Source organism: Python bivittatus, unplaced genomic scaffold (assembly GCF_059951505.1).
Source record: "Python bivittatus isolate LINGU-HERP-01145 unplaced genomic scaffold, Pbiv_v1 ctg000220_np1212, whole genome shotgun sequence".
Lineage (NCBI taxonomy): Eukaryota > Metazoa > Chordata > Lepidosauria > Squamata > Pythonidae > Python > Python bivittatus.
Window position 1 is genome coordinate 18,861,016 of NW_028277048.1, and position 72,089 is coordinate 18,933,104.

The 72,089-nt window shown below is 42.4% G+C and overlaps 1 protein-coding gene across 4 annotated transcripts; it reads left to right on the forward strand.

Annotated features, from left to right (window-relative positions):
• The first annotated feature begins 4,635 nt into the window (after window positions 1-4,635).
• On the forward strand, window positions 4,636-56,960 carry CALCOCO1 (calcium binding and coiled-coil domain 1). 4 transcript variants are annotated; one of them, XM_007425839.4, is made up of 16 exons: window positions 4,668-4,777; window positions 8,103-8,145; window positions 15,379-15,533; window positions 16,206-16,308; window positions 17,091-17,290; window positions 18,448-18,606; window positions 19,122-19,270; window positions 20,080-20,170; window positions 20,268-20,423; window positions 21,504-21,758; window positions 23,423-23,548; window positions 24,623-24,718; window positions 24,865-24,976; window positions 26,656-26,870; window positions 27,850-27,956; window positions 29,099-33,214. In XM_007425839.4, exons 3-16 carry the CDS (start codon window positions 15,393-15,395, stop codon window positions 29,292-29,294), a joined length of 2,106 nt encoding a protein of 701 aa, XP_007425901.1. In that variant the 5' UTR covers window positions 4,668-4,777; window positions 8,103-8,145; window positions 15,379-15,392; the 3' UTR covers window positions 29,295-33,214. The 4 variants fall into 4 exon arrangements, with proteins under 4 accessions (XP_007425902.1, XP_007425901.1, XP_025020961.2 ...); XM_007425840.3 differs by lacking the exon at window positions 8,103-8,145 and having other exon boundaries at window positions 4,636-4,777; XM_025165193.2 differs by lacking the exons at window positions 4,668-4,777; window positions 8,103-8,145; window positions 29,099-33,214 and adding exons at window positions 8,806-8,827; window positions 56,706-56,960.
• The last annotated feature ends 15,129 nt before the right edge of the window (window positions 56,961-72,089 follow it).

Here is a 72,089-nt window from a genome sequence, read left to right on the forward strand (position 1 = left end):
TTGCAGAGGTGACTAATTTGGGGACAGTACTGGCAGAGGCTTTTCTTGGTCTTCAAACCAATGTCCCACAGTCAGGGAAGAAAATGAAGCTAAAAGAGCTTGGATATTTAAGCAAAACAACAATCTGAAACATTATCTCTAAACTGACTATGCTATATTGACAGGAAAGAGATAAAGGTTTTGGAATGGCATTCATAGTGCCATTCACATCTTTAAACGGTAAAGTGCCTCTTAAGTGGTTAAGTGCCATTCTCTCTAGCAACTCCAAGACTACTAAGGAAAGCTGTAGAGAGGTCTCAGTCTACCATATTCTCTAGAAGGAACAGTAGACCAGGACTATTGAACTATAAGCTGTGACGGTTTGATAGATGGCTCAGTCCACAGGAACCCCTCTGCTGATTTCTGGAGGACCTCAGTGTGTCCATCCTCTACTAAGTCTGAACCACTTCCATCTTCATTTGTTTCTCTCATTTCTTCTCATGTTGGTATGTAAAAAGTAGGAAAGGGTTCTTAGCTGCTTCAGCCCTGTCCACCAAAATATACAGAAAAGACATTTCCGAGTTTGCCCAGATGGAAGAAAAAAAAAAAGGCTCCCCAGTTTAAAAGCAAATTAAAAATTAAAAGAAAAAAAGGGGCATAGGAGAACCAAAATCAGCCCACTGAGCATCTATAAGATGACAGGATATGGCAGGAATTAAAGATACAACACATCAGGAAACCAGCAGGCCGGGAAAGGTATGATCTTGCCAAAAATTGGCAAAACAGTAGCATGCTACATCTTTAAATTAGCAAAACGGTATTTTGAGCATACCCCTAATGAAACATGCTGCAAGATTCCAAGTTCCAATGATTAAATTTTCATCCAGCAAAATGGGCACTGAAAGCCCATAGAGAGACTTCAGTCGCATTTTGGACTTGGCTATTTATGTGCACTGAAATATTAGTTCACTGGAACTATGTAACAGCAACTAAGGAAGTGCACAATAAAATATATATGTGAGAATTTCAAATAAAATCACTACAACCAGTGTTGGTGATATAGCTTCTCGTCCTGTCTTTCTCTGACCTCTCTCTGCAGTGAGAGCAATGCATAAACATGTGGACAGAAGGACCAGAGACTCTGTGCCTTGGAGTAATGGATGGCTTAAGATAGAGGCACAAAAGACCGGTTGACCCGTACCATGCCAATCCAAGTTCTTCCCATCCTTCCCTTCAACATAATTTTAAAATTCTAACACTTTGCATAATTGATATTTTATACCATATTTAAAGAAAGATTTTTGGCAGAAAGAGACATATTCTGTCCTTCACTTTGAGCTGTACACTTTGTAGTCCAGTCAGATTTGCAGCAATCTCTCACACTGACCACTAGTGAACTTCTGTACCCCTTCTCCATTTTGGTGCTATAGCATTATTGCTGTTGTAGTTGTTAAGATTTAGAGGCTGCCCAACTCCAGAATGACTCTGGGTGGCCTAAGCTTAAAAATAGAATGCAGTCAAAAGAACCTACATGTCTGGACAAACCACACACCATATAACACAGCGAACAATCAGCTGGGGCTCCACTAACACCCTACCCCAAGACCTAGGAGAACAACCAAGTTTTAAAGACTTCTGGAACATAATCAGGATGGGAGCTACATACATCTCCAGGGCAATATCATTCCAGAGTGCAAGTACCACAACAGAGAAGGCACACTTCCTGAGTCCTGATAGACGGCATTGTTTAACTGACTTACATACAATACTGGCACAACTATAAAGGGTTAGCTCTCACCATTGGGCACTCCTGCTCTGCCCCCAGCCACATGATGCTGACTGCAAGGGCCATATAGGCTTCCAGGTGAGAATGGCAACCGAACGGTCAGTGAAGCACACCAAATTGTTTCCAGGGCAAAGCATCAAATACTTTGCAATGTGGTATGTCCCACAATGGCTTGCTAACCCACTCACATCCCCAAAGCTTATTTACTTATTCTTAGATCTCCAGGAGGCATGAAAAAAGAATTATACTAATCATTGTTGAAGTACAGAAACTGAGGGACCGCACAATTGTATGAACAATCAGGGTATTTCCCTCATACAGGCTTTTGCCATGGATGAAGATGGCGCATAGGGTTACAGGTAACCGTCAGGACTGGTAAGGAAATAAACCTTGGAAGAGACAGAAGGCTAATATACAGTATTGGCACAACTATAGCAAGTTAGCTATCACCCCTTTCCTGCTCTACCTCCAGCCATGTAATGCTGATTGGAAGACCTGTATAGGCATCCATGTGTGAACAGCAACCAAATGGTCAGCAAAGCATGCCAAATTGTTTGCAGGGCAATAATTGTGTTAAGATAAGGGGGACAACACTACACAAAAAAACCAGAACAGCTAACAATGACTCAAATCTGCATCAGGCATGGCTAGGGTTGAGATGAAAGCAATGTTATCAGGCCATGACAGTTACCAGGGCATGTCCATAAAAAATTACAAAATGTAGTGGTGTACCCCTCCTCAAGAGCCATCACTCAATTAATCTTGAATAAATATTGCCCCATCTCCAACCTCTCCTGTTGGGAAAGGTTGTCAAGAAGATGATACACAGTAATTATGGAGAGTTCTAGATGGAGTGGATAATCTTGGTCCTTCTGGTCTAGGTTTAGGCCTTGGCACTGGATGGAAACTACATTGATTGTCCTTGTGGATGACCTGTAGTGGGACTAGAATGGGGGGCTGTATTCCTCCTTCTCCTGCCACATCTCATACATTAAGATAACCTTTTGGACCACTGCAAGGATTGGAGATTGGGGGCATTTTTTCAGTGGTTCTGCTCCTTCATGAGTGGGTGGTTCCAATCAGTACTGTTGGGGAGGATAGATTGAGCCATTGGGCACTTCCATGTGGGTTCTCCAAGCTTTTGTCCTCCTGTTTCTGAGAGAAATCATCATGGTGATGTATCATCAGTATGCTGAGGACAGTCAGCTGAACATTTCTACCCCGGGCCAAGCAGGAGATGCAGTGCAAGTGTTGATCTGGTTCTTGGAGCCTGGGAGGGTTAGGATGGGATGGAACAGGCTCAGAATGAATCCCAGCAAAATGGAGCTACTTTGGGGCAGAGGGCCTCTAGTACTAGGCTAACTCCATCTTTAGCTCAGAGTGACCCTCTCATTGAAGGACCATGCATGCAGTCTGGAGGTCCTGGCCAGCTCCAGCTGGTTCACCATTTGTAACCCTTCCTGGACCAAAAAGTGTTGGCTACAGAGACTTATGCCCTTGTACTCTCCTGGTTAGATTACTGCAATTTACTTTACAGTACATGATCTATAGAAACTACAGGTGGTAAAGAGCATAGCCTTTTCCACCACTTGCTGAGTGATGGAACCCAGTACAGCAAAGCTACACTGATACTGTTGTGACTGTACTGGTTGCTGAAGGGCTTCTGGGACCAATTCAAAGTACTAGTTCTTTCCTTTATGATTCTAGTCCTCACTACCTTTAGGACCATTTGCTCCAAACAGAACCTGCCTGTCCAATATGTGCAGGCTAAGAGGACATGTGCCAGGTTCCTACCCCCAGGAGGGAAGGGGAGGACCTGGCCTTCTCTGACGCAGCCCCCTCACTCTGGAACAGCTTGCTCTCAAGGTCAGGATGGCCCCTGTGTTGTTTTTCCTGAAAGCAGTGACCACAGAGTATAGTACTTGGGGAGGAAAGCGATCCATAACAATGACAGCACCTTATTCAGAGGGTGGCTGCTGGGATGGTCTATTTGATGCTGTTTAATTATTGTCTGTTCTGTGGCCTTATGAATGATTTATTGTTTTACTGGTATTAGGAGTAGACAACATATAAATATTTGTATAACTGAAATATTTAAATATTCACAACATGGCTAGGGACAAGTAGAGTCCTGTGTTGTACATAAAAATCAATGTTGCCTGTTCTCTTAAGACTTAAACTTGCAGTTTGACTTTTATAACAATGATGTAACAGAAAACAGAGATTTCCTTGGTGCATTTGTTCTCTTATTCATGTAAATGCATTTGAGATTGTTTTCCTGACTTTGTATATGGATGTTACTCACTGGAGCATCTTCTCAACCTATTCATTAGCATGATGCCCATGAATAACTCCCTATTTTTATCCTTGGATCATTGTATGCAATGTCCCTACTTGTTCATTGCCCCATGTGTACATATTCAAATGTCCCTGTACATTTTTATAGCCCTATTATACTGTATATTGCAGCTTAGGTCTACGTTATTTTATCATCTTCCTGTCTGCTTGCACTTCAGTTCCAGTGCTGTACTTTTTCATGTTGGAGTCATCTCTGAATTTTTATACAGTACAGTTTTGGTCAGATCCCAGAGGATTTGGTGGGGAAAACTGTTCATAATACTTAGGAAAATAACCTCGACCCACTCTCAGAATATGAGATCTACCACTGTGGCAACCTGAGCCCCTTCTAAATAATTTATTTTCCTTCCCCGTGGACTGCTTCCCATCTCCCTCAGCCCAAGGTGCTCCCTGGAACTTGGAGTCCCATAAGCACTATTTCCCCTTGAGTCGCTGGGCCTTGGAACTACCGAACCCAGAATCCCAGGCGTTCTCCCGGGCCTCCGTGGGAGCTCGAATCTTACCTCTTCGCTCGTCTTTAATTTACGAGCAGGGAAAGAGAACTACAACTCCCGGCAGCACTTGGAGCTTCGCCTGCCTCCGCCTCTCTCAGCTGGCTTGAAGGCTGTTATTGTTGTTGCTAAAAGATTAGTGGACCAGCTGGTTGCTCTCTGGGTAAGAGACGTCTTCTGTACCGGGGAAGGGGCATTTCTGTTTTCTCTCCTCCTGCTTTGTCTTTGTTACTGCTCGGAAGGATCAGATTTGGGGTGTATTTGGGGAGGGGGACACCCCTCCTTCCATTCCTCTCTGTGAGTTCAGGAGTTTTTAATCAACTACACTTCCTGTCAGTACAGAAATCAAAATAAAAAAGGGGGCAGTGATTGCAAAGGTCTTCACTCCTCCCTACCTGAAAGGGGGAGAGAAAGTGTGCGAAAGGCTTCAGTAGGCCTTTAACTCTGAACTTGCAGCACAAAAGGCAGGAAATTGGGAAGAGCAGTCGTTGAAAAAGGGAATTTCTGAACGAATCTAACCAATGATTAGTTTGAAAGAACTTTGATCTCTATTCCACATCGATACCCCTACTGTTTCCTTTATACATACATGAACTTTTCGGTTTTGGGGCACCCCAAATCTTCTCTTCCTGCTTAACGGCTGGGGATATTCGTTGCCTGTGATCTTTCGCTCCTGTCTACTAATCTAATTTGGGTATCCATTTTGACTCCAGAAGTCTGCCCCCCCCCCAACAAAAATTCCCCCAAAGCGTAATAACTGCGAAGAAGCTGCGAGGTTTGCGCGATCTGGTGTTTGTTTGGGAGAAGGCAGGACATGATGGGGCTTGTGGCTTCTTGCAAAGCCAATTTCCTTTGTTTGCCTTGGAGCTGCCCAGTCTAAGCCGAGGCGCCAAGAGGACGGCGCTGCTGCAGCAGAAGAGTTACAGCTTTCTCCCCAAACAAGGAGGGGGACGAAGAGCCGCCTCCGTTCCCTAAAAGTCCACGCGAGCTGACTCTCCCGTCAGAAACCGGGAGGAGGGCGCCTTGCGCAAGCAGCGCCCCAGGCCAGCGAGGTGCTCCGTCTTCCCACGCCTCCGTCTCTTCCATAGGCAGCTCCCCCCGCTGGGTTGTTTTGCTGGGCTGCTTCCCGGCCTCTGATTGGCGCTCCTCTCGAAGAAGCCCCGCCCCGGGTCCCTAGCTGCTCCCGGGGAAAGGAATGTGGCCACAGTGCCGGGAACTGCCAGGCTGGGCTTCGCGGGCCACGTGGCTCGCCCGGGTCACGCGGGCAGAGGCGGGGTCCCTTGGCGCGCGGCGGGGAGGAGACGCGCGCTCGTGCGGGCAGGCCCGGCTCCACCTGGTTTCATAACAGGCCTCCTTTGTGAGGGAGGGTTGCCACGTCCGTGCCTTCCCCCCGTAGCTCACGCGAGTAAGATGGAGGGCCCGGGAGGTCCACAAAAGCACGCCCTTATTTATCTGAAAGAACAAAAAAACCTTACATTTAAGATTCTGCCGCCCCACGAAGGTTAGAGAGAAAATTCTCTTCCCCCTCTACTGTATTCTCAGCCCACGTAAGAGCAGCCCCTACTGTAAATATAATAGATATAAATTATTTGCAAGGACAGGAGGGTTGGTCTTTTCAGCGGAATGCCGCAGCTGGCGAGGAGAAAGTAAACGATTCTTTTTCCTTTTCAAATAATGCAAGAAGCTGAACAGCAGATGGAGGAAAAGAAAAAGGAACCGCTACCGCAGTACTTCCATGTTTAAAGAAAGGGGCGGATTTGTTGTCACAAGATGTCACGACACCTAGCAGTTTGAAAAGGCAGTTAGACAAATTCAGGGAAAGCAGTTGTACTGGCAATTAGGAAAAACATCTTCAGGCCGAGTTTAATGTTAGTATGGAAGAAAGGCAGCATGACGTTGAGTAAAACTCTGAGCCGCCCAGAGTCACGTATGTGAGATGGGCGGTTATACAAACTGAACCAATAAAGTAAATAAAACAAAAAAATGGAATAATAGAACCTATACAATAAAATGACTGGTGGCTGCAAGCCATTGTAGTATCATAACATGTCAAAAATGCCAAGGTGAATAAAATGTAAACTCAAAATGATTTTTTTAGAAATAAAAAAAAAGTCTTCAGCATGCATCTTGACTTTAATAACGGGGACACCCTCTAAGGGGAGGCTGTTCCTCAGGATGGAAGTCTCGATAAAAAAGCTGTTCTTCCTTTGTGATACCCAACAAAAGTCCACAGGATGCAACAGATCCAAGAGGGCGTTTTGTGATGATTGCGTCAGGCAGAATTCTGTGGGAGAAAACATTCAGCTATCCTGATCTCCGGTTGTTAAGGGCATAACAGACAAATAAACTTCATACTATTCCTTTTCAAAGTAAGCGGTGTTTTGCAAAATCCAGAAAAGGGATAAGAAGTAGCAAACCAAAGACATTAAAAACATGAGATAAGGAAAGGAAAGATAACAAATACCTCTATCTCTATCAAAGCACCTTTGTTTCCACCGTATCCATACAGAGCTTGCTTCATACTCTGTGTGTGTGTGTTTGTGTGTGTGTGTGTTTTCTTTAAATCTCTCACCTCTCTCTTACCAGTTCTATCCAGATATGGCTTTCTTGATCTTCCCCTTCCTCTCAACCCATTCATTCTTCCTTCCTATATTGGTTTTTAATTTGTTCCACATTCATTCTTTCTATATGACCAAGCTACTACAATGTACTTCTTTCATACCAGTCACTATTTTTGTATTTAGTCCACACTCATTCATCATCCATTTATCTTGACCCCCATCTTTTCCTTTACCTTTGCCATACTGTACATGGTTCTTGAGTAACCCATTGCTACAACGTTCAACTTTTATGTTTCTCCTAACGTGCCCAACCATGTTATAAAAACACTCCTACGCTTGGCCGTTTTAGTTTCTTTTGACATACGGTATATTCATGTCAGTAGGCCACATGCTATCCATTACCTTTCTGCCAACATTTGCATGTCTTAAAATGTCTCCATCCAGTTTCTAATCTTTAAACATTCAAAGTCATCTACTTGCTCCAGGTTTGTTTTTGTTTTTTGCTATGTATATATAACTTTCAATTATTCACTCTATTTTCCTGTCAAACATAATTAATTTGGACTTTGATGCATTCCCACATCCATTGCATCATGCAGTCTATCTGCAATTTTCTGCAAATCATTTGGGCCTAGTCAGCAATATGGCATCATCTACATACAAATCTATACACACATCCACATCCCCAATCAACATACCTCTGATGTCGTCACATGCATTCTTTATACATTTCTCCACAAATGCAACCAAAAAAACACATCTTTGTCTTAGTCCATGCTCAGTGTTGAATCATTAATTATTTCATATATTCTCCTATATTATTATTAGATGTTTGTTTTACTTTATTATATAATTGAAGCCTATTCACTATATTGTCCACTTTCTCTAAATCAGCCATAGACTTTCTCACATTCTGTTTTGTTTCAGATTTAGCCCACATATGCCTGGTTGATTTACAAGGAGTTTACTGGTGAGTAGTACTGCAGTAAATTACAAAGGCAGGGAGATGGCCATGTGAGTGCATGCAGTGCTCCAGAAAATATAGGGAAGCGTGACCTTGCCAGCTGCTGACAGCTGCTCTTAAATAGGCCAGATGCAGATGCCAGTGCATCCTGGGACTGGGTTTTATTCCAGTGTTTTGACCTTCGTCACCTGACTTCTTCTGTACCTCCTGCTGATCTTTATGCTGATTCAGCCTTAGGTGGCTGATTGTCTGCTGACTTCTGAGGCTGGCACCCTGATGGATCATACCTATCAGTCCAAAACACATTCACACAATTCTCAATGAACTACCAAAGAGCAAAAATTTGACCTATATATCTCTTGCAATTCATAAAGCTACACTGCACTTCCAAATTTTGCTCATTGACACGTCTCATACCTTTTCAGTTAGAATTCTGCTGAACACCTTCACAGGCACACTTAACAACTAATCCCCCTTTACTCTTGCAGCCTTTCCCTTTATGTAGGAAAAAAATAATGGCATTCTTCCTATCATTAGGCACAGATGCAGTCTTCACACATCTGTTAAATAGACTACCTTTCCATAATCAAGCCACAATAATATTTTAACATTTTTTATGAGATTTATTTACTACCCACAATCTAATTTGAATTATAGATGGGTGATGACTGCACACGTATCAGTTTCGGTAAGTTTTCTGGATGAGCAAGCCTCTGGAAAAGCATGAGATGTCTCCAGTTACACCATCTACACCTGCAGCCTTATCATTTTTCAACATTTTCTCAATCTTATGACTTCTTTTTCCCCAATTTTTAAACACTATAGCATCTGTATCGATTCAGTTCATCAACATATTGTCATTTTCACTTAAGTCTCTAAAATATCCCTTCCAGCATTTCCTCACTTCAATTTCTTCCCAAATTAATTCATCACTTTTATTCTTCATCTCATTCACTTTGCCGTAGGGTCCTTGTTTAGCACTTTTTACCCATTTTCAAAAGACTATTTTTTCTATCAAAATTATTCTGCATTTTCTCTGTCTCTTTTAATCTTAACCATGTCTTGTTCCTTACATTCCAAGTTGCACTCTTCCATTTGCCATGGCCATCACCAGATGAACCTATAGATATGAACCACCATGGCTTTGGACAACCAAGGCTTTCACATATTTTTAGTAATTTTCACCTAAGATATTAGCTTTAGTCATACTTGTGCTACATGCAGCATTCTTTGCTAATAGTAATGACAGTACAGTACCAGTTAGTTTTGACACATTTTGATTGTATGCCACAAGCACAACCAATGCCTTTTTACCCCAAGCATGCTTAGACTATTCAGTAGAAGCTAGGATCTCTAGTCCAGAGACTACCTTGCAAATCAACATTCCACCACCTAAGTGGTACATGCAGTGTACTGATCTACAAGCAGGATGCATTTGTAAATGCCTTATTCATTAATATTATTGTATATGGAAGATTTCCCCAACTTTTTGGCCTCTTGATTTGCTAAAACTACAACTCCTACCATTTGTAGCCAGCCTGACTTAGGGTATTCTGAAACGTATAGGTCCAAAACATCTGGAGGCTGACAGAACAGCACTATATGCTATCCACAGATGGAAACACCTAATATCTACTCTGAATGCTAGTTACCAGGAACTACAGCTAGTTTGCCATTACATGTTCTACTTCTGGATTCCCTGGGAACATTTCCTGCTTCAAGTGGGAGTAGATAAGTGGCTAGTTTCATCCAGCATGGTTCCTCTTAATGCTCCTAAGTAGTACAGGAGAAACTAATTAAACAGAGTCAGGTCCACATAGTTGTGGGTGCATAGACAGGAGAATTACATTCTGTTCTCCCATCCCTAGGCAATAAATTCATTCTTCTGACAACAGCATATTGTTCAGGTAAACAATCCCTAATCTACCTTCTTAAGGATGACCTCACTGAAGGAGGCCATGGTTGTTATTCATTTTTCTGCTTTCAGCCATGTTAATCAGATACCTCCGGAGTCCTAAAGTAGGGAACAAAGGGCTTCCTCATCTCTCTGTTATTGAATCTGGTACTCGAAGGTTCACTGTTTCTGCACATGGATGTTCCAGTTTTTTTAAGGGTTTGACCTTGTGATTTACCTACACTCCAAGAAAAGGTTTGCTCCAGTCAGAAATTGCTGGCTAAGATGATGATGATGATGATGATGATGATGATAGTTTACGTGCCAGGTAGGGGAAGCTAGTTTCATCCTTTTCTTCTTAAAGTAGTAGCTATTACCTTATCTAGTGAAATTAATTTCACAGGTGGGTCTTGTTGGAGACTACAGTTTGGGGTTATGGGTAGATTAGCCATGAAATCTGCAGCTCGGTTTGGATTTCCTGGAGCTCCAATTACCCAGATGTCGGCCAGGTGCTCAATCCATCCACATGTTCTAGCTCTATATTTCCTGCCTCAGGCAGAGAGTTGACTTGATGGCCTAAAATGAGGGTGAACAGAAGGTAGATTTGGCTCTCCTGGTAGACCTCAGGGTAACTTGAAGTAGAATACCAAAAATCTCCAACTCCCGATTGTTTAACAATGCAACAGCAACAATAGAAAGATCTGCTATCATAAAACCAGACTGCTGAAACAAAGCTGGATGGAAGTGGATTTTGTATAGGGAAAATTACTTCTAATGCAGTAATGTTCTGGACCTAGCATGGTGCTGAGAAGTGTATTTTGTATATTTCAAGCCCATTTCCCCACACAACCCCGCCATCATTTTGCACCTCACTCTAGTCAGTGGATTTGGGGATCTAGTAAAAAAAGAATATATGTGATATGTCTGAAATCTTATTTTCCTGCCATCCCTTTTGCCCCTACTGATTTACAAAGCTAGTTATATATTTTCAGATGTAAATGTCTAATGTCACATTTGGGTTTCACAAAAACACGTGTGTGTATTTAAACTTTCTTTCATTTTCATGATGGAGCTAAGCTTTTTCCTTAAAAAAAAAAAAAAAGTGACAGTAAAATCACACCCAAGTGCTCTGCTGTACTGCAGAGCGGCAAATTGTCACATTAGGGCTGTTTGCTCCTAGGTCTCCCGGGTTGAAGGAGGAGAAGGATTGTCAGACACAGCTATATCATTGAGAGACCACGCTGGTTGCTTTTACAGTTTCATGGCCAAACTTGTTAATACTTGCTGTGATCCTTTGCTTCTCCTGTAAATGCCAGAAACAAGCAGCTATTATCTAGGCTGCATCCCATTGTGAGGGACTGGTCCCTTGCCTTGTTGACAGCGAATCTTTCTCATCCTGTCCTTGTAATGTTATGGTGCTAAAAAGCCAGGGCCTCAGCTTGATTGCCTTGAAACAGACCTGCCCTTCAGCGTGAGGTTCCAGCAAAAAGTTTCATTTCCAATAAACACTATATTAAAAAACAACAACAACTTGAAATTACATTGCAAGTGTCTAATGAAAGGCATAAAAGAAGAGTCTTTCTAAAGTACGTTGTAAGGTTCTGAACTGCTTGGGAAAAAGAACAAAACCCTCTCTTGCCAAATGTTAGTCTGTAAGAAAAGTTTCCACAGGTTCAAGATGTACCACAACCAAGATAGGTCTGCCTCTGGATGCCTTCCAGATAATTTTTGATCCCGGGTGAGAAACCTGAAGGAAGATCTTTGACGCAGGTTTATATGATCAGAACAAGCTGTGTTCCGGTCTAACCCAAGCTTACATTTATTGCCTAATGTCAACACAGAAGCCTTCATTTATTTACTTTCTAGGTTAGTTCAGTGTTTTTCACTCACATCTTCTGCGGGGCCCTATTTGCCTGTTGATTTGCCTACAAAGGAAAGCTTGCTGGTTTGCCATAATTTCCCTTAAAAGTTAGACAGACACGTGCTCTGGTTTCCTGCCTAGATTGTGGTAGGTGCTGGTGGGCCATTGGGCCTGACTGTCCCTCCTTCTGAAACAGACTGTGTGCAATCAGCTGACTGTAACTTGAGCAGGTCAGTTGCAGCAGTAAACAGCCTTTTGAGATGTGTCCTTTTTCTTGAAGAGCCCCAATGAACTTCTGAAGGAAGTCAAGATTGTTCCCCCTGCCCCCCCCAAAAAAACAGATTGAAAAGTGCTGGATTCTTAGAGTAACAAAGTTTTGAATTTTTAAAAAACTTTTTCATGTATAAGCTGAGCCTGTAAGACAAAGGTAAAGAACTATTGTGCCCTTTGGATGTTAACAGACTGCTGTCTTTTTATCATCCCTGGGCTTTGGCCATGCTGGCTGTGCTTGATGAGAGTTGCAGTCCTACACACCCGGAAGGCCCCAAGTTATATGGACTATTCTAATCTGATTTGTCTTTTTTTCCCTCCTCCTCTGCAATGGTCCCATAGCACAGTCTTCCCCAACCTAGGTGCTCCTCAAACTGGGGGACTTCAGTTCCCCAAATTCATCCATGATGGCTGTTGCTGAGGATTCCTGGGACAAATCCACACATTGGTTGTGTGTCCAGGCTGGGGGAGCCTGTCATAACAGCATCATTGCCCTCTAGGTCCAAGCTTAGTAAGTGAAAAATGGGCAGCCATATGTAAAACTTGGAGGAGGGAGCCAGTTACAGAATATAAATAGCCTTACATTTCACCTATATTTGTTACTGGCACCATTTAAGCAAACTGCAAGAGAACACAAGCTCCACTGCATGAGGTTTTTCCTACCAGTCCCATACTTGGTACAGGTAGTCTTTGTTTAGTGACTGCCTCGTACAGCGACTGTTTGCAGTTGCGATGATGATGAAAAAGTAACTTTACAACCAACCCCTGCAGGTCTGTAAAGCAAAGGAAAGCTGAAGTAAGATCGTAAACACAGTTGCAGTTTTACTTAACGACCAAGTTGCTGGTCCCAGTTGTGGTCACTAAACAAGGACTACCTGAAGTGAACTGCAGCAAATTGGTAAGAATTAGAAAGGCATCTGGGAGACCTTGGTCATTCTAGTCCTTGATTGTTCAGCCATGAAATGCCGTTGCAGGGGCAGACAATGAGGCTTTTTGAGTAAGAATCTTGTAGAATAGAGATGCTTGAGAAATAATGATATTAGTAATATGCCGATGAAGGGTTAATAAGGCTGCCAGGTGTGGCTTCCTTCCCCTCCCCTCTTTCCACACGCAAGTATCTTGTAGAGAAAAACTGTCATCAGTTTTGAGCTCCTTGTTTTTCTTTAGCCCGTCTGTAAACAGGATTCATCTACTTGCATAAATTCTGTGGCTGGTTCACAGGCAGGATTCATGTTGCTCCAGGACCAGCTCTGTGGCCCTGTGATCCCACAGTGTCGCTCCTCTTTAGCAACTCAGCAGTTTCTGGTTCAAATGTGATGCAACTCAAAACTTGGGAGCCCTGTTTTTCCCACTGAAATGCAGAGCATGGGCTGGGGGGTGGGGGCAGGGGAGGTTGTTTTCTCATTGTTGGGACCTCCTGATGCTTGTGCTCTCGCCAAATACCATTTCACTGTTCCCGGACCAGTGAAATGGTGAGCAGAAGAGCGCTGCTAGGGTGGCTGTTCTGTTTTATCAATTGCTGCGATGTTTTTCTAAGGCACCAAATCAGTGAATTTGGGGGAGGGGTGCTGCCATTTTTTATGCTGTCCTCTGGGAGGGAGGGAGGGAGGGAGGGCTGGTTGCTTGCGGGGTTTCTCGGCATCTTGTGGCTGGTTGCAATAAGAATAATCACAACTCAGTATGAAAGTGTTCCTGAGGGCTTGGGGAGCAAAAATGATGGCAGGATAAAACAGATCTATGTTCAGACTTCTTATGCAAATAAGACAAAATGGGTTCTGGAGCATTTCCCTTTCAATATTATTCTCTTTCCATCCCTTCAACATCCATCCTCTGAACCGTTTGCTCTCCTGCCACCCTTCCCTGAACTCAGCAGCCCTTCCTTTGCTGAAATTAAGCCATTGTTATTATAGCACTGAACTGTATTGGCTTCCATTTTTTAAAAAAACTTTTTTCTCCCACTCCTCCTGTCCATCATTAACTAGACCGTAAGTGCCTTGGGGAGGGGGGCAGAGATTTTTTATATATACATACATACTGTGCATACACACTGCAATGTACCATGTAAACTGACAGTGTGGTATAAATAAACCATTGTAACAATTAATAATTAACCTAGGTATCCCAGTGATGGAAATACAATCTGCAAAGATTAAGAAGGGCATCCTGGGTATCATGCATGACTCTGTCCCTTCCTCCTGGCTTCCATCCATGTTCCATTGTACATACACCGCCACTCCTATTGCTTATTCATATTTCCCTTCCTGTCAAAAAAACAATAGTTTGCCAAAAGCTTCTTGCTGTTGCAGAAAAAGCATACACTTTCAGATCAGAGTATGCGGATCAAACTCATTCATGTGCAGTAAGCAGTTTAATTCATTTACATAATTTAATTTGAGTCTCCATCTGTAAGCAATACAAAAAAACCCGCTTGCAAATATGAGGACAATGTTAGGAAAAATGTTAAGATGCATGATGAATGGGTAGAAGTAGCAGGTTCTTCCATACTTAGTTTTAGAGCATGTGCACTCTCACATGCCCATCTACTCCTTGCCTGTGCTAGCAGAAATGGAATAAATTCTGCAGGAATGATCAGAAATATATGGATTTCAGCTTTGTCCCAATATGTTTTTTCACACACACACACACACACACACACACACTGTTCTCATCCCTGATGGGCAGGTGGTAATGTCCTGTCTTCAGATTCCTTTTTCCTTTATCCTGTACTTCCGCTCTAATTAGCAGTGGCTCTCCAGGGTCTTCAGCAAAAAGGAAGGCTTTTCTCAGTTCTGCTACTGAAGATGGTGGGGATTGAGCTGCAGCCTTTCTCAACACTTAATTGGCATGTAAAGCTAGCCTTGTTCACATCTCAGGCCATGTCCTGAGATGTGTTTGCAGGGATGCCAGTAGAGCAAGACTCTGGGGCAGAAACCTAGGGTCTCCATCTTCAAAGAAAGAGCAGAACTAACTATCTAACCAAAGCAGGGTTGCCTTATGACATCTTGAAGTAACAGGCATCCCCATGCAAAAGAGACATCCTTTCCCCCTTCTAAGGCCAGAATCTAAAACAATCCACCTGGACAACAGGATGTTTGCCGATCAGGTGCCCATCTGGCTGACTCAGCACCAAATCCTGTGCCAGCAGAGCTGTAATCTCCAGGAGATCATCTCAGCTGTTTCTTTGCTCTATCAACCCCTTTCATTTGCTTCACAGCCCGAGCTACTGAGATGGAAGAGGCGCAGGCCCACCCCAGTGTAGTTTTCCTGAATGTGGCCTCAAGTTATGTACCCCATGCCAAGGTGGAGTGCCACTACAATCTGCCACCTGGCATGAAGCCATCCACCAGAGACTGGATTGGGATCTTTAAGGTACTGCAATTGGGGAGAAGTGGGATGATTGTGTTTAGGTGCTCAGGAGTTTTGGAGAATTTGTAATCTACTGTATATGAACACCACACATTTTTGTTACCTGTTATTTTTACCACTTGCAGTTCTGACAGTACTCAATAACTATACAGTAAAAAGCTAAAGTCAAGAGCTGTTCAAACCCAGCTCCACTCCTTGTAGCATCATGGACATGGACATGTCATTTTTCTTACCAACAGCATGGAAGTAGGAAAAGCCTACAGATAAGATTTTCTGGTGGTCTCTCATCCAAGTACTAAGCAAAATCTAAACCTGTGTAGCTTTCCAAAACCAGCCAAGGCTGGCTTGGTGCTACCATCTAGCTGGGTCATTCATATTTACCAGGGGAATACATCATCCCTCAATTAAGAAGACACATGTTCTTCTGCACAGAATCAAAATACCCTGCAAGTAGAAAGACAGCACAGCACAGCTAGAACCTTACATTCTCAATGTTCTGACTGCTGTTTTGTTTTTTTTTAATTCATAAGGAATTTTCTGTAAAGAGCAGCATTAAATATACCCCTCACACTCAAAGGTGGTGGCATCCAATAGTGTTGGGTTTGCAAGGGGCCTCCAGGGAGAGTTACACAAATGCAACATCTTCTAATATGCCCTTCCCATTCCTTGCCTCAGGTGGATGCTTCTTCAGTACGTGACTATTATACCTTTGTGTGGGGTATAATGCCAGATGGCGGAGCTTCTGAAGGAACCCTTCATTGCAGTGTCCAGTTCCAAGGTGGGTATGTTCCAAGTAGTCCAGAGCAGATTCATCAGAGTATACACGGCTAAATGTTTTGAGAAGCACTTGAAGAATGACTTCCTGTCCAAGGCAGAATGCTGACATAAGATAAAGAAGATAAGTGGGACAACTGCCTTATTGAACTTGGTTTCAGCAATCTGTCTGTCCTGGCCTTTGTTTACAGAATATGTATGCAAGCATTAATACTGATTATACCGCCATCCTGTGCTACATGGAAAATCTGATTTTTAACCAATCTGTAGCTGTTGTAAATATACAGCCATTTGCTTAACTTCTTTGATGTCACAGAATCTTCATTGTGGCATTTTTTTACCACCAAGAGAGTGCTATATTAAGATGATGGCAAATGCTGTGTTTCTTTGTAAGATACATTCAAAACAGCTTAGTAGAAGTTCACAGAATACAATAAAATGGTCCAGAGTGCTCAAATCAATTCCATGCAGTAAAACTGGGAGCAAAATAAAATGGCAGTGTATACTAAAAACTCAGCAAAGTAAAAAGATCTTAACAGTTCATCAGAAATTAAGAAGAGAGGACATGAACCAAAATTAAGACCCTAATTTCCTACCTCTGCTTTTCCTTGTATGCTTTAATGTAAAAATTTTTTGTTTTATTGTAATCATTATATGATTTTATTATTCTGTATGTTTTTATCTGTGAGTCACTGGAAATGTGTAAACATTTAATAACTAAATAACTAAAGCCTCATATTCAGAAGTCAGTAAGGTAATACAGCAAATACATTTGTCCTTTCACAGCCAGCTACTTACCTAAACCAGGTCCCCAGCAATATCAGTTCCGTTATGTGGATCGCCATGGTGAGGTGCGTGGTGAAAGTTCCCCTTTCCAGTTCAGCGAACCCCGTCCCATGGATGAGCTCGTCACTCTAGAGGAGGCCAGCGATGATGGAGGGGGAACTGACATGCTGTTGGTGGTTCCCAAGGCCACTTTACTTGAGGTAGGGTATTCTAAGCAACCCCTTGGGTCTCACTTTAAGCCAACATCCTTGACCCCAGACCCTTTGAGATATTCCCTTCCTTGACTATAATTTTTCATGCCTTGTTGCTTGCTGCCTGACTATAGCATTCAACTCAGTTCAGGAAATCCTAAATTCAGATTTTCACTCAGCTATAAAGCTCTCTAGATTTTAGGCCTGTTTACAGTTTCTCAACCCAACCTATTTTGTAAGGTTATTGTAGACATTCTTAGCACTCCTTAGAGAAGGGAAGTGATAGAAATAAACTTAAGCAAGCTCATGTTTCCTGATTTTAATTCTGTTTCCATCTCATCACTAATACAAAGGGAATGCTCATTATTTCTATATTACACAGGCTGGTATAGTCTGATGTAATTAAAGGTTAAACAGTAACAACAGTTGAGGGAAAGGCCCTAACTTTCCCTGGTAATTATGCTTAGTGGGGAAATGTAGTGGTTGCTTCCTTTGAGTCAACTTCTTCACTTCCCACATTCAAACATGGGGGTACATCATGGCCTGAATTCAAGCCTTTACCTATGACCTGAGGTTTTCCTCAGCACGGGTGTCAGAGGCTGGCCTTTTTAATGCCCTTGGATTCCATCTCCCATCAACCCCAGCTAACATGGCTAGTGGTCTAGAATGTAATCCAACAACATCTGTAGGTGCTCAGTCCATTCTCTTAAGACAGAAAGGAATGAGATGGGGGAAGAGTTTTAAGATGCCCCTGGATTATCCATTCCTGGTACAAGTATTAAAAGGCTGACCTTCTGCTTTCATCAAGGCAAGACCACAGAGCTTTTCATCCTTCTGGAACTGTAGCAGGACCATTAAGCTGCAGGTGGGACATTTCTTATTTGGATTTGCCCTATGAAAACTTTATTCCAGTATCTGAAGGCTGGGATAAACTCTTTTCCCTGGCCTGCTGAGCTTTCCTTGTGCAGGTTGTTGTGAAAAAAACAATGGAGCATACAAATAGATTTGAAATATTGCAGCCTGGAAGGATTATATCATGATTTAATTTTTAATCAGCTCTTAATCTTAGGATAGCAACACAAAGACAGCAAAATTCAACCTACTGAATGAATGCGCCCCCTGACCGGTGTCTTTGTGCTTCAGTATCTCTCTCCACTGCCTCACAGACTCAGCTGGAAGAGAGTCGTCAGGAGCAAGCAGCCCTGTTGCGTGAGTCCTGCCGCCTGAAGGAAGAGGTTCAAGAACTGAGAAGCCGCGTGGCAGAGCTAGAGGCAGTGCTCAGCACTTTGCGTGATGAGCACACCAAGCTGGCTGCACAATACAAGGCAAGGCAGAAAACTGGGATCTACAGTAGGTCCACCAGGTTCCACCTCTTCCTGAGCTTCAGGAATGGGGTCGTGTCCCATTATCTCACTATGCAAAAGCTCAGGTGGCCACAAAACTTTGTACAACGTCTGACTCCAAACCTAAAGCAAGATCTGGGTGTCCCTTTTATAAAAATGAGGGATGCCCCTGTGCCTTAATGCTTGCATCAGATTAACTCATTTGTTTATAAAAATGCATGCAATGATTATTAAAATGTCTGCAAAGCATGCTCCCATGTACCAGTTTCAGAAAAACATTAGTAGGAAAGGAGTATGTTTCCATCTCCTGCTTTGCAGCATGCAGAGGTGTCTGGATGGCCATCGTGAGAAATACAAAATGGGCCTTAGCCTGATTCAGCAAGGTTATTCATATGTTGTTATGTTCATTTTGTCAGCAAAATTAGGTGCTGGATTTTCAGATTTCATTCAAGTGTTACGGACGTCATTCACTCTTCTTCCTCTCTACACCCAACCAGGAACTGTCAAGTTCTTATGCAGAAATCTCCAAGCAGAGAGACACTCTAAGCATTCAAGAAACTGAGCACTTGGCCCGAATCCAGGAACTGGAGGGCGATATCCAGGCGATGGGGGAGAAGATGCTTCAGAGGGAGACGGAATTAGACAGGTCAAGGCCATGCTTGGGGAGCACCACAAGTGCAATTGAAAGGGAGGGAGGGAAGAAGGGGTGGGGGAGAGAGAGATAGAGAGAGAGAGATAGGCACTATCCTGTATGCCAGGAATAGGCAATCAGAGTCCCATTCAGATTAGAACTCCTATAAACTCAGACTGTGAGAGGTTTATAGGAGCAACACACCTGGAGGACATCAGGTTGGGATACGCTCAGTTACGTCTTCTCATATGCTAAAACCAGAATCATCATGGAATCAATACTCTGTGCCATTCTAACTCAACCTCAAGGAACTGATCCAGGATTTAATGTATTGTATCATAGTTTCTATTGCCCTGAATCTTTTTTAAGCCTGCAGAGATTCCTTCTTGTCATTGATGCAAGTTGTTCTAAAATAGAACAGTTATCAGAGGATGTTAACTACCACTCAGGTCATGAATTAAATATAGATGAAGGAGGTACAAGAATGAAGAAAGTTTAGGGATCAATATTGATTTTTACATTGATTATAACAGCCCACTGCCAGTGAATTAGATTCTGTTGAGGAATGTTTTCATACAGAGAAGTTGATCCATCTAGCAGCCTAGTGATGCCTTGAAATCAATGGGCTTTGGCCAAAGCATCATCCTAGAACCAGGCTGCTGGACTAATGGACGCTCACTCTGTGTTAAAGAAGATGCAAAAATGGAACTAAAGGGCTCCTCAAAGCCCTTTTCTAGAAGTACCCCTGGGTAGAAAGGGCACAGCCTATGTTCCTCACACGTGTGTACTCTTTCTATCCTAACTTTGGGCCCTTTCTGCTGCAGGGTGAAAGATACAGTCAAGTCTCTGTTGAGGGAGCAGGAGCACATCCATCATCAGCTCAAAGAGGAGAATGCTGAGAAAGAGCAGTACCAGGTAAACATGGAATAACAGGTTTGAAAAGAGGGACACAGAAGGAAACAGGAAACCAGAGCTGGCATGGTTAGCCAAACACATCCTCCCTCCTCTCCAGGTCAAGCTGCAGGCTTCCAAGGAGGAGAGCCGTAACCTGGCCTCTGATCTGCAAGAAGCCAAGTCTCGTCACGGTGAGAAAGTCTCCCAGGCTCTCATGCTGCAGGAGGATATTCAGAAGTTGCAGCAGAAGCTGGCAGCCGCTAACCGACGCACTGTAAGTACATGAAGACTGGAATCTTCTAGGAATATGAAAAATAAGGTTCATCAAGTCCAGCATGCTGTCTCTGATGGGGTGATGTCGGTGTTCTCCCAGAACTTCTCAAATAGGAGAAGGCAGACAGACAGCCAATCCTGACAACCCATCTTCAGCACTGAGTAATTGCTGCCTTTACCCAGGACCCCCTTTTTGCCCATCCTAAATGCAAGTAACAGTCTCATTTCCTTGAGTATAGAGCCTTAGGTAGCCCTTCAGTGGATATCTCCAAACCAATGGTCTATGCTGTTTCTGTAATCAGAGGAAATGTGACACTATGGTTGTAGTTTGCAACAAAAAGGGATCTGGGAATCCAGGATTTCAGAATGATATTTCCGACTCTGATAAAATACAAGGTTGGACAAGCAAAGCACAGATCACGTGTCATAGGCAAAAATTCTAGGGTGACATTGCCCAACCCTTTTTCTCCAAATGTATATTTTGTGGAAGAAGATTCATGTACAAAATGAATCTACTAGACACTTCATGAATTAGTTTTTAAAAACGCTTTAGGAGAAATAAGGAATTTAATTGTGCAGGAAGTCCCTTAAAGCCATAGACTTTGTTTTGTAAATTGTCTTGGAACACACTTACAAGAAACAGAGCTGGTTTCATGTTTAGAGAACAAAAACCGACTAACAAAAATCAGCCAGCCCAGATCTAGGCAAAATCACTTGCTCTGTCAGGGCTTGCAGAGCAGAGGAGTGGGTTGGTGGGTCGGTGGGAACCAGGAAAAGAAGCTAGATCAACATCTCTTTCTCTTTGGGAGAGTCAGAAACGTTTTTGGTACAAGAAGAATTAGGTCAGAGCTTGAAAACCTGAAATGCATCAAATATTAGATGACACTCCATCATCCTTATCCAGTGGTTGTACTTGCTGGGACAGGTTCCCCACTTCAGGATTAGAAAGTATGCTGAATCCTAATGGTTAGTATTATAGACCACTTATTCTCTTCCTGAAACTCTCATAATGCCATGAAGGTAAGGCATGGCCTCCCCACCTTCTCTTGGGCCTCTTCACCTCAGTCCTCCTTCCTCCCAGGCACAGATGGAGTCCTTGTGTGAACAGCTACGTGCCACACAGGACATCCTTGCTGCCAGCCAGCAGAAAGTGGCACTCTTAGGGGAAGAGCTAGCCAGTGTGGCCTCCATCCGAGACCGCACCATCTCTGACCTCCACAAGAGCCGCCTTGAGGCAGCCGAGGTCAACATCAAGCTTGCTGACATGACCCTCAAGTGGAAAGAAGGCAAAGGCCAATGGTGGAAGGAGAAAGCCATGCTGTTGCAGAACGTGGAGGTATGTGGGACACTTGTGCATGTGATCCCCTAAGCTAGTTGAGCAAACTTCGTTTTTCTTTTCTTTCATCATTTATGTTCCATCTCTCTTCTGGGAGGTTGAAGCCATGCATGTGGGGGCCTCATCTCATTTATCTTCACAACAGTCCTGTGAGATAGGTTAGGCTGATGGCCTAGAATTATGTTCCATGAGATCTACTGTATAATCAAGTGGAGTTTTGAAACCAGATCTCCTTCATCCTAGGCCAGTATTTTCAGCACTATACCATACTACCCCCTTTCCCAATGCACATACACATTGCCTATTCTCTTTGTAGAGGGGAGGGAATAAAGCAAAGGGATCCTGACATGCATTGGTGCAATCATTGATCTTTTGTTTTGGATTGAAATTAAACTCTGGGGAAGTTTTTAAATCAGTTTTGCATGCAGAAAGAACAAATTCCCCAAGCAGTTGAATGCCAAGATTTAATGTTTGGAGTTTCAAAAGAAAAAGAAAAATACGGCTTTGGAAGTAAATTATTCTGTATTTTAAAGCACCCAAATGCTTCCCCAGATACCCTTTCTAGGGAATGTTTCAAGCATGGAATGAACTTTTCCTACTATGCCTCACTAGATTATCTTCTATAAGGTAACTAAAGCTAAATCTTATTCAGAGGGAAGAGATAAAAGCAGGGCACAGAATTTTATCATTTCAGATTTTATGTGCAGGAATTTGGAACATTTGAGTTTGAAAGTGGGTATTTTGACATTACGAGGATTGTCCCAGTGTTCTTCCAACCATTCTGGAAGTGTTCTCAGCTTAAAACAACCTTGTAGAATTGCTGTTCTGGGCTTGAAATAAGTGTTCTGAGCTTAAAGTGGGGCTAGTTTGAACTTCAAACACTTCAGGTAAGGTCAAAACAGTCTTGAAACATATCCAGTGAAGTCTGAGTAGCTGTTCCAAACTCCAGTTGGGATGATTTGCACTTGAAAGGTTTCAAATTTATTTTACTTACTATTAGTAGGAATCTCATTTCATGTTTGAATTTTGTACATTTGTTAAATGTTTTCAGTATGAGCACAAATTCAAATTCTCAACACCCTAATTAGCTCTGTGGGCTCCCTTTTATTTTGTCAGGAGTGGGGATCTTGTGGAGAACTATTGCTGTTGACTATGTTCAGTCCTCTCTGGGTTTTTTTTTTTTTTTTGCACTTCCCGCACTCTGTTAGGGCAAGGACAAAATTGCTTGGCTAGCTAAATCTATAAACAAGTCTATAGATGACTCCTTCCTAACCTAGCTGCCCTTTAGAGTTGTAGATGTCACTGAACTAAAATTCCCACCAGCAGTGTCAGCATGGTCATTGCTGAGGAGTGGGTGGGTATTTATTCATTTTTATTTATTTATTTATTGAATTTATATAGCCACCCATCTCACTTGCATGTGACTCTGGGCGACATACACAGTTAAAACAAAAGTAAACAGTTTACATAATATATCCATTAAAAACAATTAAAAACAATTTAAAAACTGTAATAACAACAGTTATTAACATTTGAAGACCTTGGGTTCTCCAGCCCTGCATATTTCATGGAGAATCTGACCTTGCCCAGTTTCATGGAGCAGAGTGAGGGAAAACCATCTCATCCTGCACTGACTATTCCTTTCAAATTTATCATTTTGGTAGGCAGAGAAGGATAAGATCCTGAAGCTGAGTGCTGAGGTTCTGCGTCTTGAAAACAGCTTGCAAGAAGAGCGGGCACAGCGCCAGGTGTTGCGTATGGAGCTGGCACAGGAACGGGATGCCAGTCTGGTAAACTATGGCTCCTGGAAAGAGTATTCCATCACTCAAGGCAGGAGGGAAAATAGTGACTTTGGACAATGATTTCAGTCCTCTCACAAGTAGAAACTGTTTACAGGTTAAGATTGCCAAGCTTCCAGGAAGGTATTACGTTTAACTTCCTTGCCTGCTCTGTAGATGGGTTGCAAGACAGCCTTGTCAACTGATTTCCTTGCCTTGCAAGGATCACCAGCATAGAAAGTTTTGAAGAGACCTCTTTCCGGTGCCCTCCCACCCTTGCAGGGCACATGGGTCTTTCTGTGTCTTTTTGAAGTATCGACTCAACACCAGCAGCCCATCACTCTGTTCCGTTTGCCGGTCACTATCCTGTTGTCACTGACCATCCTCAGTCCTCATAGAGAAATTTTTATGCAGACCCTTGCAGTCCTGTTAGGGCAGAAACCCAGTTGTCTGGCTAGATGCATCTACAAAATAGTTCTTCCTAACCTTTGTGCTCTTTAGTGTTATTGGGGCTGCAACTCCTCTAGTTCCATCTTGAACATGCTGGCTGGGAGGTCAAAGAACTGTTGTCTCACCATATCAGGCGAGCACCAAGTTAGGGAAGGCTTCAAGGGATCCAGCATGCCAGTTCTCTTATTCTGGATAATGCTTTCCTGGCACAGACTCTAAGACAGGCCTGGACAACATATGGTCCAGGGGCAGCACAAGGCCCACCAAGCAACCCTGTGTGGCCTGCTGCTGTTTTTTAAAACCCATAATTATTTTTAATTCATCAATGTGCCCTTTCCCCTCTACAAATTGTGCACACTTGCTCTCAGAGGTGAGTGTGATGTGACAACAAATCTGCAAAAGAAGCAGCCCAAGGGACCTTTAGTGAATGGAGATGGCCAGTGATGGCTCTGCCCCGTAGGTGAAATAGAGGCCCTAGGAAATGGAAAAAGCTTTCCAACAAATGAAAGGAGCTTTCTTAAATTTCTGCCACTGGATATGAGCATTGAATATTTAGTTCCACAGTGGGCTTCATAACTCTCCATACACATTATTCTAATATTCTACTTTGGCAAATGTCACTGTTGCCCTCATCAGGTTCAGGTCTCTGAGAGCCGCCGGGAGCTACGGGAGCTACGAGCTGCCCTACAGGTTGCCCAGAAGGAGAAGGAGCAGCTGCAATCTGAAAAGCAGGTTGGTGTGGCATCCAAATGGAGGGAAGAAATGCTGTCTGTGACCATAGCCCGAATTTAGCATGAGAAGATGATATCGAGTGGCAGGAGGAATGTGCCACAGTTCAGGGGCTTAATGCTGACCTGTTGCCCATTCCCTGCCTTCAGGAGTTGCTGGTGTACATACGCCACCTTGAAGAACGTCTGGAGAAAGTAGCAGATGAGAAATGGAGTGAATCAGTTCTGGTTGATGAAGAAGAGACAGCTCTGGATGCTCCTGGTCAGTCCCACCACCATCACCTTGCAGCCCTGCCAATTATATTTAGTGATCCCAGGCCATGCTATCAGTGAAACAGAAAAAAAAATTAGGGATCATTTTCTCACCATGAAGACTTTGTTGAGTTCTGAAACTAGCCTTGTAAATCTAAATTTTCAGTCATCTTTTAACTTATCCAAAATACTGGGGACAGGGGTCTTGATGGAGTTTACTTTGAGACTTGAAGCTGCTTCCCCAGAATTTTGTTTCAGCTAAATCTTTTCTTCCCATCTCTAACCTGGGGTGGGCAATGTATTGCCCTCTAGGGTTGATGGACTTTAATTCCCATGAGTCCATGGGACTGATGGTGAGAAATGATGGGAACTGCAGTGCAGCAACAACTGGATACTAAATGTTTACTACCTTGGGTAGGGCCACAACTGAAAAAAAAACTCTCTAGACTGTTAGTGCACTTTGTAGTTCTTCCATTATTTTCCCACTCTGAGTATTCCATGATGGAACTGTAAAGCCAGACTTTAGGTTTTGTGACATATATCTGTTGGGTGGATGGAACATCCTTTCCTAGGAACTTTCAACAGGAAAGCCTTTTGCTTCCCTCCCTCAAAATCCACACCAAGCATATTAGGAAACATCCTTCCTTCCTTCCTTCCTTCCTTCCTTCCTTCCTTCCTTCCTTCCTTCCTTCCTTCCTTCCTTCCTTCCTTCCTTCCTTCCTTCCTTCCTTCCTTCCTTCCGCCTTCGTTAGGGTTGACTCCTGGGGACTGCCTGGCCAAGTCCCTGCAGTTTTCTTAACACGGTTTTTCAGAAGTGCTTCCCTGCTTCTCAGGGCCTCACCGAGTCAGAACAGGAATCCTCAGGTGGCTGTTTGATCTGACTGGCAATAGGGGCAGGCTGGCTGATCACCACTGTGTGAGATAGCCCATGGCTGAGAGAGAGGGACTGGCCCAAGGTCCCCCCTTTGATTTACTTTTTGAGCCAGAATCAATTCACCATTAGAATTCTGAAAGCAGAATTTCTTGTTTCATACACCAGCATCCATCTAAAAAGGTCCCCCAGCTGGCTTTGTGCCTAAGGCAGGACTGGAACTCATGGTCTCCCAGTTTCTAGCTTGATGTCTTAACCACTAAACCAAGGCAACCAAAGCAGGGGAATGTCAGATAAATTCCTGGGATCAAGACATATCTGGGTGTGAAGAGGTAGAGGAAAGGGAGAGCAGAGACAAAGCAAGAAAGGGCCAGAGCTGACACTGCTGTGACACGGGTCAGCAACAATAGCACGAAAGGCCATTGTTTTTCAGCATGACAAAAGCTTTTAGAGGGCTCCAGCTTTCTTGTAGGACTGTTCCTAGAGACTTTTGGAGCACCCTGCCTTGAAGTTCCCTTTTTGGGGCAAGAACTTGGAAGTATCTCTCCCGGCAATCCTGAAATGACCATTTAGTAAAATAAGCACGTGTTTAGGGCACCAATGGAAGGGAGGCAGATTTACCTCCTGGGCAGATATCCAGTTTCAGGTTCAAACCCCACTACTGGGCTAACTGGAGCAAACAGAGCAATGTTTTTCTCTGCAAGGTCAGTCTCTGCTGGGAACATTATTGCTTCCTGGGGGAGATTTGTTTCCCCCCACACCTAACTGCTCACTGTACTCTTTTCCTTCCTTTCATCTGCTTCATTTTTATCTTCCAGGCTCCCTGGACTCCCCACTGTCTGGCTCTGAGGACGAAAGCCCTGAGGACATGCGCCTGCCTGCACAGCTCAGTTCTTACAGCCTGTGTGACACCCGGGCAGTGACCACCACGCCACCCTGTGCCCATGGTCCATCTCACACAGTGGTGATTAGCCAGCCTGCCCCTATTGCCAGTCAGATCAAACAGCCACCCGAGGATTCCAGTTCTGACTCGGTGAGGCCCTGAGAAGCAGGGAAGGACGGATTCCAGCCCATGAGTAGATGTCCAAGGCGAAGGGTGAAAGAGTTGCTTTGGGGATCCAGACAAAGAGACCATCTAGCCCAGGGACAGGGCAGCTGGTTTGGGGTTTTGAAAGCATACTGTGAGTGCCTTCATGCAATGGACTCCTTGGAGGAGGCTTTGCACTTTTACAAAATGTTTGCTGTTGTGGGCACAGCCACTCAGAAGACAACCTGATGAAAATGCTTCCCGTCAACCCACTAGCCTCTCCTAAAGAATGCTTCCTATCATGCTTGCTTAGTTTTTATCTTCTTTTGAACAGGAAGACATAGGGCTGCAGCTACGCATCATTTTTATTTTCTCAGTGTCTGTCTGATCCAGGGGCATTCCTGGAAATAAGGTTTGCATGCGCACACACACACACTAAAGGCTGGTGTGCTTGCATTCCATGATACCAGCTTCCCATTTTGTTAATTCAGAGAAATAATAATAACAGATAATCATATCAGGAAGGGACAAGAAATACAATTGGCACCAAGACAAGTGCCTACTGACTTGGGTCCCTACCATCTTCTGATACTGTTTATCCTGATTAGCTACAGCTCTCAAGAGTTTTAGGCAAGAACTCTTTCCTTCATCTGACTCCCATGATTCTTTTAGTTGGAGGGACTGAACCTAGATCTTTTCTGTGCAAAACAGGTGTCCTGAAAGGAAGATTCACTCACTCTTGAGTGAGATGGGTGGTGACTAAATATGAGAGATATATTAAATAAATTTAGTCACCACCCATCTCACTCAAGAGTGAGTGAATCTTCCTTTCAGGACATATAAGATTCTATATGCAGGCATATATTGTAGATAACTTGAGGCATGGGAGTTGTTAGTCCTCCAGCATAGGAAGAAAAGGCCAGTTGCTCATTAGGAAGAGCAAAAGTCAAATGTGCTGAAAATGTCTCTCTCTCTGTGTTTGTAGGAAGCAGAGGATGAGAAGGCAGTTCTGATGGCAGCTGCCCAGAGTGGTGGTGAAGAAACCAATCTACTCCTTCCGGAGCTGGGCAGTGGCTTCTGCGAAGTGGCCAGGTGAGGAGAGGTTATTCCATTTGTACTACATGTCCTCTTCAGAGATGGGAAGGTTGGAAGGCTGCTGTCCTCAACCTAGTCCTCTCCCAGATGTGTTGGGTTACACCTCCAATCATTCCTGGCACCTGTCTTCTGGGAATATGCTGAACTTGCTAAACATTAAACAAGAAAAGAAAAGAAAATAGGACAAGCTGAAAACATGGAAACTGCAATTATTTCTCTAAGAATCTTGTCATTCTTCATGCGTGGGGGCGGGGAGACAAGAAAGCTTCATCAACAACATCTGAAAGTTTTGTAGGTGGTACCTGTCAAAAGCTCAGAACCCAGGGGGCTGGCCAAGTAAGGCTCCAGTCACTCCGTAGCCTGCAGTCCTCCCTAGCCACTCTATAAATCTTAGAAAGCCAGATAAGTCATATATATAAGAAAGAAAGAAAATGCCAAGGGATTATACAAAACGAGACATGCATGCAAATGTACCCAGTTTAACTAGGGTTTCAGCTTCCAGCTGTCCATAGTGCCAGTCTGGATTGTCTGTATATATAATGACACAGAGAATATGCACAGCCTTAGCTGTAGAAGCCTGAGGTCAACGTTTCTCAAATTATTTCAGAACAAAAGCTGATTCCTCTTTAGTATGTAAGCCCTTTTTTCCGCTGCCTGTTTTCTCTCCTGCAATTCATCATGTCTCAGTATTCTCTTCCTTCCCATCATTTCTGCAACCCTAAGCCTGACACTTCCGGGTGTCTCTTTCTCCCTCCACTGCTTTTCTTCTCTGCCCTTCCTGAACCAGTCAGTCTGATTGTTCCATGTATTAGCTGTATGCTTAGTGAAGGACTTGTTTAGCTTAAGGGGCCTGTGTGTCTTGTAGGATGAAGCCTTTCCCCTGTCTTCATTCGTGATCTCTCCTGGCCTGTACTGGAGGTCAAATCTCACTGACCTTAATTCTGTGACTCTAGGCATCTTGGACCTTGTCTGCCTGAGCAATTCTTCACTCTACCCTAATTTTGCACAGTGAATCCTATGGGAGAATGTTTAGCACCATTTCAGATGATCAATTTATCAAATTTCAAATTTTGAGCTGTCTCTTTTTTAATTTTTTCCCTCTCTCTCTCTCTTTCCCCATTTTTTTCCTCCATGCTCAGTGGGCTGACAGGGCGGCAGATGTCAGAACCATCTGGAATGGGTGCATCTCCCTTGGACCTGCCCTCACCAGGCTTTTGGAAGGAGTGTCCCATCTGCCACGAGCGCTTCCCACCCGAGAGTGACAAGGAAACCGTTGATACGCATGTTGATGGGCACTTCTTTTTTAGCACCCATGACCCCTTTACTTTTGAATAAGCTTCTTGTCTCCATCATGACTATCATGTCCCCTTGTTTTCCCCTCTCTCGTTTCAGTAGGATTCAGGCTGGTTCCTTCCCTCTCTTCTTGCTTCCATAGAGTGTTTGTTAAGATGAATGAATTATCCTAGCACAATTCCATCATGTGGTTGGTGGCTGTAAAAAAACTGTTGTCTTCCAGGGGCCCTTTCCAAGGCAGGACAGTCAGAGCCAACTTGCATCAGGAGTTGCATCCTCAGGGATGGGAACCAGGTGATATTAAACTGTAGCAGGATGGGCTACTCACCACCATAAAGTGGTAGTTGCGCAGGGCATTTGGTGCGATCTTCTACAGATATCCACAATCACTTTGGCTTCTTGTTTGCCTGCCAATTTACTACTGGCTACCAGATTCTTCAAAATATTTCTATCTGCAAAACCCACCAGATATATGTAGGTCCTCCCTGTGTCTATGCTGAATGAGCTTTATGGTTCCTAGGCCTTGCAAGGAAGTCAGCTGTTTTCACACTGCCCAGTGACCATCAGATCTCCTCACTACAGAAGGTAATGGTACTCTGACATTTGCCCTAAAGGGACTCTGTAGATTTTGAAGAAAATCAGGAGCAATTGCAATTGAGAGACAATAGGCAAGCAAATGGGGACAGGGAGGAAGAGGCTTCCATTTTCCTATCAGTGGCAGCTGTACTGAGATGGATGGGAGGGGAAGGCCTTTAAGAGTTGTGTCTGTATTGGGTCTCCAGCCAACCATACAGTACCATATTTGGTTCTCCTTTTATAAGGACTGCTTATCCCTGGCCTACAGGACCAATAAGGTTCCTTGTGGCTGATTGCAGCTGGAATCCAACCATACCTGGGGAGTTATAGACTCTGTACTCCTGCAATAAACCAAAAGTTGATTTATAACCAGAAATTAAGAAAATGAATTCCTTGGTTATAAATACTTGGCTGAATTTACGCAAGTGTTTGGGGAGAAGAATTTGAGGGCAGAAGTGTTCATGTTTAGAGGGCACTTTCCCTCTCTTTTCCGTGTTAAATGGAACAGCTTAGCAACAGATGGAAGCTCTACCCACCTCTTGTTCAACTCCTGAGTATGTGAATAGAAAGAAAGCAAATGGAATGCAAATGAATGGATTGTGTATTTATTGGTTTAGCTAACTGGTCCTTCTTCCCACAAAGTCTCAAAGGATTTTATTGCTTATATTTATATATTATACGGCATTGTATGTGGGCTTTTTTAAATAACAGTTAAAGCAACCAGACTAGCAGACATGTAAATTAGAATAAAACAGAGAAGAGATTCCATAAAATCTCTTTCTGCATGTCTTATCACCACCAGGGAACAAAATTATACAAATTCACAGGCAAGGTTGTTTTTCTCCCTTAAACATGATCAATAACTTTCTTAAATGTAGCTGTTACCTTTGCATAAATAGCAAAAAGCCAAGATTAGTTATTCTATTATAATTCCTGTTCCCAAATATTCCAGTGATATTATTTAAACTGGGGAGGGAAGGACAAGAGCATTACAGTAATGTACAGTAACAGCCAGTTCTCTCAAGGAATTAAAAGTGGTGGGGAAAGATATTCACAAGAGATACTTCTAAATTAGAAGTGAACCCAAGTGGTTTTAATCGTTAATACTCTGTATCTCCCACCCAAACAGCAACCAATGTGTTTTGTTTCCAAAAGAAAAGGACAACAAAGTGAATAAAGAGCAGGAAAAAAGTATTGGCTATTGCACAACAGAGAACCTTGTAGCATGTGATTAATTGATCAGATAATTAATTGATCAGATAATTCACCCTGAGGATTAGCAAGATGAATAGCATTTTGACTTGGTATTAATATTATTAGTATTAAGCCAAAATACATATATTTTTGAGCTAAGAACAGTGCATCTGGAGAAAACACCCAAGCATGCTTTTAAATCCTTCCCTTATCTACATGCTTTTGGATCACGGCTGTGTGTCAATGTACTTTGGCTTCAGATCTCCATATTCTAACCACAGAATAAATTAAGCACATTATGCAAGTCAGCTCATACTAAAATAAATTATGCTTCCCGAATAAAAGATAGCAAAATGATAGAAAAACCAAATTAAACTACTACAAAATATAAAGTCCCAGGTTAGCTTTAATGACTTAATTTATATTGGCACAAATATATATTACATATTAATTTATATTAGCACAGATTTCATCAGAAGTAGCACAAAACCAATGTAGCATCTTTTGCAAAGAATGTGAATAGCAGAAAAAGGCAGAAACTGGAGTTAGATGATGTGAAGGGCAGGGATGTTCTACAATAGCCAAAGATAAAAACCAAGTTATGGAGAGTGCTGACACAGACTGCAGAAACATGGGGCCTCATCTATCAGAGTGAAAGGAACCTTGCCAACCCTATTTAGATTCTTTTGCCTTAAAGTCTAGAAATATGGGGACCTTTTTGGTTTTGCATTGTATCTGCAGTTCTGAACTGTTGGGAATGTGGAGTTGGTCCCTGGCACATCATTTATAATTTGGGGGTTCCTCCCCCTTCAGATTATAGCTTTTGATGCAAACCTCAGGTGAGGTGCTGGGGATGCATCCATATGCAATGCTAGTTCTGACTGGTAGGAGTATAGAAGCCCACCCATACTTCCAGCATGGTTCCCTCTCTTGGACAATATCTGCAACTAATCCACCCACGGAAGCCTAATCTGAGACACTACTGCTGGACTGCACCATTTTAAACTACAGGTGGGGGATCCAGTGTTCATACGAATGAACAAATCTCCCTCTGTGCAAAAAAAAAAATATTACTCCCAGCATGACACCGGGAAAGGTTCTAGGGTAACGTTCCATTGATGTAAAGGGAGCTTGGAGGAGCATTGGAACCTGAGACATGCCACCAGTAATTTGATTTGGTACCTTCTAGAAGAAGCTCTCAGTCATGATTGTGCTGCATGAGTAAATGAGCTCCAAGACATACAAGAAGAGACAAGGATCCACGATGATTCTATCATTTGACAAATGATGGTAGTGGATTTACATTCTGGAATGGATAAGTGCAAGGGGGCAAATGTGAAGGTGGTTCTCAACCAGCCACAGTTCCTTAGGTAGACTTGGTGTTTTGTTTTGTTTTCTTTCCTTAAGTTGCTCTTTCCTGGTGCTGCCCTGAATCTATTGCTTCCTCCTCGGCGTGCTGCCTTGTGACTACTGATGCATGTGTCTCCCTTCTGTGAGACTGCACCTCTGGCTTTGGTTTTCTGTGTGTGGTTGCCTCCCCTTTGACATTGTAGCCCTTGTATATATCCCCACTTTCCCCATTTACTGAGCTTTGCATTTACTTCCTACTAATTGGAGGGTGGGGTGGGTGGGTTGCAGTTTCTTCTTGCTTCTGCCTTTTGACCTCTCAGTTGGGCCACAAGAGAGGAATGTAAGGCCCAGGTCCTGCTGTAGCAATGCAGAAAGAGAGAAACACCTCTTTACGGACTGTGCCTCTTGAAGTTATAATGCTATAAAATGCCTCTTCTTGCCTGAAGAGCTACCGGACCTAGGATGGAAAGGTCCAAATGATCACTAGTTGGTAGCAAAGAGTTAGAGTTTTCTGTATCTTTGCTGCCATCTATCAGCCAACTAAATACTTACAGCACAGGTTTGATAGCTATACATACATACATACTTTTGTGGGAATCCTTTTCATTGTCACCTGCATTTGTGGCTATGCGTTCTCCTCATCTGTTTCTTCCTCTCCTTCCCCAAATGGTTGAGTTTTTTTTGTTTTTACTAAATATAATAGCCGCTCAAAGCAATAATCACCCCTCCCCCCCAGCCTTGACCTTTCCCCAAGTCTATGTATAGGGTGTATATATATATGTATATATTTATATTTATATTTATATGACATGTTGCAACTATTCTAATAAAATGCGGTCTTTCTGCAACTCTCTGTTTTTTTGTTGTTTGTTAAGTATTGTAGCCAACTATGAGTTGGAATGTGGGACTTTTTCTGTTGAGGGTCCTGCTGCACATTGCTGATGGTGAGTGGAGCTGAAGGAAGCTTTGGGTGGGACCAGAGCAAAACAGGGAGAGCACCATCATTCTCTCTCTTTTTGACATCTCTTTTCATCCTCCTTCTCATGTAGACAAACAGGAAACTCTTATTGCCAAATAGACTGTGGTTCAAATGAAGGCTGCTTGGAATTATTCCATATTATTCAGTTAGGCTGGCAAATTGCCGACCTTCAGTGTTTCCCAACTTCGGCTGTTTCCAGATACATGGACTTGAAATCCCAGAATTTGAAGTCCGTCCACCTGGAACTTGCCAAGGCTGGGAAACAGTGTGTCTAAGTGGATGTCAACAGCATAAAACTACTCTCCCCACCCATACTACTGGGTACTTTGCCCTCTCTTATCATCAGGCATTGCAACTTGAACATGGCTCCCAGAAATGATATCATCCATAATTGCCTGTTGTAATCACCATCTATTTATTTATTATTAGAATGTTTAAATGCAATGAAAGTATAAAGAATCAAAGGAAAGATAAGAAAAATAAAAAAAATATTTAGAATTATGATTTCCGCCTTCTTTCAGTCAAGTAGTTACCATCTTACTCTTCCCCTCCCTCTTTTTTTCTTTTTTTCTCCTTCCTCTTACTTTGTAATTCTCTTCCCCTTCCCTCTAACCCTTTTTAGTTCCAAATCCATAAATCATCAATTCAGTCCTTTCTTCTTTCAACAAAAAGTCTGTATAAGGTTTCCAGTCTTTCAAAAAGGTCTTTATCGTTTTTGCCCTGACCAAACTCGTCAGCTTCGCCATTTTCACAAGTTCTGTCAATTTTATAATCTTCCACTGTGGGTATTTCATTATTCTTCCATCTTTGTGCATATGGTAATCTTGCCACTGTTCCCATATATAGTATCAATTTCCCATATTTCTTTTCTAGTTCAATGTCCATAAAACCCAATAGAAACAATTCTGGTTTCATCATAATATTAATCTGCAATATCTTTTGTATCATTGTATGGATTTGCACCCAAAATTTCTTTGCTCTTTCACAGGTCCACCAAGCATGATAGAATGGAGGGGAGGGGAGGATTGCTAAAGCAACCTACAGAGAGAGGAATTACACAGGATTTGCTTCAGAAAATGTTTGAGGAATTCAACAATAAATTAGCTGAATCACTGTATACTAATATGATTAAATTTATTAAATCATATGATACTAAATGGATACTTTTTGAAAAAAGGAAGGATGAAAGACTTGTAAAGATAAAAGAGAAGATGAAAAACAAAGTTAGGAAGATGGAAAGCTCTGTAAAACAACTGGAGAGGTAAAACAAGTTAATGACAAAGTGGAAATTTTAGAGAGTAAGCAGAAGTTATAGACAGTCGGAAAGAGAACTAGATAATCTAGCTCTGTTGCAATTGAGAAAGAACGAATTTTGTTTGAGACTTAGAGCATTTCCAGAGGATTCTGATGAAGATATTAGAGAAAAGATTATTAAAGTTTGGCAAATTTTTTGGATAGGGAAGAGGAGGATACAGAGATAGAAATTGATAAAGTATATAGAATAAATTCCAAATTTGCGAGAATGATAAATGTTCCATGGGATGTTTTGATGCACTTTGTCAGGAAGAAGACAAGGAATCATGTTTTACAGTAACATTTTAATACAACATTGAAGATTGATAATATAGATATTTTTCTTTTGGGGGGGGGGGGATTTTTTTACATTTATATTCCACATTATGCTTTTATTTATTTAATTTCTATAGCTGCCCATCTCAACCAAGTGACCCTGGGCGGCAAACAATTCTAAAATTTAGACTTGTTTAAGCTTTTAAGCACCGTATGTATGTTGCAGGTTTTGAGAAGTCCATAGCTATAGCTCCTAATGCTGTAGTATCTTCCTCTATCTCCTTGATGCTTCCAACTGCGTCTTTTCAAGCTTATCTTTAAATTTCCCATAAAATTATTTTGCCTTTAATAAAGAATTCAATTTATATCTTTTTTTATTGTACATCAAAATTATTCCTTCTATTGTATCCTAATGGAATGGATGTTCTTTTCTTTTTAGTATATCTATCAAAAAAGAATAATCTTTTCTTTTCCTCAAAATCCTGACTGGAATTTCTTTTAAGACAATAACATTGTTATCATTTATCTTCAGTCTATTTTTGAAATGCTCTTGAATAATTTGGTGTCTTATTTTCCTCCTTACCAAGTGTACATCTCTTGGTACATTATTTTTCTTTGCATATCTAGAATTTATCCTGTATACTTTGTCTACTTCTTGATCCATTTCCTCTTTTTCCCAGTCTAGTAAATTTGAGATCGATTCTAGAACCTTCGGTCTTAAGTTTTCTCTAGATTCTTCTTGGACGCCTCTAAATCTTAAGCAGTATTCTTTCTCTCTTAATTCCTCATGGAGTAACAAGAGCAACAGAGGCAGCAGCAAGAGGCTCAATGACAGAAATACAAATGGAGGAGACACAAGGTATAAAACAAGGGACGTTACAAAAAATACTAGAGGATATGGGGAGAAATATTGCTGAGTCAGTTACTTAAAAGATGGAAGAAAGATTAGCTGAGTTTTAAAAAGAAATAATGGTCTCTATTGAAAAACCAGCAAAGTTAAACAAAATGAGGAGAAAATAGACATCTCAGAAAAATAAGATAGAAATAAACAATGAAGAAACTGAAAGAGCTTTGGATAATATTGCCTGCTGTAATCATCATCGTCATGCTTAAAAACTATAGAGAATCACAGATGTGACCTTGGAGAAGGAATGCAATGGCAGTTAGCAAAACACGGATTGAGCCCAGGAAGAAGGCACTAGAAAGAAATGTAAAGTGACCCTGCTTTGACTCCCTTGGGTAAAGGAGGGAGGGAAGTGGAAACACTGTCACACTTTCAAGATTCTAGGAATAGAGTCTATATCAGTGAAGTACAGTTCCAATATTTCTTGTGGAGCCTGTTTTCCAACCTGGTGTACCTTAAAGGGCTGACAAAAACTAACTGCAGAAAATAGTAAAGAAATATTGATTAAATTGGAACATGCAGAAATACTAAGTAAGGCACATGGGAAACCTATATGGCTCTAACACCAAAGAACAGTGGAATACCAACTAGATGCTCACTTTACCAAGTGAGGGAATGATTGCTTTGCTGAGTGAGAAAGAATACTGCTGAAGATGTCCACCTGGGGGAATCAGATAGGCTCCCAATCTAGGCCAATGGCAATGAGTTTCTCAATAAAGAGGGTGCCTTTCCCATCTCTTCCACCTGAAACAACCCCTTGTGTGTTCCCAGCAGGACCATGTAAAAAGAGATGGGCTGCCCACATCCTTAGCGGCTTAGAGAGAAAAGAGAAAGCATATCATGACTGTTAGAGTAACCCTACTTCATCAATAGCTATTATAAAAATGGAATAAATTTAGCTTCCTGATAGGTGAGCAGCCCTCAGGCCACATGTAGCCCTGCCCTGAGCCTCTTCCTGTACTCTCTGGAGCTCTTCAAACCTGTGCCTAAGTGCACACAACCATTGCCATCATTCATTTTGACTCCAGGGATTACATTATCTCAGAATTAATTCACACAAAATACATTTTGTGGGAACCCATTTAACTGAATATTGAGTTCTTACAAGGCACCCAGCTTGAAAGCTAACCAATGCCCAATCACTAACATTATATGATTTTTACTGATTTATTTGATTGGATTTTGGTGCTGCCTGACCCCAGAAAGAAATTGCATTTTGCAACCTTTCCACAGTTGTCCTTGGACTAATCTACCAACTGCACCAGGTTTTTTTCTCCTAGATGTCATGCTAAACAAAAGTGATAAGACAGGATATCAAAGGAAGACAGAAAAGAAACAAAAATCTTCCCCTCCCTCCCAAACATCTTGGCCATGCCCATTCTTCACATGGTTACCTTGACTGCTATAGCCGTCAGCCATCCAAAACAAACCCCAAAATAGTGTTGGCTTCCTCTTGCATTAGGATGCATCTCTCTGAGTGCTATACAGGGAGTTCTTGTTTAGCGACCACAACTGGGACGGGCAACTTGGTTGTTAAGTGAAGTGGTTGCTAAATGAAACTGCGACTGCTTACAATCTTACTTCGGCTTTCTTTTGCTTTACAGACCTGTGAAGGTTGTAAATATGAGGATGGATCACAAAGTTACTTTTTCATCACTGTTGTAATTGCAAATGGTCACTAAACGAGGACTATCTGTATATCAAAGAGGAGGCTTTGCACCCCCTGCCCCTGCTAAGGTACTGTATGTCACAGCAGGCTAACGGAATAGAACTTGTACCAATGTACGTAGTTCTGTGCTCTGATTACCAGAAGCCTCTCCAAAATGCTCAGTTGACTTACACAGCAGGATAAATAGACAGAGGGATAGTATCAAGGCCCAGAATTAGATTCAGAGCTGGTCTCTAAGCCTGGAACTTCAGACTCTGGAAACATGCCTTGATGGATATGCTGGAAACTAAAATTGTAGGTGCATACAGGCACATTGGACTAATACAAAATTGCCATAGCAAGTACCCAATTCATGCAACGATCAAAACATACTATCCAACCAACCAGTCAGAACTGGGGAAGCTCATTGATCCAGTTTTCATTATCACTGCCTGACAAAAAGCCACCTCAAGGAAAAGTTAGCACAGTCATTACTAAGGTACCTGCTAGCAACAGTGGAGCTGATGGTTGGGGAACAGCCACTTTTAAGTACACATCAGTCATGTGGTCAGCTGGAAAGGAGTAAGTAATTGACAGACAGGTGGAAAACAGTGGAAGAATCCACAGAGCATCTAACTGAGTGGCTATGCCTCCAGAAATGCTAAGGCATCCTAAGAGTTGGGGCTAGGAAAATTTGGTTTGCAAAATACATTACAAACAAGGTAGTAAAGGAATTAGAAGTGGACAACAACACATTATTTCCCCTTAACATATTTTATGATGATGCTGATAATGATTATTACATTTTAGTTCATCTCCCAGGGAGTTCAGAGAAGGGAATAATGTTCTTCCAGTGAGCCCTAACCTGTAAAGGATGTATGGCACACACCAACATTGGTCCCAACTTGTAAGCCAGTTGTCCCAGCCCTGCTCAGGTGGCCAAATTGTTGGGTCCATGGATTCAACTTATGCTACTGCATCACCTGTGACTGAACATGCAGATGTGGCAACACTTCAGGAGCTGCTGGACCATCTCTGGGTTAGTGCTGGAGTGTCTAAGGCTCTGGGACGTGGGTGACTTCAATCTCCATGGCATGGGAGAAGAGTCTTGGCTGGCTCATGAGTTTCTCACAAGTAGGCAAGCCCAGGAGATTATTTTGGAGCATACCTGGGCACTGATGTAACACTCAGTAGCAACTCCTTAAACTAAATGTATCTTTTCCCGGGATTGCTTGACAAATGCAGAGGGCAACCATAATGCCCTGGTAAAAGTCTGGGCTGCCTTGTGCTTTCTGAAGCACCTCAAAAGAATTTGAATCTGCAGCACTGCACAGTCCTGCTTTTTAGATCATAAATTACTATATAGAATTAGTCAAATGACTTTGTCATTCAATGATGGAGTTATTTGGAAAGTGGATTCAACTGCAAGGCAGTTTTCTAAATTGCCGGCTGAACCTGTGACACAGGAGATGGAGCACATCATGTGAATGAGCAAAACAATAATCAGTTTCTCCTGAGTGTTTTTCACTTACTGCCGTATTTTCTATAAAACCGCAGGACAATTCATCTCAAAGGATGGAAGAAAATCACCCAAAGAGCTAAGCTAACAACATCTGAGTAGGAGGCCAAGATACCCATTCTCTGAAACTATCCTTTCTGCAATGAACCCTGCACGTGTTCTAAAACCCCAGGGCCTTTCCAAACAAGAAATGTTTAATGAGACTGACTTTATCGATCGTATTTGGAATTTTGATTCCTGCCTTCCCTTGTTCATCCTATTTCCATTTTCTCAAACTCCTTTCTAGAAATTTGGGTCTATTGTTTTAAAAGAAAATGTCCCATTAAAACTTTCTGTGCACGCAACGCTGAATGCTTACACAGCTACCCCTTGTGTTTTCAAAATGTTCACAAGTTTTTGTTAAGTTTGGGGCAAGAAAATCCAAAGCAGCTTCCTTTCAGTTTCTCCTAGAGCTTGGCTGAGGGGAGAGAATTCAGCAGCGTAATTAGAAACTTCCCATCTGAACAAACTAGAGCATGTCAATAGTGTGTGCATGTGCGCGTGTATGTATATATGTGTGTGCACACACACACACACACACTTGTGTTATCTTGCTAGATCCCTCTGGGGCTTATAGTTGCAACAACTATTGCAATGATATATAAAACAAAAAACAAAAAAACTGGAGACCTCTTGGAAGAAAGAGTCCATCATAATATGAGTGCCTCTCCCAATATGGCATACCCGAGGTTAAAGTGTTGGACTAGGACTGAGGAAACTGAGGTTCTCATCTATCCTCAGCCATGGAAGCTCAAGGGGTGACTCTTGCAGTGACCCTCTCTTAGCCCATACCTCACAAGGTGCTTGTTGTGGGGGAAAGGAGGAGGGTGGACCATTATGTGTGCCACATAGGACTCCTGAATGAAAGGCAGGAAATAATATCATACATACATACATACATACGTACGTACATACATACATATGTTGGTTGGATGGTTGGTTGATTACAAGCACTTCTATGACTGCCTAACTCAAACAACATGACTCAAAGAATCAGTAGAGAAAAACAAAGCCTAACCCTAACCCTAACATGGTTTTAAGGAAAACTAAAGGAAATGAGACAGTGCTTTTCTTCTTAAAGCTACAGTAGCCAAACTAACAAAATCTAACAGAGTAGAAGACAGAAATATAAAATGTCCGTAACAGTAACAGTATTGAGAAGCATGAGGGACAGTCCAAAACACTAAGGTTCAATGAAGATTTGAACCTCCCTTTATCCCACCTCCCATCAATCTTAGAGCCAACAATCCACTCCTTGACAGCTTCGGAGCAGTTCCTTGCTACAGGGTAGGCACATTTTTCCTGAACTTCTTTGCTTTTCTCAACAGTTTACCTGGAGCTGCATGAGGCCCCTGATGGCCCTTTGACCTGAATTGCTGAAAACTAACAGTTCCTATCCTGTTTTGAGGCAGGAAATACTTCTTGTTGTTGTTGTTCAGTCGTTAAGTTGTGTCCGACTCTTCGTGACCCCATGAACCACATCGCGCCAGGCCTTCCTGTCCTTCACTGCCTCCCTGAGTTTGCTCAGTTTCACATTTGTTGCTTCAGTGATGCTATCTAACCAGTGATGCTATCCAACCATTCTCTGCCATCCCCTTTTCCTTTTGCCTTCAGTCTTTCCCAGCATCAGGGTCTTTTCCAAAGAGTCCTCTCTTCGCATTAGGTGACCAAAGTATCTGAGCTTGAGCAGGAAATACAGAAAGCCTCAAATATGCTCTAAAATAGATATATCCCAATGGGGAAAAAATGGGTCTCCCTCTAGCTGCCATTACAAACCTCAGGACTTAAATGGAAATCCCAGCCAGCCTCCATGAATGCTTTGGCACTATCCACTTTGCACCATCATTCCTTCCATTCTGCAACAGCCCAGCTGTGCCTTGTCCCACAATCTAAGTTAGGTCAAGAGGATTGAGTAGATCAGCCCCAGGGGAAGCCCACCTCTCTTCAGGAAGCCCACTCCTGCCTCCAGAGCCCTCCAGCCTGCTCCCTAGTCAGTGTGCCTCTGACTGCTGCAGACATAGTTAGAAAGAAAGGATGAGCTGGGAATGGCAGCCAACTGGCAGCAGCAGTAGCATCTCCTTCTTTTCTCCTCTCCCAAAGGGAAGAAAAAGAAAGGAGGAGCCAGGATGACAGGAGTAAGGAAGAGAGGCCCTCCCTTAGGAGAAGGAGGCATTCAGGGCAAAATCCAGAGCCCATAATCCAATCCAATGTGTCTGGGTAGTTCAGATGATGTTGGAAAGTGGGGCTTAAGTGAGGAAAACTGCACCTCCCAGCAAAGGATAGTCACTCTCCCTGCAGAAGGAGGCAGGGAAGCAGGGAATGTCCTGCAGGGAATGTAGCATGCGTAAAATCATCTCCATCATCCTCATCCTCAGCAGCAGCAGATATAGAATCCTTATTTGTAAAACCAGTCACTGCATTCTGTTCAATATTTGATCTGCCATCTGTGTGGCATTGGTGAGTTCTACCATCTCTGCTCACTGGCACTTTGAGAAGACAATAGCAGTATTTCTGGCCTGGCCCAGAGAAACTGCCTCAGCCGTGCCTGTTAGTTCCCACCAGTAGGTCCCAGTTTGCTGTAACTCCTCCCCACCAAGCCCAACCAGCTTGCCTGGGAAGGAGGGCAGAGCTGTCCCTGTTCCAGCACTGGAGCAGATAACGACAAAATCAATTTTTATCACCCTTGGCTTTTATGGACCCTTTAAAATATAACAGCAAATCATTGAGGAATTCATTATCCCTCCGCCCTTTCTTTCCCAGTGTGTGTCTGTCTCGGGTGTCTGTGTGTGTAATTTTATTTAATTAGAAATGTAAAATACAAAAGACCCACAGGCAGGTGAAGATGGACAGGCAGAGTGGGGCTGAGTGATGGCCCAATGAGGCTAGATTTACGGCTGTACGGATGGAAGCTCTGCCCTTGTATAGCCAATAGTAATGGAGTGTTGCAATCCAAGTCTTAAGCGCAATGGGTGACCTGGGATCTATAGATCATTAATACAACCTGACTCATGGCTGCTGCAATTATCCGGGGTGAATAAGATGGAAACGGAGCTGGGCAGGAGGGGCAGTCAGCTGGCTTCAGAGAGGCCAGGTGCTGTACTGGGAGATTTCTACAAGGATGATCCAGTGGTGGGGAATATCGATGATAAGGAAGAAACGGATGCCAAACATTGGGGCTTATAGGAGCGTCCCCCCAGAATAGACTCAGATTTATTTACAAGCTGAATCAAGGGCTTGCAAGGGGGAGCCTACTGTTTTACTCCTTGGTTTCAGAGATATCAGTAACCTGCTCTCTTGCTCTCTGGGTATTTGTGTGGTTCAGGAATGCACCAGCTGCTTTCTAAAATAGAAAGAGGGAGGAGACAGGAATATAACTTAAAAATAATTTATTACTATTACTACAGTGGGCCTAAAAGTCCCTTAGTGCCATTGAAACCAAACAACAAGTATACTAAAGCCTACTAATTTCAATGGGTGAAAGGCACTTAAGCATACTTGCTTGGAAGTTGGTCTTTGGGACCCAGTCAATACAAAATCAATACATTCAAAATTCAGCTCTCCCAAAGGTTAAACGTCAATCCTAAAGTTGATGACCTTATAAAATGCCTTTACACAGAATGAATTAGATGCGTTTGTGAAATAGATTCAATTGTGCAAAGAGTAAGATGTCTTCCTTTTTATTATCTGTTCTGAAACAAAGTGAGGGTGATGGTCAGCATCTTAGTGGTAAATTCTGAACTGCAGTAGCTAAAGGTGTCAGTCCTGGAGCTTTGCTTTTGGACAGTCCAAAAAGTGGTGTAAATCTACTGCATGTCTAAGCTGGAGGGGGAAATGTCCATTTTCTGCCAGTCATTCTTGTTTAGTTTGATTGGAAAGGAAGAGCTTTCAAAAATATTTCAAAGGAAAAGAATATTTCAGAGAAATTCTCACAGGTGGGTGCAGGGTTCTTGAACTTAAGAACATGACTAAATAATGTGTGTGAATGTCCTTTATTTCATATCCTTTCTTTCATTGTATAATCATCTCTCTAGTGATCTGCAGACACTGTCTGACTTCTTGAAAATCAATTAAATCCCAAGGGAATCATGTGGGAATCACTCCCATTGAGTTTTTCCAGCTTAGGAAGCATGAGCAACCAGAGAGGTTGCAAAGTGATAGATATACAATAGAAAAAACAACAGCACTTTCCATCTCCTTGCAAGAATAAAGTAGGTTCAAAAACACCATCCAGAGAAATTCTAAAACACTCTGAGAAATGAAACAACAACAGAAGTCTTTTTGACCAGGGAAAAACACTGGAAATTGAAAGACATACTTTGGCATAGATTTAATCTCAAGCAAAAGAGCAGAAATACATAACATAATATCCAATTTATTAGCTTCTGCACTTTCCAGTGTTCCTGCTCCATTACACCACTAGTTAATGGCTCAAAGTGCGAGCCTTTGAGAGTCAAGTTAATGGCCATGTTAGCTGGAGGATTATAGAAGCTGAAATCCAAAATATCTGAAGGTGATCTTGAGAAAAGCTGGCCAAGATGTTTCTTCAGATATCTTTGCAATTCTATCTATATCTACTCAGCATGTCCCTTTGTGTTCAAGACTACATGTAAGTTGGCATGGAACTGTAGCCTTAGGTGGACTTCTTTCCTCTCTTCTGTCCCCCAAACCACATGATGTAAGAAAAATAGTGCTAAACAAAATACTTGATGTACCATAAATTCAAGTTCTGAAGATACACTGCTAAATATTATCAACTGCACCAGGCAGTTCCACTGAAAATAACATTTAGGAAAAAGATCTTGGAATATTTATCGATCATGTGCCATCAAGTCGTTGTTAACTCTTAGTGACCATAAAGCTCCAGGACAGTCTGTCCCCAACCTGATCCTTCAGGTCTTCCAATGGTGCCCCCATCACCGCTATAATTGAGTCCATTTACCTTGCTGCTGGTTGTCCTCTTCTTCTCTTCCCTTCCACCTTCCCTAGCATTATAGACTTCTCCAGAGAGCTAGGTCTTCTCATAATGTATCCATAGTATGATCATTTGAGCCTGGGCATTTGTGCCTTGAGTAAGAACTCTGGATTGATTTGTTCAATGATGAATGCATTTTGTTTTCTTGGCTATCCATGGCATTCTCAGAAATCTTCTCCAACACCAAAGTTCAAAAGTGTCAATACTCTTGAGATATTGGTGGAACATAAAATGATTACAGGCTAACAATGTGGCACAAACTAAAAAAGATCATCAAGATCTTTCCATGGGATCCCAATGCAGAGGTAGATATAGACTGTATTTTTGCAAAAAGAGTCACTTTTTGTGAGATGGGCAGTATCTAAATTTGAAATATAAATAAATAAATAATTCTTTCTATCTTGTTAATTCCAGAAGGTACAGGAACAGCACACCTGGTCTTCATTAACTATGGTTATAAAGGGCAGGTTATAACTGGCACAAATGCAAGGAACAGCTCTTAGAAGGCACTTGGGTAGAGGACAGCTTTAATAAAATATAGCGGCATTCCTCAACTTGAAAATAACTCTAGATGTGTGGATGTCAGCTTCTAGAAATTCTCAGCAATGGGAATGATGCCTGCGGAATTCCAGGAATCAAAGGCTACACATACGTTGGGGTGCCCACAGCAAACCACAATGACACTAAAATGATGACATGCATGTGGTGTCGTCACAATGCACATCTGGCTTCCCAATGTCTGATTTGTTGTTGTTGTTTAGTCGTTAAGTCGTGTCCGACTCTTCGTGACCCCATGAACCATATTGCGCCAGGCCTTCCTGTCCTTCACTGCCTCCCTGAGTTTGCTCAGTTTCATGCTCATTGCTTCAGTGATGCTATCTAACCATCTCATCCTCTGCCGTCCTCTTCTCCTTTTGCCTTCAATCTTTCCCAGCATCAGGGTCTTCTCCAAAGAGATCTCTCTTCGCATTAGGTGACCAAAATATCTGAGCTTGAGCTTCATTATCGATCCTTCCAATGAGCAATCAGGGTTGATTTCCTTTAAGATTGACTGGTTTGACCTCCTAGCAGTCCAGGGGACTCTCAAGAGTCTTCTCCAGCACCACAGTTCAAAGGCATCAATTCTTCGGCGCTCGGCCTTTTTTATGGTCCAGCTCTCACAGCCATACATTACTACTGGAAAAACCATAGCTTTGACTCTGCGGATCTTTGTTGGCAAGGTGACGTCTCTGCTTTTTAATATGCTATCTAGGCTTGCCATAGCTTTCCTCCCAAGGAGCAAGCATCTTTTAATTTCATGGCTGCAGTCTCCGTCTGCGGTGATCTTGGAGCCCAAATAAATGAAGTCTGTTACTGCTTCCATTTCTACCCCTTCTATTTGCCAGGAATTGATGGGGCCAGATGCCATGATCTTAGTTTTTTTAATGTTGAGTTTCAAGCCAGCTTTTGCACTCTCCTCTTTCACCCTCATCAAGAGGCTCTTTAGTTCTTCTTCACTTTCTGCCATTAGGGTGGTATCGTCCGCATATCTGAGGTTGTTGATGATTCTCCCTGCAATCTTAATTCCGGCTTGTGATTCTTCCAGCCTGGCATTTCTCATGATGTACTCTGCATATAGGTTAAATAAGCAGGGTGACAGTATACAGCCTTGTCGTACACCTTTCCCTATTTTGAACCAATCGGTTGTTCCATGACCAGTTCTAACTGTTGCTTCTTGGCCCGCATACAGATTTCTCAGGAGACAGGTAAGGTGGTCTGGTACTCCCATCTCTTTAAGAATTTGCCACAGTTTGTTGTGATCCACACAATCAAAGGCTTTTGCATAGTCAATGAAGCAGAAGTAGATATTTTTCTGGAACTCTCGTGCTTTCTCCATGATCCAGCGAATGTTGGCGATTTGATCTCTAGTTCCTCTGCCTCTTCGAAACCCAGCTTGTACATCCGGTAGTTCTCGGTTCATGTATTGCTGAAGCCTAGCTTGTAGGATTTTGAGCATAACCTTGCTAGCATGTGAAATGAGTGCAATTGTGCGATAGTTTGAGCATTCTTTGGCGTTGCCCTTCTTTGGAATTGGAACATAAACTGACCTTTTCCAATCCCATGTCTGATGCAAGTATGCAAGTATGTAAGTTGTATGTACATCATGACACTTGCCCCTCCCTGACACCCATGCTCATCTGGAAGGTGCTCAGCTTGAGGAGGGCTGGAATACATGTTGTCACTTTATAATCACTTACCTGAGAGCCAGTTGCATGTAAAACCATGAGACTTACTATCAGACTATAACCCTGAATCTGTTTATCTGTAGGTATATCCCCCTGAATGAAACTGACTTCTGAAGGTATGAGCATAAGATTGCACTTAATTCTTTTGGGTGGAGGTTAAGTGGGGTGACATAACTACAGATTACAACTGCCTCATCAGGCGTAATGAAATAGGGAAAATGGGGAAGGGATGAAAGGTGCCATGTGGAAAAGAAGCTAGCAGAAATTCTAGATGGGGAAATTCAAAACCAAGTTTTGAATCCCTGTTCCTTGATCAGGAAGTAAAGGGCCTCAGTTCTTTCAAGACTATTTCATGAAGGAAGCTGAACTTCATTGCTGTTTAAATGGTGGCAAGTCACATATTTATTTTGATGCTATGATGTTACCAGAGTTGGAGAAAAGGAATAAAAAGGAATAGTTATGCTGTAATGCAGAGATTTTGAAGATTTCACAAGGAAGACATTCTCATTCTCTCTGTGTGAGAAGGTTTTGTTGAAGCCAAATACGCATAAACTTTGACTCCAATATATAAAATAGGGACCAGCACATTCTTTCTGATGTTTAAGCAAAGTATTTGGTGAAGCTTTGCTGTCTGTTTATGCTGGTAGGTTTGAAACAATACCACTGAAGCAAGTAGCTCTTCAGATGTTCCTCAACGCTCATTAGCATGGTCAAAATTTAAGGTGATAGAAGTTGTAGTCAAACATAATCTTAGAAGTCACAAGTACCATAACTTTGGCCTGAACTATTCAAAACACTGCCACTCTGCCTCTTTCACTTTAAGGATGACAGCCCACTCCCCACTGGGATCAGCAACTGGAAATCTCAGAACTAAATTGACCTACCATGTGCATTTTTGTGGAATATCCACCCTGTCCTACTGCCTAAACTTATACATGAGAGGATAAGAACTTCATGGCCCTAAAAAAGAATTTGTAGTTTTCAAATTGTACTTTGGAGGGAAACTGGAATCCCTTCATGATGAATAACACCACCATTATTTACTGATCTTCTATTACAGGTACTCAGGGGAGTTACAGGCATTCTAGGGCACACTCTTTGTGGAAGTGTAGGACCAATAAGTCCAACTGTAATCCATATGAAATGAGGGGGTCACTAGAGAATATCTCAGAATCTTTTGCAACATTCAGGGGAACTCTGGTGGATGATGAAAAGTTTTTCTTTTTCTAGGGCTATCAGATATGGACTGCAACAGTCCAGGCAACCAGTAGATAGCTGCAAAAATTATATCATTGTCACTGTCTCAATTGTTGCAACCCAGATATGGTAGCCCTGTGGGTCAATATTTGCTGATATCAGGCTCCTTTTGGACTTGAGTTTAATGCTGTTCCAGAAAAGCACTACATCTGTGTTTAAACCTTAGTTGAAAGGGTCACACACCATGAAGCATCAGAGAGAGAAAGAGAGAGATCGACCAGCAGCCCCCTCCAACCCCTCCTCTGATACCAGCAGCATTGATTAGCTGCTGTTCAGACTGAGCCAGGTCTCTGGGCCAGAGATCAGCTCAGGAGAACAGAAGTCTTGTTTGACTTTCCGCCGCTCAAAATGGATGGCCATGAAAGATGGTACTAGGGAGGGGGGAGGACATGCCCATGCAGCCTAAAATGGCCAATAGGTGTCAAGCTGATACCATCTCCTAGGACTCACCTGACTGCACCCTCAACAGATTGGTCAGCAAAATGCATCCCATTGTATCCACTGCAAAACCTATGTTGGCATAAAAGCGAAAACGCTACTTTAACACTAGATTAGCTAAGGAGGAATTGAGGTTGCCTCAGATACGTGCTGGAGATAGATGACAGCAATGTCATGAGGATACAGTATAAAAAGGAAGTTGCCAGCTCATGTTTGTTCAGCATGTACAAGTGGAGAAAAGTGAGTTGTAGAGAAGCATGTTTGCAGTAATCCTCATGAAGAAACTTCCTTGAGAAAAACACTTTTTCTTTCCTCAAAACATATACAGTACATGCACATACAACCCTCTACTCCAAATTGAGCATTGCATTTCTGCTTTTTGGCTGCACCTCTTGAGACTTTTCCTCACAAAAGTCTTGGTAGCCTCTTCATCAGCAAGCTTTTACCCAAAGTCCAGTAAATTGAGCACATCCTCCTCTAGAGCATCTTGGGAAAATTTCATCCTTGCCTGCTTTGGTTCTGTCACTGAGCTAAACCAAAGGTATGCTCTCTTCTCTCCTACTTGGCCTATCTCCACCCTTGATTCTGCAGAGTTTCTCTCCCTTACACTGATTAGTAGTATCTTTTTTCTCCCACTTCTCTCGTCCATCCAACTGGACCCCACATGCGAGTTTTTCGGGTGTGTTGTTTTCTTTGCGAAGTGTAGCGTCTCAGGTGGGAGGAGATGGCTGCAAGAGAAGCAGGATATATGATGTCGTCAGTACCCTGTGACACCCCTATTTGTCAGGGGAGCAGAGAAACACTTTGCCTGGGTGATGAAAAAGCTTTTCTAATGAGAAGTGATCAATATCGCTCCCACTGCATCATCCATCAGGGGCTGTTAAGGAGCCAGCGTGTCCATTCCTGACTAGCCCCTGATGTTGGGGGCTGCAGAATGGAGGGTGGAGATAATAGAGGAAGGGAAGGGAGAGGCCCTGGCATCTGGAAAGGAACCGGAGCTGCAGCGGTGTCAAAAATCCCGATCAGGTCCACGGGTGGAAAGGGAGGAGAGATTGATGGGGTTGCAGATGATGCATCCTCCATTAGGGCAAGAATGTGCTCTAATGCGCTCCGTTTTAAACAAACAACACTGTAAATCAGGGTCTGGAAAGGCATCCCCAAGCACCACAATCTGGAGAAGCCCAACAAGGCCAAGCCTTCTTGAAATATGGTTTCTGCGACAACACCTTGCTACTAAACCAAGCTGGGCCTGGGTCTGGAAGCTTTCCTCTCTCGCAGCTATCTGTGCCACAGACATGACCCAGCAACTTTCTCTTTTCCACTGTGTCCTCGCGAGGCTGCCTCAACTGGATCCCCAGCCATACTCGAGCCAGTCTTAACTTGTCCTTAGAGGTACGATTGTTAATACAGTGTTTCCCTCTTAGGCTGGTGAAGGTTTGGCCATGGACACAATCTGACATGCTTCGTCGACTATTCTATGGGTGGTGCAGTCAGGTGACCCCTTGGAGGTGAGATCAGCCCCAACACCTGTTGGCCACTTGAGACTGGTGAGGGCACGATTCCTCCCCGCCAGTGCCCAGGCACCGTCTTCCAGGGCCATCTTAGTCTGGGCAGTGGAAAAGTCCAGTTCTTTCCCGTTCAGGCTTTCCTCTTGTACCTGCCCAGGTTCAAAGCCATTCTTCAGCTTGGAGACCTCGGTCAGTCTGAACAGCAGCTGAGCAGTGGGCACAGCCGGAACTGCACAGTGAACTGGGAGAGGGAGGACCTCTTTCTCTGCTGGTTCATGGTACTGATTTCCCTAATCCTGTCAGCTGCAGTTTGGGCTGCTTTTGAACACTAGCTGAGGGCCTTCTTGGAAGAATGCTAAAAGAAAAAGAAAAAGAAAACCAAACTGACTTTCAGCTGAGAGTCAGGCTCCCTTTGAACACACCTATGTGAAACATTTGCACACAACAGCAGATTTTGACAGACAGCTAAACCCATCAGTCTGGTTATTTATAAAAACTCCCCATCTCTCCAGCCCTATCCCTTGATTGATCAGTGTTTTCCTACCAAATGGTGACATTTGGTGGGAATAGAGGAAAACAAAACTGGCACTTAATATGCCTGGATTCTGAAAATAACGACAATGCCATTCACCAACTCTGTTCCTGTGGCAAGACAGGAATCACTAGCAGAGGTGGTAAATTTAATGCAGGTGCAGTTTCCTGCCAGCTCACCAACTGGTGAGTAGCACTTTAATTCAGCCAGGAGGAAGAGCCCATGGGCAACAGGTTTCTCCCTACAGCTGTTATGCCATATACAAGCAAGACATGACTCTGGTTTCAGAATTCACCATTTATGTGATGTTCGTTTTGATTTGGGGCAAGGGGAAGCAAGCAGCTAGCCCTTATGGTGCCAGGGTAGATCTTTGGGCCCAGGATGAGGCAATAACATCTTTTGATGAGTTTTAAGGTAAGATGAAGAGCTATTTCCTCCTGCTGGGTTGAAGTGCTACATGTCCATCTTTAATTCTGCCAAAAACTACACCAGCATGAAATTTGCTGTATCTGTTGCTGACCTCTATCCTGCTTCTGTTGCCTCTGTTTCAATCTCCTGGCTTCCTTTGATGAGGTCAGAATAAAGGGAGAAATACTGCTTTAACACCGGTGCAGCTAAGACCAGTTTAAACCTGTCTCATTTATGAGCCGGAAGCAATATACAAACAACAACACAGGGACATTGGGGAAAAAGAATTCGTCAGGACGCATCATGCCCTGGTTAGATGGAAAAAGGGAACTGCCTCCTTTCTTGATGATTAACATTAGTAGAATAAACTACAATTACATATAGTTTAGTTCTTTCAGACTGTCCAGGATGATCAGCCCATAACTGGGTTTGTTTTCCTTGAGAGAAAGAGACTACTGCAGATTCAAAGTCTTTTGTACCATGTGAGATGATTTGCTAATATATCAATTAGCCCATATTCAGAATAATCAGATAGGCAGGAACTGGAAATAGACTATTTAAATTACCATTCCTCTACATGGTGATACTCTCCAGATGAAATTCAAGACATCAGATAGTTCACCAATTGCAGACAGCATAGTTTGATTTGGAATTAGAAGAATTGTGATCCAGCATCTTTAAAGAACACTAGGTTAGAGAAAGCTGGCAATCTAACATCTGACGTGGCAGATTCCTCCCTGCCACAATCTTCCCTAAAGCCCAAGTTAGAGCTTAGTGTCTTCTCCTCTTTGTTGTAGCTTCAAAATAGAATTCTTCCTGTTTAAAAACACACACACACACACACGGCCTTCTTAGATCATTCTTGGCTAATGGAATGGCAAGGAACATTCAAAATTTTTCAGGATCAAGAAATCATTTTAACACATGTTTCTTTATAAAGAGATATTTACTGGCCATGAAGGAGTATCCATCAGTAATAGTGAACCAGAGCACACCTTTCTTCAAACCCCACATAAACCAAACATAACAGAATCAGATAGCAAGCATGTAGTAACTGATACAATATGAAAAATGTGCAAAGTAGTTCCTGAAAACCAAACTTGTTAGTACCACCAGTAATCTTTTCAGCACCAGGGCTTCCATAATTGCACAATTTGCTATGCAGATTTTCCCAAGCATGCAATCCACGATGTGAACTGCTTTTGCCAAATATCCTTTCTCTCTCTAGGACTATCCAAAGGTCAAGAGCCCCAGTGACAAAGGGGGAGACTGGCAATGCCAAATAGAGCAGCAACAAAATGTCAACTCTGCCTATCTAGCTGCTTATCTGTTTTTCTACAACACAAGTAATTGGTTGGTGTATGCACATTATCTCACCAAAAATAAGTCTAGAGATTGTGACGCAGCCAGGACTTGGCTGCCCTTTAGGTTGTGGGATTACAATACTCCTTCTCTCCCAGCCAGCACGGCTAATAGTCAGGGGACTGATTACATGCTGCCCTCCATATCCTTCAGTTTAAATAGCAGCCTTATAACTGGGAAAGAGAGAATGTGCATTCACTTGCTCTATGAAGCTGTCTTTGGTTAGAATATCTAAGCCAACTTCCCATCCTGAAGTCTTCCAGATAGCGTTGGGAGTGCAACTTTCAGAATTCAACCAGCATGGTTGAAAATTTGGGGTCTTGTACTTCCCACACAAGGATAGCACTAAGTGGAGAAGGCTACTCCATTTATGTCCTCCCTTCGTCTTTGAAAGCAGTGGCGTTTACCAAACATTTCCGAGGTGAGGGTCATTTTCTTTCTCCAGGGAAAGGGAACCCTGGGCTCTGTAGTCCTGGAGAGATTGCAAGCCACTAACCTACCTATAATTCCAAGGTTCGGTGGTTGTTAATGATTACTAACCTGGTGTAAAATCGATTTAGGTTTACATTGTAGACATACACAGTGATTAAAGAGGTGAAGAAGTGAGGTGGGGAGGGGAAATAAATGTGCTGTGAAGCTTTCAGCCACACAGCTTGATGTGTGGGGGATGTGATTATGAAATAGGAGTCAGGTTGAGAGAAATGTGTTTTTCCCTACTGGCTAGGGCAGGTGCAGGCAAAGACATGCTTTTTTATAATCTGTGATTTATAATACTACTGAAGTGAGCTAAAAAGCCTTGACCCTTACTAGTAATATTACTACTGCAACGGCTTCTTATTTATTCAATTTATATCTCACCTTTCTACTCAGAGAACGTTCCTCCTATTACTACTTCTTCATCATCCAAGGAAAAAACAAACTTGTTTAACCTATTTTAAAAATGGATCAGTGGATATAAAATAGAATTTGCTCTATGTCATTGTCTTATTTCAAGGCCGCTTCTTGACCTTTCATACAACTTTGTCTTATTGGTTCTAGAATCTTCCCTTATTCTATCCCATGTTGATGATTATTGCTGTTGCTGCTATTGTTACTACATCCTCTTTTCCCCTTATTTGGAAGTACACCTTTCTGTACAGAAGCATCTGCTCACCATTAAGCATCAAACCACCTTCTTATGCAAATCTTCCTCCACAGAGCTTCTGTGCCAGGACCATTCCTCACAATTGTGGCCTGCTGTAAAACTGATACGGTTACAAAAAGGACAGTCACTGATCATGGCTATCTGTTTTGTTCAGCTGGCAAGAATACCATTCTGTGCAGGTTTATGTAACTGGGCTAAATCACCCTGGCATCCTGCAACTCCCAGAATTTGTCGGCCATACTAGCTGGGAATTCTGGGAGTTGCAGGCCCAACATGTTTGAATGCAGCCAACTTGGGGGAAGGCTGGTCTAGAAAAATTGCATGTGTATGTGGGAAAAAATTCCAGTGAAATCAGGTGACTTACTCCAGAGAGAACATGCCTAGGACTGGATGTAAGAGATAAAACGCAAACCCATAAGTAGATTCCTGTAATATCTATTTCAAAGTAACAATTTTCAAAGTGAGGAAAGTGGCAAATATTTAGATTTATTTTTAGTTTGGGCATCCAGAGTGTCTCTTCTTCTTCTTTCCTGCCTTTTATATATTTGGCAACTCAAGGTCATGCCTCCTATTTTCCCAACAACAACAACCCTGTGAGGTGGGTTGGGCTGAGAGAGAGCGACTGGGCCAAAGTCACCCAGCCTGTTTTCATGCCTAAGGCAGGCCTAAAACTCACATTAGATCCTGAGCCAAAGAACAATTCTTGTAATATTGTTATTTAGTATTAATTATTATTGCAGTACCACCTTCAGTTCTAGATAACACCAGTATAGTACTCATATGTAGTCAAGGAATGTGTGTTTTTGCATAGACGCTTATCTCATCCAAATACCTCAGATCGAAGCCATTCATGTTTTAGTTTCTGAAACAGTTAAACATCTATATAAAAAGAAAAGATAAATAGATAGATACAGTATTTTATGAGAATAGATTTTCCAAGGGGTCCAGTCCTGTTAGCTTGTTGCATTGATTGAAAAGATAGCAACCAATTACTCATGTTGTAAAAAAACAAATAAATGGCTAGATAGACAGAGCTGACATTTTAGAAGGACGGTGTTACATCATACACAATTACACACACTGTTGTGATTCCCATGTTACGTGATTTTTCATCAGAAGTACTTAGCTTTCTGGGTATTGTGAGATTTAAGGAGTAAGAAGCATGATTAAAATACAGTGCCTTTTCTGCAATGTATTTATTTATAGGCCACATTTGCACAACACCTGTTGCGCAAACCTAGCCAACAGGGTTCAGCCAACTAGATGAATTCTTCAGTTAGTCATGGTAAGCACGCCATGAGATTGTGACCTCAGTTCCTATGCAAATTTGCTCGGAGCTAAGACCCACTGGATTTCTGGATTTTTTTATCTGCAGATCTGGGCTGCAAAAATCCCCATGTGCTTTGGATGGTGGCAGAAGGATGCAGAAAATTCCAAAGCAGTGGTTATCCCGAACGCTGCAGCCCTTCGCTAAGTTAGCGCACTTCTAGAAGGACTTTGGCCTTGCTCGTGTTCATGTCATCTCCCCATGATCCCACACCATCAGCATCAATGGACAGCTGAGCTGATTTCTTTTAGTTGTAGCACGGCCCCAATGGCAACATTTTCCTTTGGTGGTTTGCCATGCGGGAGCCCACATCATTTTGGGGTAGGCGGGAACGTCCCCACCAATCCCCATCTTCTGCTGCCTTGACTCTCTCCTTCTGCCCCCAGCTGCTAAGCCACCATAGCGTCCCAAAATCCTTGCAGCTAGCAGCCTGCATCTTTTACACCTTTCTATCATGAAAGACAAAAGCAAGAATGGGGACAAGGGCAGAGGGCTGCTGGAGGGAGCACTGGTTACCTCTGACAGGCTTTCCTGAGTTCCCGCAACAGCTGTGGTAAGATTGAGAGACCGGCTCTGAGAGATTGGGGAATGACCATGGGGGCTGTGTGGAAGTGCCTTCAATATGGAGGGGAGGGGAGTTTCATCTCAAACAACTGAAGAAATTCTTGCACAGGAGACAACCTGTTATTCCTGCAGAAAAGTCCCTGGTTTAGTCCCCAGGCCTGGGTAGGGCTAGAAAAATTCTCCCCCGAAAGCCTGAAGAGGCCAACAAGCCCATATAGGCAATGTTGAGTTAAATAAGCCAGGGCTCTGCCTCGGGATCAGGAGGCTTCCCCTCCCTCTTCTGGAATAAGGGACCTTTTCCAGACAAATAATTTGGCAGGTATAGGAGTAGCAGAGCCAAACTAGGTGATAGAGGGAAGACCTGGGAGCAATTGTATCTCATATTGGGATTTTTACAACCCCATGAATCAAATCATTCCATCATTGCCCTGAGTACTCCCAAGAGACCTTTGAATCTCCCTGTGAATGTTGCCATCCTATCTGCCGTGGGGTGGGGGCGGGGGTGGGGGGACATCTTCCCTTTCCCTCATGTAAAATGGCCTCTCATGTAGAGGGGCATATTGAGACACACAAGAAGTAAAATATATTCCCTCTCTCTCTCTCTCTCTCTCTCTCTCTCACACACACACACACACACACACACACACATATCCAGGTGCCATAAAGACAGAGTTATGCACACCTATGGGGGGAGGGGAATTCCAGGCCTTGCTGCCCCCCACCCCCCTTGGCACATCCATCATTCCAGGAACAGAGAGAGAGCCAGGAAGGGGCCGCAGAAAGGACCCCCTTTTAATGAGGGAGACTTTATTTGTTCCCGAGATGGAGCATCCAGTAGTTACGGCTGAGACTTTTATGAGGAACTCAGCAGTGGTAATAAAGGGGGAGGGCTCCCTCCCTCTTTCCTCTTTAAAAAAAAATGAGCAAGCAGTAACCCAAGGGTTTTTTCCCCCTTTCCAAAACAAAGCTTTTATTTCCCGGCCGGCGTAACAGCCCACTAGCCTCTCATCAAGCTTGCCTGCTGGCATAAAACACACACACACATTTTTCATGGCACCCCCCCCCCCCCCCAGTGCCCACATTGCCCTGCAAAACTGCACCTGCAGCATCCAACTTTTTTTCTCTTTCTTTTTTCTTTTTTGCCAAGCCTGAACTTTGGGTGCCTCCTGACTTCTGCCACCCAAACCCCCTTTGAAGGGTAGTGGTTCGCTCCCTCCCTTTTCTTCCTTCACTCTCTTCCATCCCATTTGTCTTCTGCCTTATAGGCTGTTGGTGAGTCCTTTTTATTACAGGCCTGGCGGAGTCCTCCTTGTTAGATTGAATTACATGATTCACTGTTTGATGGTGCTTTTCTATTACCTTATAAATTTTGTTTATTCCTTCCCTGACCCTTTATTCACAGCCTGGGATTTCTCACAAGATACAAAATAAATTTATAAACAAATCAATTAAATATTTCTTCACAATTTGTCAGCCCCCCTCCACAAAAGACACACAATATTGCCAAGAGTTATGGGCCATGTGGCAACGCAATGCAGCTCCTGCCTGACGAGGGGAGGGAAAAAAAAAAAGTGGGTGGGAGAGGAAAGGCTATGAAAAAGCTAGGCTGATCACCATCTTGCCGTCTTGATTGCCACGCTAAGGGCCATCCCAGTTGCCTCCCTGCCTCCATTGTTTTAAATTGTTCTTCTAGCTGCTCTTAATGTCTCCGCTGTAATATTTGCATTATAAACTGCCGAGAGACTTCAGCAGTCAGGGGTGTATTAAGTTAAGCAAATCAATCAATCAATGCCCTCTGCTGAGTTAGTCCATCACAGCTAGAGCCTCAGTCTGACGCATGACCCACCCAAGGTTACCCCTGACATTAGTGATACATGCCTATCTAAACACGCATGTCTTCCTTCCTGTTCTAACATTCAGCATTTGCTGTTATCGCAGGGTTGCCGACTGATGAGGGAAACTGACCTGGATAGGTTTTGCGTGTTCCCCAGCACCTTGTTTGCCAAATTCAGCAGTGAGACTTCCTAGAACATGGACATCAACATTGCCACCTGTCCTTAGCGAAGATCAAATTACTGCCAAAAGCACAGCTGAAGGAGCTGTTTCAAAAGTTAGCAGTGCAACGTATATCGCATCTTATTCTACCCCACAGTACAGAAGAGTAGAGATGAAGAAGAGGGGAAAGAAGCAACTGTCTTTCTTATTGGGATTTTTAAAGCACAGATATTAAATGTAAGATATTTTTGCTATCCTCATTATTTTTGTCACTGAAAGCCTCTTCACTCACAACTTACCTTGAGAGGCAGAACACTCAAATATAAATACAGGATAAGCTGCAACTCATGATGGCTGGGAACAATTTCAGGTGGGAAAACAGCATGGAGGAAATGATTACAACCCCCTCCCCAGTCTCGTGAACCTGCCCTTCTACCCTGAAGCGGCTTTAATCTTCAGAAGAGATTAAAAAGCACAGAAATCTTGTTTCTATTTGGGTTTTGCACACATTTATATCAAAGGGGCACAGGAAAAGTTATATTCACAGCTTTACCACATTTAATCCTCATAATAGCCTCATGTGAGAGATTAAGTTAAGAGAAATGGTTCAAGATTTTCCAGTCAGCTTCATGGCTAAGTTTAGAAAGAAGCCTACATCTCTCTTGATTCAAGAGCCATGAGAGGTGACATCATTCCAGTTGGCCAACCCTAGATTATGCTGCACTCTTTATTAACATTACCTTGGTAACCTGAACAAGAGCCTGTTAAGCAGATCAACTTTATAACATCCATATTGCAGTTAGCATTAAACCTAAGAGAACTGTGGATTGCTTAAGGTTGCATATGGAGTTCATCGCAAAAGGGAAATTTGAACCAGGGACTTCCCTGTTCAACATAACATTATCAATATACATTGTGTTTTGCAGACTTTTTTTCCTAAACGAAACCTATTCTAGAGTGCTTGCAAAACAGAAAGATGTTTAAATGATCAGGATAAAAAGTGATGACCATAACCTGAATGTCTCACTGGCCCAAAGGGTCTTTTACCTGCTTGGCTAATTGTAGCAACTTGGTCAACTGATAATACTGTTGCAATATTCTCTGGCTTTTGAGCTAGTTTTGACAGCCATCTTCCCTCATGTGCTTTTTCTAATATGTGATCTTTTAGTTTTATTTTTGTTTTGGGGTTTGTGATATTATTAGCCACCTTGGGTACCTTGTATGGAAAGGTGGGATAAAACAGCAGATGGGCATTTAGTTCCCTAATCTTAGGGCCCAATTCTATACTCGACATTGACTGACTATACCAGCTGAACTCCAGATACATTTGAGGCACATCCTAGATATATCAGAGAACTGTGAAGATCTACAGGAAAAGGTAGAGTTAGTTTAAAAGAGTTATACAGAATGAAATTGCTTGTGGAAGGGAGAAAAATACCAAACCCAAATAGTTACTATGGTGTAGCCTTCAACATCCTCAAACTAGAGGCATTAGAGACATTGATTTTATGTATGTATGTATGTATGTATGTATGTATGTATGTAAATGGTTTATATGGCCACCAACTCACGACAATGACTCTGGGTGGTGTACAAAATTAAAAACAACAATTCAAATAATCCAAAGCATAACATCTGAGATCACAAACAATTCAACACAAAGTATTGCAGCAAAGTGGCTACACCTAGAATTTGTTCAAGTCTTCAGGCTTTGATATCCACCCTGGTATGTATTGTGGGAGATAAACAAGGGCTATATTAATGACACATCCTTCCCCAGCTTGGCATCTTTCACATATTGTGGGACACCAACTCCTCAAATTCTCATATCTCATGGTTGGGAATTCTGGGAGTTGCTGTCTCAGTACTTTTGGGGTCATAAGGTTAGAGAAGCGTTGGAGAAAGTGGACCAATACATCACCATGACTCCAGGGAAGCTGCTTTCGTGTGATTGTCTGCTATAAGGAAGGCCAATCTACCATTGCACAAAACAAAGCAACTCCCCAAGACCACCACTTTCACATGACATGAAAGGTCAGCAAGTTATACAAGCCACTGAATAATGCTAACGACAACATTTTTATTGTAGCCAGGGAGCACCATTTGAATTTATCGTATTATATACCAAATGTTTCAAGCTGATTATGGCAACATCTGGGTGAAGAAAATCTTTGAGATAAGACTGACATGACTCCTTTCTCATGCCAACATCACCACTCAAGATTTTAATGGAATAGGATGGGATTCAATCAATGAGATCCAGACAGCTCTCACCCTGATGGCATTTTGGAAAGTCCTAAGGACCTGGCTGTTTTCCCAGACCTTGAGGTAGGGTGGATGGAACCCCCTGTTAGATATGTTTATTAATTAATAAACATATTAATTAATTATTGAAATGGAAGCTGATAAGATAAAAGGTAGAACGCTGGTGCTTTGCCTTATGCTGAAGAGCAAAATGTACACATTGCAAACCATTGGCACCTGCAAATTTAACTTTCTCAGCTCTATTCTTCTTCCTTTCTTCCCCAGTCCCTTCCATAATAATTTCTGTTAACAGTGATCCTCTCTTTCTAACACTGCTGCTTTAACAACATCTATTAGAATATTTGCAACTGTAGAGAGAAAGTAGAAAAAATGGGTGGGAAGTCAGGTAGACAGGAAAAGGTAGAACAGCAACATGAAAAAGCTCAAATGCAAGTTTTATTTTTGTACTGATTGCATAAATCAATTTTTCATGTGACTAAACTAGCAGGTAGAAAGATAAGATATAAACACTGTATCTGTCTTCTTGTGATCAGAAGCACATCAAGGGGAACATCTCTGAGATTATGTAAATTTCATTCTGATGGCCCTTTCATCCCAACCAAGAGAACCATCAGAATGAATCTCTGAGCAAATGTCCAGCTTCCATGCAGCACAGAGAACAGAGATGTACCAGACCACTAAATGCAGCCGACCTGGCTTATCACATGTGAAAATTGGTAAAGTAATACATATTCCCATCACAATAACTCCACAAGAAGCCATTAAATCTGGAGCACGGACTATGTAAATCTTTAGGTGTAGAGTCCAAAATCACATAACTGCACTTCTGGTCAGCATGAATCTACTCGATATATGTGTTCAGGATCACATGCACTAGCTTTCACTTCATGGGAAAAAAGGAATTGGACTAGCTGTGCACCTTTTGAAATCCACCTTGCTCCTTCTCTCCAGATTACTGAATTATTCCATGCATTTGGCTTTTACTGTAAATTATCATTGAGGCTGCAGTTAAAGGACCTAGATTTGCACCCAGCCAGATATGCAGTACCGTGACAAAGGTGGGCTTACATAATTCAATGCACATACATTTCCTGAAATGAAAAAAGAAACCTTATTGCCTATTGATTATGAGATTTTTATGTGGACTTTAGTCTTTTTCAATTTAAAGTAAATTTGGATTGTGCTTTTAATATCATGCATTACCTTGAATGCCTTCAGGCAGAGGAGTAACACCTAACTGCAATCAGCAGGAAGAAAGATTAGGCAAGAAGAGAATGGAAAAGAGGTCTTAAGGTTAACAGAGGCATTCCTAGCCCAGAAAATAATCTAGAAGAGATAAGAAAGATATACGGGCCCATCCAGATGCCGGGATACAAAATTCTCATCAACCCCAACCAGCATGGTCAACAATTGCTGGAGGGTTCCAGATTTTCTTGCTATAGAAGTGCATTTCAATTTACTATCAGATTTGTTCTTGAATGTGAGACTGCTCACAAGATTTCTAAAGAACTTTTCCTAAAACACATTTCTAAAATACATTGCCACCCCTACCCTTCCAGCAACTGTATCTTTCAGCAAGAGATATGAATGAACATACCTGAACTACAGCCATAGACTGCTTTCACAGTCAAGCCATCTCCCCAGGAAATACTGGGATCTGAATTCTCTACAGAATTCCAGAGGAAAGATTATCCTTACCAAACAGCACTCTCAAAAAGACTCAGATACAGTATCCTTACTTCAAATTGATGTAAATCTTAAGAGTACCTAATATGAAAAGGGTGACTATGTAGAAATTTTAAATGGTGTCACTGCACACTTTATTCCCTCTGTGCTGTTACTGCATGAAGTTTCCCCTCTCCCTATGCCGCATCTTTCAGTATTGTAGCTATACTATTCTATTTTCCAGCAGTGAGTTGGACACTGCCTTTGAGAGAGAGTAGGCCAGAGAAATCAAAAGCAGCAGCCGTAAAAAGTATAGATTTGGATTCACAAAACATCTTAAACTGGAACGTGGTTTGCTTGTTTATGTTTCAGCGTGTTATGCAAAGCCAACCACTGTGGTTTGCAAATCATGATTTATGGCTTAGCATGTTATTTTTGCCTAAGAAATGAAGCTTCTTCAGTACACCATGGTTATGTACATTTTGTGAACACAGTCATAAGGATGCTTGTCCCAATCCCCACCACAGCAAATGAAGCCTTCCAAACTGAGGCTTTGTGAACCTGATCCTTTTAGTAAGTGTAATCTCAAGACAGAACTAAGACCTAAAGGTATACAAGTAGTCCCCGGGTTAAGAACGCCCAGGTTACAGATGACCTATAGTTAAGAACAGAGCCTATTGTAGCAAAATTCGAGTTAAATACACAATGATTTGAGTTAAATACACAATGGTTTGAGTTCATTACACAATACTACTTATACAGCATTATACAATAATACTGTTCCAGCTTACATGCAAATTTGTATTTTAGTGTTAATTCCTGCTTATCTGGGTGTTGGCTGCAGGAGAAGATGTGTTCTGATCTTTTTGTTTCCTTCTTAGCTCTTTTAAAAGGTGTGTAAATATGGTTTATCTCTATTGATGGTTGATTTGTCTGAATGCCAAGCTTCCAGGAATTCTCTAACATTTTTGGATTTCGCCTGGTCCAGGATGCTCACAGTTTCCAAGTTGAAACTGTGGTTGAGTCTGTCCATGTGTTGTGAGATTAAGGAGTTTTCATCATGTCTTTTGACTGCCAGTTGGTGTTCATGGATGCGCTCTGCTAGCCTTCTGCTTCTCTGTCCCACATAGTGGCTGTTACAGTCCTTACACTGTATGTTGTAGATGACTCCTGTTTTTTCTTCTTGGGCTACTGGGTCTTTTGGTTTACTTAAGATGTTTTGGAGGGCTTTAGTTGGTTTGTGTGCCGTGTGGTTGTAATAACCTGTTGGTTGTTTCTGAGATGTTTTTGATGTATGGTAGTGTTATCCTTTTCATAGCTTGTGTTGGTTGTGCTATAGTAAGTTGAGTGGTCAGGCACTTTTTGGTAAAGTTGCATGGGTATCCATTTTGTTGGAAGATGTTGTATAGGTGGTCTGTTTCCTTTTTCTGGTGTTTTGGGTTGCCGCAGTACGTTTGTACTCAGCTGAATAATGTTCTTACACAGCTCCTCTTGTGGGAGGTTGGGTTATTATTTTGGTAATGGAGCACTTGGTTAATGTGAGTGTTTTTCGATAGACTTGCATTTCTAATTTGCCATCATTTCCTCTGCTGATGAGTATATCCAGGAAGGGTAGTATGTTGTTGTTTTCTTTTTCCCTTGTGAATTGTATTCCTTTGAAGATGTTGTTGATTGTTTCATGTGTCTTCTCTAGTTGTTCCTTTTTTAGTATGACAAAGTTGTCATCTACATACTGGATCAGAGGAGCACCCATGGGATCACCACTCTCAGGACTCATAGCAGAGACCGTAATGCAGCGTCTAGAAACTATAGCACTCCCATGCATACAAGCAAAAGTATGGATCCAGTATGTACAGCCAGGGCAGTTCTTCTAGAGCAGTGGTTCTCAACTTTGGCAACTGTAAGATGTGTGGACTTCAATTCCCCAAATTCCCCAGCCAAATTCTGCAGTGTCCACAGAGTGCCTGAACTCTACAAGCCCAACCCTGGAGCCTTACCCTATGCCAGAACTTCTTTCTGGAATGAAACAATAGGCAGACAATTTGATGTTGTTTCTTCTGCATCCAAACATATGCTAAAGGTCCTTCTCCCAGTTAATTAAGACAATGAGTCCTCACACTTTTGGGGCTTCTGACAGGGGTCACCAGTACAGTTAGTCACTACATCAGAATCAGGTAATTTCTTATTAACTGGCTTAGCTGCAATCCTAGAACTCATCCTCCAAGGCCTGTAGAATGACACAGAGTTCAACTACTAGGGCACAATTGACATTCTTGCAGGACCCTCTGGAGCCCTATGTAAGACAATTGAAAGCTTTGCCTATAGATGTCAATGCTGTTTGGGAAAACAAGCATCTTGGGGCAGAGCAGGAGATCTACAAAACCAAAAGCCTTCTCTGTTCTCCCTCAAAAGGAGAACACGACAGTGAAGGAGGAAAACCTCCCCACTGGTATCAGTGGGAGAACACATTAAAAGAAGAGGAGGAAAGGAAAATAAAGGAACACTGACATGCTCCTCCTCTGACTGGCATGAAGAAGTGGCATGTCTCTGCCGCTTTTTGGATATAATAAAAGTGCATGATAGTGTAGTCACCAGCTATGGTCCACACATATGCTCTTATGTTTTCTTCCTATTATCTTGTTTTACAACTTTAGGAAGGACTGTCAAAGCAAACACAAGAACCCACCACTTTCCTAATCCATTGGTTTCCCCACACAGAGGGGCTGCCTTCTGACTTACTGGAATACATCAATTCAAATGATTGTCACTGAGATTGTCATCTCCGTCATGGCCTAAAATCTACAGGGAGGGCACTGAGGATAAAGGGAGTGACGAAACAAGAGCGTTACTGAGCAAAACGTGGCTTCTCGTAAGCAAGGGATTAATTGAGACTCTTTCTACTTTCTTTGAGCTCTTCAAGCATCTCTGGAGGCGTCAGAGCACAAGGGCCAGCTGAATACTTTCACCAGGGCAGCAAGGAGCACCTTGGCAGACAGCAGCGTAGTGGGTAGAAGGAGCCTGTCAGATGTTGATAGGGCTCAGGTGATGAATGGTATTTCTTCCGATTTATTGGCAGGCAACAGAGGGCCATCGGGATGAATTATGGCAGCTTTACAATCGCATTCCTCCAGCCCCTGGTACTAGCAGCAATTCCCCCAACCGCCATTTTGCTAAGGGATACAAGACACATTCAACACCAGAGACCATTTGTAACCGCTGTGCCAATCCCTTCCCAATTGCCCCGGTGGGCCTCTTCAATCTCAACTACAAACCACGTTTTCTGAGCCGGTTGGGTACAGATCATGGAAAACCACCAAGTCTCATTAATAATGGATTTTTATAGCAACAGGGAAAGAAAACAATAACAACAAAAGAGTACATCAGAAATATCATGGTGTTTTTTGCAAGCAGGCACTGTACTCTATATGGAGCTGGCTCTGGGGCACAGGACAAGAAGAAGCTAGGCTTCTAAAGCATTATGCCAAGTTCTAGCTAGGAGAAAAGGCTTGCCTGTATACATGAGTGCACCAGTTCCTTGCCATCGTCTCTTTTTAAAAGCTTTTGTCACAGAATGTCAAGCAAACCATTTGAAGTACTTACAAAAAGTTAGTATACATAGAGACTGAATTCACAGATAATGCAAAGTCATGGTGTGCTCATGATTGGTTGGGTTCACCCTAACATGTTAAGCCAAACCAGTGTAGTGGAGAAAATAAACCTAACAAACAAAATGGAGTTCCCCCCCTCCCCCCGTCTTTTGGATATCACCAGGGTCAAATCCAGTTCATCTCTTTGCCTAATCCCATTAGACCCAAATTGACCCTCCCTGCCCCAGACAAAGCCCCCTGCAATCCCATCTAAACCAAAGAATAGAAGCCTCCTTATCAGCTCACAACACAGCCCAAGGGCAGCCCTTACAAGGGAGTTGCAACCTAGAGAAACCCCAACCTTCCATCCTCCATCAGCTGATGACCTCAACATTTCATCACCTTTAACAATGAACTTCCTCAGCTCTGCTGCCCTCCTGAAAGGTCCATTTTGCCTAAAAATAGAATTAACCCCAGGTACACAGACAAGGACCTACCTAGTTTCCCCAAACTGGGCAGCCAATCAGATCCCTAGGATTTCCCGCCTTGTATACCCTCAACTTCTATAAAGATCTTGGCTTGTCCATTGTTCAGGAATCCTCTTATAAAGCAGACACTCAAGGATCCTTGCTATAAAGATGGTTCTCCTCAGTGATGTGCTTCTTCTTCAGACTGAATGCACAACACCAGACAAACCATGTAATGGCTTAGTACAATGCATGACCCCTGCCTTAATCTGGTTTCCATCACTAGTCAAAGCGTTAAGGTGACTTTCTACTGTCTGGTGCTCAACAACATCAGGGAGAATCTGACTTGGGGGAAACAGGAAAAGAGAGCATAGTGGCTCCTAAGTCCTAGAATATCTTCTAGGGAACAAATCACAGGAAGTAGTTGGATCTACAGCAGTTGATTGTGTGTAGGAATGTACTGCTTTACCGTGCGATCTTTTTATGTCAACTGAGCCATGTATAAATGAGTTTAAGAGTCTTACACCTGGATAAAGAGTATATTTTTATTCATTTCCTTAAACTGTTCAGCTCTGAGGTGAAATTTTAAACCCATAAAAAGTAGTAAAACATAACCATTTAATTAAAAAGGGATTTAAACCAGCAATGCCGTAAAACCAACATTTATGAAGAAAAAAGAAGTTCCATATTTTTGGACTGAAAAACCAGAGAAGACTAAAAATTGTATTCACCTAGTGCCCAACATGAGAACAGAGGAACCAGTTGCATCTCTCTACGGAGGACACTGTGCAATGGAGATGTCACCACTGAAAAGGCCTTGCCCTTAGGTGGCCTCTCTGTCTCACCTCATTGGTTGGGAAGAACTCAGAAGATGTCAGGGCCCAGATAGGCTTGGTATCTTTGAGGGCTACCAGATCTGGACTACAAAAATGCAGATGGGCATTGGAGGGCAGCAACGTGTTAGAGCTTTTGCTGCCACCCAGATTTCTGCAGCTCAGGCCTGGTATGTTTAGCCTGAAAGAGAGAGGACGGCCACTGTGGTAGCAAAGCACAGCAGGGGCACCTCCCAGTCTTCAGCACCCTGTACATCCATCCACTCCTTCCTGCCTTTTTCTCTGTAAAAGAAATAGCAGAGGCAGAACTTGAAATATTTAGGCTTGAACTGTTTTGTATCAACTAATATTGCGAACAGTGTTGCCCCCAGCTGCTCCTTCTGACACTCTAGTAGCCTGATGCCATGAGTTCCTCACATGCTGATAAACCTTCTTCTATTAAAAGGGGTTTAATGGGGAGTAAAAATCAAGGACATCGAGTAATTTCCATTTCCCTGCTTTTTCTTCCTGCGGCCGTGCTGAACATTTTTTAAAATCAACAATAAACCACATGAAGTAAGAGAAGTATTGTTAAAAACACAAAAAGCAGCGCTGAAACAATAAATCGGGAACTCAGACTTGTTTAGCAAATTCCTGAAATGGGTTAGCAAATTCTAACTGAAAGCAGTCGGGTATCACCAAGCACACTGCCACAAGCAGCGAGGCAACATTTCATCTGAATATTAACCTCTGGGGTGGATTGTGATCTAGCACTTAGCACTGTCACAGAAACTTTCCCTCTATGTAGTAGCTGTAAGTCCCAGTATCCCACCTAGGAAGCCTGCAGGGACTAGCCAGGATAGGGACTTGGTGGCAGTTCAGATGTTGCTGCCTGTAAGATGGGGAGGAGGAGGAGGAGGAGATGCTGACAGAGTAAATCCTGAATCTGCAGCAGATCAAGACAATACACTGGAAAAGGTAGAGAACATGATCCACAGCCATCTAGTGTCACCATATTGCAGCTCTACAAGCCAATGTCCTTTACATTTGCCTATAGTTTGAAAAGTAGCGCTCTTATCTCCCTGCTTGGGAATGTAAGGGGCTCAGATAAATTTTGGATGTTTTCCAGATCAATGTTTGAGAGATCTCCCAGCTCCTAGAAACTTTAAGTCTGGACCTGCTCTTTGCTTTCATTTTTTTAATGTTGAGCACTTCTGCATGCCCATATAGCAGACCCATTCACATCTCTGAGTCAAGATGCCACAAAAAGTGCACTTTCCACATATTGACCAGAAAACATGCCTTCCACGCTCCGTAGGTCTCAGCAGTAGAGCATATATTCCCTCCATGCCAAATTCCAGTATAGGCATCTGCTCAAAGCATGATTGCATGTTTATCTGAATGTGCTCGACTTTACATCTACGCACCTCTCTCTATTATGGGGCAAGCATCTTATATATACCTGCTTCAAATCTATATCTGGACACCCAGACCCAGAGAGATAGAGGAGCTCTCTTTAAATCATTTGGCTGTGACACGGCCCTCTTTTTGCAGCTTTGCTACCTCTCGCTAACCCCCCCCCCCGACCCTCCACTTCTATAATATATGGCAGGCCCTGAATGCATTCCAGTAAAATCAGCCATAATGGATGGGCACTATTTCAATCGTGGCTCCTCTTTATTGATTTTCCTTTAATGAAAGTTAATTATAACAATGATTTAATTAATAGAATTTCTCTCTTCCTTTATTGCTTCCCGCATTAGGACTATTAATAAATATGACCCAGACTGACAGCAGAATGAATCACAGCTGTGGAGTCCCATCCAATGACCGCACCTCCAATTCCCCCCATAGCTCCCAGCCCATAAAATTTACAAGGGTGGGAGGGTTAATAATACAGGAATTATTATCAAACTTTTACATTCTTATGTAGGTTTATGAAATCGTCTGTTGAGTTATATCTAATGGCATCTAGGATGGCCAGGCAGGAAGGCCAGAGTTTGTAGGTATGTGTGTGTGCTCATGCACAAGAGTAAAACACAACCTACCTGCCTTATTTGTCATTTACTAGATCTTCCTTGGATAATTCTTTTTATTTGAAGCATTATGTAAAGCTTATTCAAATTCCTACTATGCATTTTTAATTTAAAAGCCCCTGAGAAAACAAATACAGTAACGATTGGCTAGATTCTAGCTGCTAGAAATGATGTTTCCTTTGCTATAGCCCCCCTGCATCTAGCCAGACTAACAGATTGGCATCCTCTATTATTGATTTCTTAATTACATCATTTATTCTGCACCCCTACCCAAGAGTTATCAACGCTGAACTAAGAGGGAATTACTAAAGATACATTGATCCTCCACCATCAAGTTATGAACTAAAGAGTTGATAATGACTAAATATTGTTATTTATATCCTGCTCTTCTGCAATTACACCCAGAGAAATATATAAAACTAAAAAAAGCAATAATAAAATACAATAAAACGATAGGTTAAAATTAGCAATCCATCCCCAGTGCATGCCTAGGCCAGTCGAATGGAAACACATAATCAAGAAATATAAAAGCAGCATTAAAATGACTCCAGCCCATCAGTCAGGAGCTGTATCAGTAATAATGTCTATATACTACTCACACACTGGAGAAGCCAATGAACTTACTCTGAGGGCAATGTTCTCCCCATATGCCCACGTACTCAACATACCTGCATTACTGGAAATGTGAAAACATGAGCCATGATGCCATAGAGTTCTAACTCATTTAGCCCAAGTGGAACAGCCAGCTGCAATCCTGCTATCGAATAATTTCAGGAGTATCAAGTATTGTATACAAGCACTATTTCAGAGCCAAACACAAAGGAGATGGGGAAGAACAAGAAAGCACATAATGCATTATCCCCATGGCAGGACACTGGAAGAGGCCACACAAGGACAGGAAGGAAAAGTGAACAAGGTGAATATCCCACAACTCATAAGCCAATTGTTCCAGCAGGTCTCTTTCTGTGGCATCTGAGCACCCCAAGACTCCTGTGCCAAAATCTGGTTGCAGCAGCATGATTGCCCAGTGATTTCCATAGGAAACCAAAGGAAATAGGTTTGTTAAGCTCCTCTATTGTAATGCCTTGGGTGTAAGATTTTCTCCTCAAAAAGACTTGTTGGAACCTGCTCTGTGTCTTTTCAGTGACCAACTGCTTTTTATTTCACAGGCTTTATTCAGAAAGAGCTTTTATTAGGGAATTTTACTGTTGTTTTGATTTTGCTGGTCTTACTCTCGGCGGAGTTTTCTTCGATGTTTGCCTTTTTAAAACTTTCATCCAAAGCTGCCTGGATGATTGAATGCAAAGCAGAATAGGAATGTACACCTAGAAAGAGAGAATAAATTTGCTGCTTGTTTTCCCATCTATTGAAACTTCCAATCCATTTCCAACTTCCAGAATGGACCACGATTCTTTGTCACTAGGTACAGTGAAAAGATGATGCAAGAGACTCAAGGTCCTGCACTACGAGGGTGCTGAGTTGAAGCCCGATTCCCTTATCACTAGTTCTCTTCACTTTCTCCAAGGAGCTCCAGGAAGCACACGTCGTTCTTCTTTCCCCATTGGACAGCCCTGCAAGGTAAGTTAGGCTGAGAGAATGATGAGCACAAGGCCCCACAGTAAGTAAATGCACACACACACACACACACACAGACTCCAGCATTTATGCACATCTTAACTTGTTTTTCATGAAATTGCTCCATTTCCAAGTTGGCCATAAGAAGGTTGCACTGATGGATTTGGAAACTTGGAGCTATGAAAATGTGACATGGAGGAAAAAGAAAATGTGTTCAGCAGTAAAGATGCTAGGTGCCAAATGGAAATACTCTTCCTTGGTCAAACTGAGTCTGGAGAAAATTGCATCTTTCTAGTTAAAGACTGTAAATCATGTATTCTTTAAGAGATGAGGTTAGATTTGCTGGAATAGTGATTATTACAGCATGGTATAGTTTATGAACTTGGTGGGACCAGCCTCTCAGATTCAAAAGGGAATGAAAGCCACTGGCACCTTGAAGTTGTTGAAGGATCCTGAATAGCCTTGTTTGCTACTTGGACAGTGCATTTATTCTTCTGTGTGTCATTTCCAAATGTTGTGGGTACAGTGTAGAAACGTGGGAAATAATTTTTTTTAAATCCAAAATGGCCATCATGGTTAAATATTCTTGCTGTTGTTCAGCATTATCAAACTGAACTGCATGCTCCTGCATGCATATATACATACATACAAAAGCAAGACCACCATCTACATAAATATGTACTCCATGTACTCTTTTTTATTTTTCATTGTTAAAAGATATAGTAATATAATAGACAGAAATGGTGTATAGTTTTAATGGTTTATCTGATGTTTATCAGTTTGTTTTAAAGAATTTAACACTGCCTATTAAGGCATTTTTTTCCCTCAAGATAACTCAACTCAACAGTACAACAATAGTACATAATTCCTCATATGGTATACCAGTAAGTTGGCAACCTAAAACTAAGAACAATAACATAGCAGCAATCACAACAGTGCAGAGTAGTTCAAACAATGCACCACATATATTAATTAAAAAGAATTAGATTTTTTTAGTTAATTCAAAGATCAGTAAAAGATCATTTGTATCTGTCTGCAAGGAAGGACTTGCCTAAATATGAGGCCACATTGAAAAGACTCTGCCCGTATTATCTGCCAATCTAAGATATTTCAAATGAGATGCTTCTGCCATGCCCTAAGATGTTTAAGTTGCTATCCCCTCCCAAATCAGAATTGGGAACATGGTCTATGAAGTGGTGACAGTCAAGTTAACCCTGTCCTATTCTACTGCAGGCCCAGTAAAAATTCCTCTCCTCCTTGAGCTACCTCTAGTCAAACAATGGGAATTCAGCACCAATGAGAGCTTTTCTGTTCAACAAGCAAAACTCATTTGGGTGTCACATGAAAATAATGTGTTACAGTAATGTGTTGTTATCATGATCCTTTTTCCCACCATCAGCTCCAATTCCAAGCCAAGCATTTAATACCTTGGAGCCTACTAATGATTGGTAAAGGTAGGAGGAAAAGGTCTTGAGAGCCAGTGTGGTATAGAGTTAAAGTACTGAACTAGGATCGGACATACCAAAGTTCAGGTCTACCCACAACCACAGAAGGTCACTGATGAACTTTGGGCCAGGCACACTCTCAGCCCAACCCACCTCCCAAGTTGTTGTGGGGAATTAAATAAGGGGAAATTCCCCTGTAAACTGTCCTGAACTCATGGAAGAAAGATGGAATAGAAAGCTAACAAATAAATACAATAATAAATCTTCTCTAATGGCCTTTGCCAGTATAGGGATTAGCTTGGGGCAAGTGAAAAATTGGGCTTGAACTTAAAAGTAGGAGGTCATCATGCTTGTTTATTATAGCAAATAAGCCGCATCTTTAGACCACTCTCATATTACTTATTTACATGGGTGGAACACCTACACTGGAAAATGTTGGAAAGCATGCCTGCTCTAAATTGAGAATCTAGATGTGATTTCCCCAAGGCCAGGATGAGTTAAGGACACGTCTGTGTGATCATTCTAATGATTAAAGACCGATGGGTATGTTAAATTCTTCATTCTGAACCATTTCCTTTCCCCACATGAGCCATAACTGGAATAGATGTTAAATCTGTGATTTAAAGCAAGGGTGGAGAACCTGTGTCCTTCCAGTTGTTGATGAACTACAACTCCCAGCAGCCCCAGCCGGCATGGCTAATAATGTGGGAAGTTGAGGGAGATAGTTGAGCCATAGCTATACCATTTCCTACTGCTGGTTTAAAAACTGCATTCCAGAGAATTCTACATTCTGAAATTCTAAACTCTAAATTTATTAGAGGCTCCACAATAGGAATATCAGCAAGGACCGATGAATGCCTGTTTCAGGGTAGATCTTCCTATTCAATTGTCCAATGCCAAGAACAGGACTGGCTCAAACCAGGATACCAGCAATTAAGATCCCATGCCATCAGCATTTTGTAGCTGGCTCTATAAACCTGAAAAACAAAATGCTTCAGTGCAAAAGTGCCATCTAGGCAGCCCTAAGAGACTGTCAACAGTGTAGGCCAAGCCTGACTCATTTATCATGTCTCTCCGGGGCGGGGGCAGGACTCATAAAAAAAGTGAGTTACAGCCTCCTGCCTCAAACTGGCTCTCCAAACCTTTGCACCAGAATTTGGGACATCCCAGAAACACAATCTCAGATTCAGAACATTGCCCAGGGATAGTTCTAGTTCCGAGGGGACCTTCCTCTTTCCCTACTCCCAGGGGACTTACTGCCATTTTTAAATTTCTTACCATTTCCCAGAATTTCAGACACATTATTTTCCCCGAGCATTGTGAGAAAAATGCTGGGCAGCTCTCATTCCCTTTCATTAGGGAGGAGGGGCAATAACCATTTATTTTCTTCTCTGTGTAGAAAGGGGAAATTTTTCCTAAGACTCGCAGGAGCTCAGCGTGCAGGTCCCTGATTAAATGACACCGTTGCATTCTTC

Coding starts and splice junctions, on each gene's coding strand:
- CALCOCO1 (XM_007425840.3), top strand. CDS start 15,393: ATGGAAGAGGCGCAGGCCCACCCCAGTGTAGTTTTCCTGAATGTGGCC. Junction 20,171..20,267: donor CTGAGAAAGAGCAGTACCAG/GTAAACATGGAA, acceptor CCTCCTCTCCAG/GTCAAGCTGCAGGCTTCCAA. Junction 20,424..21,503: donor CAGCCGCTAACCGACGCACT/GTAAGTACATGA, acceptor CCTTCCTCCCAG/GCACAGATGGAGTCCTTGTG.